Below are 72,089 nucleotides of genomic sequence, written 5' to 3'. Positions count from 1 at the left end.
CAAATCAACATTATTACTCGACTACCTGATGGAAAGTCATGGTACACAGATATAAAAAGAGTCTTAAAAAAATAAGAATTCTTGGAAGAAGCATCGAGGAAAGATCGACAAACCTTACTAAGATCAGCATCTCAATTCATCCTATGCGTAGGAAGTTTATACAAAAGGTCTTATGATGGGATTCATTTGTCATGTGTCGATGAAAATCAAGCTGAACAAATAATGGTTGAATTACATTCAGGGGAATTTGGCTCCCACATGAGTGAGAAAATGTTAGCTAAGAAAATTATGAGACAATGGTATTACTGGCCCACGATGGAAACAGATTGTCATCACATGGTCAAAACCTACCACAAATGCCAAATACACACAAATCTCATACATGTGCCACCATCTCAATTAGATGGTCTGACTTCACCGTCGCCACTCTCAGTTTGGGGAATTGACATTATTGGTAAAATATCGCCTAAAGCATCGAACGGGCATGAATACATATTAGTTGCTATCGATTATTTTACCAAGTGGGTCGAAGCTGCCTCTTATGTTGTCTTCACTGCATCTCGAGTTGCAAAATGTATCCAAACGAACATCATCAGTCAATACGGGGTACCTTCAGAACAGATTTCTGATAACGGATCCCACTTCAAAGTTGAGGTTATTAAATTGTGTTCAAAGTTCAAAATCTGGCACCACAAATCATCTCCTTACCACCCTCAAACCAATGGAGCAGTCGAAGTAGCTAATAAGAATCTATAGACTATCATCAGGAAAATGTGTCAATCATATCGAGATTGGTCAGAAAAACTACCATTCGCACTATGGGCATATCGAACTTCAATTCGATCCTCTACTGGAGCTACTCCCTACTCCTTAGTGTATGGCATGGAAGCAGTCTTACCAGTTGAGATGGAAATTTCGTCTCTCAGAGTCTTGTTGGAAAGTCAGTTGTCAGAAGCAGATTGGGTTCGCTAACGGTATAAAGAATTGAATTTGACCAAAGAAAAATGACTGAGAACTTTGTATCACGTACAAGCTTATCAAAGAAGAGTCGCCCGTGCGTTTGACAAAAAGATCAAGGCCCGTCACTTACAAGTCGGGGATTTAGTACTCAAAGATAATCGGGCACCTATCTTTGACCCTAAAGGGAAGTTCAAACCAAATTGGGTAGGTTCGTTCGTCATCAAAGAAATATTACCAGGAAAAGCTGTCAGGCTTCAAGATCATGATGGAATCGAATTACTAGAACCAACCAACCTTGACCAAATCAAACGGTACTTCATTTAGGGAGGCCATCTTTGACCAAATCAATTCTCCTACTACCCAGTTCAATATATCCTTTCTCAACCCCTTTGCAGCCTTTTCAAAAAAAATCATGCCTTTTTATTTCTTAGCCTGATTACCTAACCTAAGGGAGGAAAGATTCGAACTACGTTTTGATCTGATCCCAAATTCTGTGGTACATAGACAACCTGAGAAGTTCCTTCAGGCCGGACCACATCAAAATAAAAAAATAGATTCCTCGACAAAGAAAAAATCTAAAAAGAAAAAATTCAAAAGAAAAAAGAAATATCTTTAGAATGGGGAAGAAAATTCAAGGCAAAATAAAAGAAATACCACACAAGAGGCATTCAGGTTTTTGAGCCTCCAAATCCCTTTCTTTTTATACCCAGTCCTAAGCTTACCTATAAAAGTCCTCCTATGTACCGTGTGAAAAGTCTAGGAAGATAGCAAAGCATGATCAGACAGCCATTCCATAAAAATAAAAAATAGAAAAGGCTTGCTAGGTTGAAAATCTCAAAAGGACGACTTAGGCAAAAATTAAGGCAAGCTCGCAAGGTTGAAAATTCGAAAGGACAACTTTGACAACAATCAGAGCAAAGAAAAAAGAAAGCTCGCTAGATTGAAAAGCTGAAAAGCCGATCTAGGCAAAAGTTAGAATAACAAAGTAAAAAAGAAGAAAATCTAATAGCAATCCGAGCTAAACATCAGAAGTCCGAATAATCAAGTTCAATACTTAGCTTAAACCAGGCGGAGACTCAGAAGCCACAAGTATATTGTTTACGATTGATCTGAAAATTTGTACTTCCTCAAGTGAACCAAATGAGAGAAAGATGAATTCTATGATGAGTCTCAAAAGGAAATATTTTATTTTCTTGAGCCTGACTCAAAACCTTCAATAAAATTAATCAAAATTAAAAGTTGGATCTTTATTGCGCATATGGTAATCAAATATTTCAAACCTTCAAACAAGGGGCGCCTTCTTTCTTCTTTGATATGTAGTTTCCCCCATATACTAGGGGCATTTTTTTAAAAAATTTTGCATGATAAGTTCAATGCCATGTTTCTTGTCAAACTAGGGGCATTTTATTTTTAAGTTTGAGTAATGTTAATCCTAAAAGATAATGGGAACCCCAAACTTAAGGTTACCCTCTTGATAACAGTTTTTTGAAAAACCCTTAAGGTTCAAAAGAAATAAAAACTCAGGTTTTAAATTCATAAAACTTTTGGATAAAACCTTGAGGTTCAAACAAAAGCACTTCGGATCTCACATTTGGTTGTGCCTAGAGATTAACTCTTAACCCTTTTACCTAGAATAGGAGATAGGGCATTTATTCTTTCGTTCCCAGATTCAATCACTCTTTTTCAGATACATTTTCAATCGTTCTTTCCCAGATTTATTCCTTCATTCTCAATTTTACTCAGCCAGTTACCGCCAAGGGTTTTCTCGAAATTATGCTCAGATGCCACCGAGGGCTTTCTTAGAATTATGCTCAGTTACCGCCGAGGGTATTCTCAAAATTATGCTCAGATGCCGTCGAGGGCTGTCTCAGAATTATGCTCAGTAACTGTCGAGGATTTTCTCAGAATTATGCTCAGTTACCGCCAAAGGTTTTCTCGGAATTATGCTCAGTTACCGCCGAGGGTTTTCTCGGAATTATGGTCAGATGCCGCCAAGGGTTTTCTCGGAACTATGATCAGTTACCGCCGAGGGTTTTCTCGGAATTATGCTCAAATGCCGCCGAGGGTTTTCTCAGAACTATGTTCAGTTACCGTCGAGGGTTTTTTCGAAATTATGCTCAGATGCCGCCGAGGACTGTCTCGGAATTATGCTCAATAACCGCCGAGGGTTTTCTTAGAATAATGCTCAGATGCCGCCGAGGGCTGTCTCGGAATTATGCTCAGTAACCGCCGAGGGTTTTCTCGGAATTATGCTCAGTTACCGCCAAGGGTTTTCTCGAAATTATGCTCAGATGCCACCAAGGGTTTTATCAAAATTATGCTTAGTTATCGCCGAGGGTTTTCTCAAAATTATGCTCAAATGCCGCCAAGGGTTTTCTCGGAACTATGCTCAGTTACCGCCGAGGGTTTTCTCGGAATTATGCTCAGATGCCGCCGAGGGCTGTCTCGGAATTATGCTCAGTAACCGCCAAGGGTTTTCTCAGAATTATGCTCAGATGCCGTCGAGGGCTGTCTCAGAATTATGCTCAGTAACCGCCGAGGGTTTTCTCGAAATTATGCTTAGTTACCACCGAGGGTTTTGTCGAAATTATGCTCAGTTACCGTTGAGGGTTTCTCGGAATTATACTCAGTTTATGTTCAAATTATGCTCAGTTTATACTCACTTTATGCTCGGATTTTACTCAGTTCTCACTTAAACTCTTCGAAATTTATCTTAGATTTTAAGTGCACATAGTTGCACAGTTATTACATTAGTCAAGGAGAATTTTCTAAAATTCAATGACCTGACAAGCTTTTAGTTCGGGGAGAGTTTTACACTCAAGGATCTGAACATCCTGACGAATTGCTAAATCAGGCTGCAAAATGAACTATCACTAGCTTTGACATTCGGATATCACATTGTCTACCAAAATAGATTTGCTATCTAGTTTGCTTCAACCCTCTGCCAAAGAGGGGCATCTGTAGACACCCCATTTTTGCATCTACCTGATTAATCAACTCGTCAACCCGATCGCAATGGTTCTCAATGATGGATGATTATTCCAATACTTTATTTTGTTACTAGATATGTTTTAGAAATCTGGAGGAGGTATCTCGAACTAACAAAACTGTAGAAACTACGCTACGCTAGGAAAATATGACCCCAGAAACATAAAAATCATCATCTTGCAGACAAAAAGAAGCTTTACGATAAAAATCACTAAAATTCTCACGACCCCATTCTTTCACGAGTCAACTCAAAAGTGCAGTCGACAATGGACCAACCAACTCATTAAAATTCTCAGGAATGAGTACACCTTGGTCATAACCGAATTGACGAAAAACCCGAAGCGGTACATAATGGGTTGTCCTATGAAGACCAATCAAAACAAGAAAATGGGCACCATCAAATGCTACCACGGGAGACCCTTGAGGTTAGAAGGCCCCAACCCATCTCACTTCTCCATCATCAAGGTTGCCAATAAAAGAGTACCACTCTTCTTTACCACCCGAGACGAATGGAGCAACTCGTCTCGACATCATAAGTACAAGATCGGCATTAACGCAGAAGGGAAGATTGACGACTTCGGTTGAAGCTATGTGATCCATAAACCAAAGCTGCAATAACAGGAGCATTCTAAACTTTGGAAACTAGTAAATTCAAGTTAAAGTTCAAATCTAAGTCAAGTGTGGCATTTACCTGCAGGAGTGGGGCACATCCTCGAAAAATTAGATCACGATCAGAAGAACAAGCCGTGAGGGATTGAAACATCTCGCTCAAAAGCATCGGTGCCAACCGGCATCCCTCCCGTACTTATTGAATCACGTGAATTAGAGAAAGATCTATGATGTCTCCATTACCCGGAAATAAGAGTTGACTCACCACCATCAAAGTGAGAGCGTTAAAACGAATCAAGGGCTTCGAGGGATCCATGAGGCGTTCAACCAAGAAATACTTGGACATTGTCTTCAAAACCGATCCGCCATCCGGAATCTTCAAAAACTTGCGGCTTATCCCCAAGAAGTCGGAAGCCTCACTTCGGTATCCATCACGCAATGGCGGAATCACAATGGGTCCCGATATCTCAAACCCCAACAACACCTCGAACTCCTCAATGGTGGGAGTCATTTCGTGCACCCCAAACCGAAAGAGATTAAGCTCGGGAACCCAATACCTCGACATTGCCTCAATCAAACCCCATTGCAATGGGACCTTCGGCAAAGAAAGAATGAACCCCAACTTATTCAAACACCATTGGGTTCTAGCGTCATTATCCATGCAAGCTATCCAACTACTCAAAAAAGGATCGACGATGGCATACCTTTTCAAGTTGGGAAGAGTAGACGACATCTCCATGGAGCTTGAGAGGGAGCTTTGAGAAAGAAGAAGAGTAAAAATCAGCCAAAAGTGAAAAGGGAAAGTAAAAACGTGAAAGTGAGATATTAGGGCAAAATGAAGGCTTAAGTAAATCATTCTGGTCCGTGCCCAAAACACGGATGCAATCAAAAATAACTTATCCGTGCCAACAACACGGATGAAGCAAAATATGATTCATCCGTTCCTACGGAATGGATAAAAACCCTATCCGTGCTTCTGGCACGGATAAAAGTTGGAAAAAAGTAATCCGTATTGAGAGCACGGACCAGAACATTTAGGCCTGAGATCCTGAGTCATTTGAGATTTTGATAATTCTGGATTACGTAATGATTATCTCCATGCACAATCACATGAAAACGATAGAAATTCCTACATGCTCGATAAATGTGTTCAAAACTCTCAAGATATATATCGAGCACGTAGGAGCTCATCAAGATCATATCAGGCCATATCAGACCTCGAAGGACCACCTCATTCACCATCCCAAGCAACTCACACCACTCAAAGAGCACACTCGAAGGGTCCTTGGGACCCTAATCACACCCTTTGACCACCCGTAAGCTCACCAACACTCAAAAGGGCTCAAAAGCCCCGATGATCGATAGCACACCCAAGAAGTTCGAATCCATTGCACATATAATCATGATGGGACAACAAATGCAAGGAATAATGAACATAAATACACACATATATACAAGAGTTTGAATGTTCACACACTATGTCCAAAAGCTAATATAAAATATTTGTCTCTCTACAAGGTACATCAAAGGATCAAATCGAAGGGGGAGCATCGTTCCTAGCACTCTAGGTCTCTAGGATCACTCCAGATGAAGATCCAGCCACTGCATCCGAGCAAGACACCCCGGAAGAAGGTAGACCATGCATCCGCAGCCGTCCCTCCGAATCCGTGAAGAAAAGCTCAGCGTCCAGGGCAGCATCCTGCTCGGTAGTACCCACGAGATCAGCACCAGGGATAGAAGGGCCAGTGGAGGGGGAAGCCTGAAAATGAAGAAACAAACACGTCAAGATACAGGCAGTGATACAGGCAGCATATATAAGGAAATGAACAACAAAAATGGAAGTGCTTACCTTAGGAGGTGTCGGAGGCCGTGCAGAAGTGCTCGCTCCGTCTCGACGTTGATAGTAGTCTTGAGAAAATCATGAAAAAATCAATCAGAACGGATGAAAATATATGCTACAGTCTACATAAGAAAGAGAAAAATAAACAAATAACGACGTACCATCTCAGCCTGGAAACGAGACTCTCACATGGCTGCCTCCAGCTCTAGCTCCTGGATGCGAGCTACCTGGGCCTCAAGGCGAGCCTCCTGCTCCTCGAGCCGAGCAACCTGCTCCTCCACCTCAGCCCTAGAGGCCCTCCACCTGTTCTCCATCTCCACTGCCCTCGCCGCTTGGGCCTTGATCACATTGTAGCCCTCTCGAAGACGACGAAGATCATCAGCCTGAAAAACAAGAAAATCAACCAAGTAAGAATGATAAAAAGCAGAAAATTCTAAAAGAAAGAAGGCAATGACAGAGTACGTACAGTCACGGCATGCTCCTGTAGCAATACCCCTCCAATATCGATAATCCCGGCTCTCGCAATGACTACAGGCATGATGCATCCAATAGACGCCTCTCGGAACCATACCTGGTAGTCTCCAGCCCCCACCAGTCCAGCAGCATCTACGCCCATCGCCTGGGCGAGATACTCGTCTACCGTCATAGCCCCCGAGATAGGCTCAGGTGGAGCGACAGGGATGCGAAGGCTCCTGTCATGCTGGAAGAACAGGCGCTCCCCCAAGTAAAATGTGTACCGCTGCTTGCCGATGAAGTAAGGGTAGCGTTGTCGTCTGGTGTTACGCCTATAGGCGTTCCTCACCTCCTACCTCCCGCTAACAATACGGGGAAGGTCTCGCAAAGCAACGGAAAAGATCTGTAAAAGAGACAGTCAGAAAATAAGTATAAATAACTTCAAGGCCAAACGAAAGAGAAAAGTTCAAGTACTCACGTCTCGAACACGACATCGGTCAATATGGGCTCGGGCACTCCTAGGGCGGCTTCGAATGGCCCTAGCATCTCTGGTGGCCCAAAATGCCCCCAATGGATAACCCTCGTCCGGATGACGACGAGTGGGTAAATAAACAGGAAAGTACACATTAACAAAAATCTGGAAGAAAAAGCGTAAAGTGTCAGACAGTGAATGAGATGTCAAGAAGGAAACTGAGGGAGAATAAGACTGAGATCTATTTACCTCAACAAAATGCCAGAAGAAGCGAGTAGAGATCCCAGCTCCACGGGGCGCGGTGATGCCCTCAACGACCCGATCAAGTCCAGCCAGAATGGTACCATAAATAAGGCTACCCCAATCAAAATCGTCGATGTGGTCGATATCATGCATAACAGAGAGGAATGTGGTGGAAACTGAAGAATCATCCTCTAGGAAGAAACAGCTGTCGATGAGAAGGAGAAAGCAAATCCGAAAAATGATGTCGAAATCATGGTCACCAAAGCGGGCCGATCTCTCTCTATAAGTGGGCGGAACTCCATCTTCTCCCTCAATCAACAACAGACCCATCAAGACCTCTATACTGATACGCCCCTGCTTCCCTACCATGGAGGCAGGGACTCTGGTGATGCCTAATAGCTCATCCACCTCCTGGATAGATAGCATAGTCAAGGGCAGAGGCTCCCCATCCATAGCAATGCCCGTAATAGCCACGAAATTCGAAGGCCTGATGCATATCTCCACTTCTGGCATATGGAATGAGTGGGTCGCTGGAAACCATCTCTCCACCATGGCTAGAAACAGGGGTCGATCCGCCTTGAAAGACGGTATTTGCATGAAGGCTCCAAAGCCTAGTGTAGTAAACTATGTCCTGATGTCGTCAGAAAATAAGGCAACAGTCGATAAAAAGGTGCTCCACCTCCCGCGAAAACTAGCTGATGGGTAGGGGGTAAGAATGTCTAATCGAACAAGCATAGAGACATGCCTCCCTAATCCTCGGAGAAGAGTGGTATCCAGAACCCTCTCACTCTCCTCCGTAAGGATCTCCACCCTAGGAACCTCCCTACCGACTCTACCGGCACCTACAGCCCTATCTGCTCTGCCTCGGCCACCACGTCGACCTCTGCCACCACTGCCGCTCGGTAGATCCTCAGCGGGACCACTATGAGAAGAACTGGCCTCATCTGCCCTGCTACCGGATGAGGAACTGACCACTGAAGCTGAATCAGGCCTCCGGGAGGGCTGTCTAAGCCAACCGTACTATGTCGCCACCCCAGATCCCAACGCAAAGCGAGCCCGGGCCCTGGGCCTCGTCTCCTTCTCCTCGTCCGAAGAATGCCTCGACACTCGAGTCCGTCTTTCTCTACCCATCTGCAAGGTATTACACGCTGAGCCGGCAAGAGAAAATGTCCTACTTGCCTATCTCAAGGTAACCCCAATTACCCAATCCGCCCAACTCAGTCAAACCCAGTCAATTCTGAGTCGAACCTACCCAACTCAGTTAGTCGATTTTGAGTCGAACCTACCCAACTCAGTCAAATCCAGTCAAATCTAAGTCGAACCTACCCAACCCAGTCAAATCTGAGTCAAACCTATACAATTCGGTCAACCCAATCAAACCTATCCAATCTGAATTGAAACCAGTACATTTAGTCAAACCTATCCAATTTGGGTCAAACCAGAGTCAAATCTGACCCAAATCATTCAACTCAATCGAACCCAAAAATGAGCCAACCCTTAAATCCAGTCAAAACCCATCAAACCCAAAGTCCAGCCAAAACCAGTTTAACCCAGCCAAAACCAAGTCAACCCATTTAGCCCATTTAACCGAAGTCAACCAAGTCAACTCCGTCAACCGTAACCAATCTAGTCAACCTAATCAAGTCATATCTAACCAAAGCCCAAAACCCAATCAAATCGAGTCGAAATCCCGTCGAACCCAGTTCAAGCCCGAATAATACATCACAATCATGTCAAAAGATCATTTAAAGAGAAGCAAAAACACGGGTTCTCAAAGCAAAACAAAATATCCGCATTTTAAGGTAAGAAGCATGGAAGAAAAGCAAGCAGAATCAAACAACAAAAATGAGGAGAAAAATTGATTCATTCGAATAATTCCTAAGCAGTCCAAATCCAGCCCCTAAAAGCTCAAATGCAGTCCTACGACCGAACAATCCATGAGCTATCCCAACCAGCCCCTAACTTATAACCAAGACCAACCAATCCTTTAACAAAACCATACCTTAACCACCTAATGTCTCACCCAAAACCAACCCAAAACCGCCCCAACCTCCCAAACGTGCTCAAAATCCCAATGAACTCACCAACAGTCCCGTTCCCAAACAAGCCTGAACTCACATCGCCATACACGACCTTGACTACAATCCCAATCTCAAAACCTCCAAACTTCCCCACCCACATTTACAAGTCAGTCCCACTACACCGCCCTACCTCTAAGCAACATCCATCACAACCTAGCAAAATGGTACCACATCAATCCGATTCAAATACTCGCCCACTCCCAACCAATCCATCATCCATGCAAAACCATAGGCCACCCAACCTATGCAACCAACCCTCTAATCGATGCCATCCATTCCCTGACAACCCATCCTCACACACTACTCCCCAACATACGAGAAAAGCCTCGATTCAAAGTAAATCCCAATCCCTCAAAAATTTCATAAACCCACCACCCATTAGTAGAGCATGCATGCATATCCAATCAATAATGACAGAGAAGCAAGTAGAGCAAAATGGCCATAACCAATAGCATGGTTTCGAAACATGATAAATTTCATATGCTCAAAGAATTATGCAAAAAAAAAAATCAAGGCAAGGAAAAGACGGATCAAAAGGTCCATCATCATCCAAATAAGCAAATCCAGGCGAGAAAAAGAAAGATGGAAACTTGCCTCAAGCATGAACCGTCCACACCCAAAAAGCTTTCAGCAAACTATCACTCCCATGAGCACCCAAAGATCACACACGCGCTCCAAATAAACCCAACGATCATGCCAAATGCTCAAACCAAAAAAGAGTAAGAAGAAGATGAAAGGAAATGAGAAGAATCGTCAAAAGTCGCGAGAGAGAGAAAGAAACCGAAGAAAATGGAAGGGCGCGAGGCTTAAAACGTTTGAAATTCGTACTGGTCCGTGTTACTAGTACGGATGAGACAAAGAATGCGTCATCCGTGTCACTAGCACGGATGAACAGAGCTTGATTGGATCCGTGCCCCAGGCACGGATGAGATAAGAGTAATGCTATCCGTGTCTTAAACACGGGTTAAATTGTTCTAAATGCTATCCGTGCCTCAAGAACGGATCAGTAAAAATAAAAAAAATCAAAAGTCAAATAAAGATCAAAAAAATCAAAAATCAAATAAAAATAATAAAAAAATAAAATAAAATCAAAAGTCAAATAAAAATCAGAAAAATCAAAAAATCAAAAGACAGAAAATTCAAAAATCCTTTCAAGTTGCATTCAAAGCCGAATTGCTAAAATACGACTGAAAAATATCCCAATTCCAAAACTCATCCAACTTTTGTCAAACCCGAGATCTCACACGAACTCCGCGCCATCGAGATTAAGAAATTAATAAGGTAACTCTGTCAAACCCCGCGCTTGAGTAACCATTCTTCTACAAAAATCATCAATTCAACCGGTAATTCAAAGTCGTGTTTTGCGAAAAAATCGTCTGGCTTGTACAAATAGGGGTTTAATCTATTCTTTGCAGTTTTTTGCAAGCAATTCCTGCAAAAAGGGGCAGCTGTAGACACCCCAATTTAAACGGGCCCACATTTGAAAGGGCCCAAAAATAGTGTTTTCCCAATAAATTTGGCCAACGGGCTTCGACGGCCCGAATCATCGAAATATGGTATTTTTGCCAAAATCAAAGCCTCTAACACCCCTCAATGGGTTAGTAGGTCCACCAAAAGGATTCAGCATGATCCCATCTCCCCACTCTGTTCAAAATACCGATTTGCCAACAAAATAGGCCAACGGGCCTCAAAGGCCCAAAGCATTATAAAGCGGTAATTTCGATTTAGTCAAGGCCCCTAAGACCACCCAATGGTCTAAGGGACCCATCAAAAGGATCGGACCCATCTCATGTTATCCCAACCTTCACCACGTCACGCACATCCAGAAATCGACAAAATCCTTCAACGGGCCTGAAAGGCCCGATTTACCAACACCTGGCATTTTTTGATCAAATCAATAACTTCAAAAAACAAAAAAATTAAAAAAAATCAAAAGGGTGAGACTTGGGAGACCTAGCCTTCATCTATCATCCACCGCTCCGCCTCAAAATTCGCAAATACCCCAAACCCACCTAAGGCCCACAAGGCCTCAACTCTTTCCTAAACCTATTTTCCAACCTTATCCCTAACCCAAAATCAACTCCACACCACCTAAATCTAAAACCAACCTACCCTCAAAAACCCAATCCAAAACAAACCCTATCCAAGTCAAAATAATCCACAACCCTCCTAAACCCAAGCCCAACACTTAAAAGCCCATAAACCTATCCAATTCATTATCCAACCCACTACCTTAACCCATTATCCATTATTCACATCAACCAATCATAATCTTCACATCAAAAGATGACACATGTCATCACCATCCTTCACCTCCCTTATCTCATCACCCATCCCCATCACCATTCTCTAAACAACTCATCTAACACATCACTTCCCTCCAAAATCACCTCAATCCATACCTTATCCTAACCTAACCTATCCCCATCCTCTAACATCATCAACCACCCACACCTCAACCCAAACCCTTATCCATCATCATTATCTAACATCATCAACCACCCACATCACCACCCATATCTCTACTCATCATCTTCCTTAAAACACTCCAATAAAATCACCTTAACCCATACTTCTCTCATCATCAACTAACTAACCCACACTTCTCTCTCTAATCAAATAACCCCCATCAACCAATCAACCAATCTACCCACCTCATCCTCTCATCACACATGCCACATGACATCATCTCTTTTCTCCTCCCAAAAATCAATTTAACAACCTCTTACACAACCCATTCTCCAAAATCTAAACACCTCACCTCTTCAACCAACCTTACACTCATTCTCCAAACAACCTTCTTACACCCCCACTCCACCCATCAATCATCACTCATCTCATCCCACCAAACACTCTACCCAAATGGATTTGGGTAGGATCCAACCCATTTGGATCTAAACCTCACCCATTTTCACTCATTACACATTTACCCTCCATTTCACTTTAAATTTCAAACCTTCCACCTCTTAAAAATAGTCATCCCTTTTAAAAATTTAACCCCATCATACCCCCAAACCTCCTCCCAACTCCTATAAATACCCCTCCCCTCCTTCCAAAAAGGATGACCAATTATTACCAAGTTTCATCAAGTCTCACAAGAAAAATAATTTTCTCTACTACTCTCTCCTACCACCCTCTAAAAAAAAGTAATTTTTCTCATACTCCACCAAGGACAAAAGAATTCAAAGAAGAAGAAGAAAAGAGGATCAAGGATACAAGGTGGGTACAATAAACACCCCCTCCCCTCTCTCTCTTTACCCTCTCCTCTTCCCTTTTCTATCATCCCCTTTTCTTTTCATCTTACTTTAAATAGGTTGAGCATGAAGGGACCCCATGGCTAAAGGGTTATTTCCATTAATGAAATAACCCTATGACCAAGCCAAAAGTGAACCCCTATTGAGGGTACAAACACTCCCACGTGGCATATTTATTTTCCAATGTTCCTTAAAGTCAAAATGATCGAATTATGTAGAGGTTACCGCCACTTGGTGGGGAGGAAAGGATGCCTAACCCCTTCCCTTTTCTCCAACTGAGCCGCTTACCCAAACCTCTAGGTTTGATCAACCCTTATCCGTTGCGAGTCACTAACGCCAAAAAATGTCATTTTTTGCAAAAATGTACATCGGGTGACCATTCACACCCACTTCCAACTTGAATAGTGGTGACTCCAAATCATCGTAGATGTGGCCGTCCTAATGACGAAAATCATGTATCTACAATTTATTTATTTATTTTACTCTTTCTAATATTCTACTTTATTTTAATGTGACCAGGATCAGTGCGCATTTGCTGTTACCACGTGTATTAGAATTGCTAGTGAGTGGTTGTGGTGTGCTACCACCTACATTAAAAATGTGTGAGTTGTACGTGTTGAAAAAAATGTGAGCTGTTTTCCTAGTTAATTTAGTACGATTTCAAATCTTACTAAAGGTTTTCTACCTCCCCACGTGTCAGTAATACATTTATAAAAAAAAATAATACAAGAAAAATTAGAGATTTACTCAAGTTGCATTTGGATATTAAAAAAGGGTTAGCCTTATTAACTTAGTAAGATTTCTTATTAAGAGCATTGATCTCACAACGTGGCACTCAAAAAGATGATCCAATGCCACATGTTTATGGCGGATGAAATTCTAAGAACTTTTTAAAAAAATATATTTTAAGAAAATTCTTTTTATTATAAATGTTGATTTTAAATTTGATTTATAACCGCCCATTTTCAAAACATTGGATTAAAGAAAAAAATGTGAATTTCGCTTTTGCAGCCAAACTTTTTCATTAAATCTAAAAAGGCTATGTGAAAGCGCCCTCGATCCACGGGGTGCGCGGATCCGCTTTTGACTCTTGAGGTTTGGGAGTCGCCACCTAGTTATTGTGGTCTAGGAACCAAACTGACTCTAACATGGATAAAAAGAACTAATCTACCACAAAAAATCTGAATTCGGGGATCATGTTACGGGGTTGGAAGGTGTTAGGCACCAACCCCGCCTGGCCAAAGCCAGTCTCTACTAACTTCTCAAATATATCACATTGCTAAAAACCTAGATAAAAATAAAAAAATTACATACCTTTCCGATAGCAAGGATTTTGTTCCCTCAGATCTGACAAAAAGAGCTCCTTGTATTGTACTCCCTTGCTTCGTTCTGTCTCCGAATTTGACTTCGGATCTCCTAGATCAAGGTATCTCCTTATTTTTAGATCTGAACTCTTCAAGTTTGTTGCGGATTTGGGGGTATTTTTGGAGGGATTTTAGGTGTTTTCTAGACTAAAATTGAAGGAGGGATGTTAGGTAAGGAGTTGGGGCTCCAAAACTAGGGTTTATGAGGGGCTAGGGGAGTTTCTAGACCTACTTCTCTTAGGGTTTATGATTTGATCCGAAAATAGGGTGTGAGCACCTCTATTTATAGAATTTTTTTAAGGTTGATTTGGATAGAGTTAGTGTTTAATTAGAGATCTTTTAATTAGAGTTGTGTTTTAGTTAAAATTGTTTTAGGTAGAATTGTGTTTTAATTAGAATTGTTTTAGGTAGAATTGTTTTTAAGTTAGAACTCTATTAGATAGAGTTATTATTTAATTAGAATTCTATTATGACTTTTGGTCTTATTTGATTGACTTTTAATGTTTTGACTTTAGTCTTAATTGATTGACTTTTAATATTTTGACTTCAGTCTTGCTTAATTGACTTTAATTTTGACTTTAGTCTCACTTGATTGACTTTAATACTTTGACTACAGTCTTGCTTGATTGACTTTAAATTTTGGAGAACCCCCTTCCATTATTTCTTTAATTCTTTGGACCCCCAAATGGAGGGGTCCTTAAAGAAATATCCCACGAACCCTCAACAATTTACTCGAAAGTCCGATTGATCGATTTTTTAGGTTCAAAATTTTAAATTAATTTCATCAATGTTTCACTTTAATTATTTAATATTTTATTTATTAATTTTGAATTTTTTAATTATGAAAATTGTGAAATTACCGTTTTGCCCCCGGAGAGGACTTTTCACGTTTCAAGTCGATTTTTAATGTTCTAGGATGTTTTAGAATCGGTTTTTCGTAAGGAATTCAATGAGAATGTTGGTTTGTGTCATTTATGAAAATTTTTATGTGAAATGTGTGGACACGGGATTTTAAATATTCTTCAAAAACATCCCTCCACTTTGGGGTGTTTTGGAGTCGCCACCATTCATTTTCGGAAATGGGTGTGAATGGTCACCCGGATTTGTATTTTTGAAAAATCATGTCATTTATCCATTTTTTGTTGACTATCGTAAGATAAGGTGTATGGTCCAACCTTTGATTCGAAGGTAAGGGGGTCCATTTATGGAGTAGGGAAGGTGTTAGGCACCCTACTCCATCCACGTAATGTGGTAACCTCGGATTCGATCATTTTTAAAATAAAAGAAAATAAATGAAAAATAATTTGATGTGTGCCCTCAAGTGTGAGGGGCTTTGATATTGATTTAGTCCATTGAGGGCACCCTTATTGAAAAAGGGGCCCTTGAAGGACTCAAATCATTGTGGTGTGTGCAAGGTGTAGAGAGAGGGGAGAGTAGAAGTGGGGGTTAGAGGGGATGGTCCTTTTTCAAACCCACCTTGTCCTTGAGTTGATCTTCAAAGTTTTTCTTGATGTTCTTCTTTTGAGTTGACTTGGACTTGCTTGAGGTTGTAGAAGATTGAGTTGAGAGTGAGGTGTTGAGAGTAGAGTAGGGTAGAGAGTTGTAGTTTTTGGAGGATTTTTTATCAAAATTTCATTAGTTGTGGTGAGGGGAGAATGGAGGGGTTTTTATAGAGGTTGGAGAAGTATTTTAAGGGTATAATGGGGTGAATGAAGAGAATAATGGATAATGGCATGGGTTTGAGAGGAGAGGGGTATGAAATTTGAGGGAGAATAAGGGTAGTTTTGTAATGAGGGAAATGGGTTGTGTTTTAACCCAAATGGTTTGGATCTTACCCAAATTCATTTGGGTAGAGTGTTTGGTGGGGTGAGATGAGTGATGGTTGATGGGAGGAATGATGGTGTAAGGGAGTTGTTTGGAGAATGAGTGTTGAGATGGTTGAAGAGGTATGGTGTTTGATTTGGAGATATGAGTAGTGATTGGTTTGATTTTGAGAGGATTGAAGGGATGATGACATGTGAGAAATGTTGGGATGAAGAGATTAGTTGATTGGTGATGGTGGTTGAATGATTAGAGAGAAAAGTATGGGAGGTATGGGTTGAGGTGATTTTATGGGAGTGTTTTAAGGGAAAGTGATGGTTGAGGTGTAGGAGATATGGGTTGTGATGTGGGTGGTTGATAGTGTTAGAGTATGTAGGGTATGGGTTGTGATGTTGGTGGTTGATGATGAGAGGATGGGTAATAGGTTAGGGTGTGTAGGGTATGGATTGTGGTATTGGTGGTTGATGATGAGAGGATGGGGAATAGGTTAGGTTAGGGTAGGGTTATGGGTTGAGTTGATTAGATGAGGGAGGTGGAAGGAGATGATGACATGTGTCATCTCTTGGTGATTGATTTGATGTGATGATGATGGGTTGGATTGGATTTGGGTAGTGGATTGGGCTTTGGGCTTTAGTAGTAGATTGGGTAGGGTTTTGGGCTTAGATAGGGGATTGAATAGTGATGATGATGGACTTGGGTTTTAAGAAGAGTGATTGGGCTTGGTAGAATAGTATAGGGTTGGATTTAGGAATGTAGGAGGGTGGTGAGGTGTGCGAGTCCATGGGCCACGTAAATGGCCTCGAACATTTATTAATGTAGATTTAGGCTTTGGGGCCCATCCCAATTTTTTTTTTGGTTTTTTTGGGGTATTTTGCGTCGAGGGCCCGCTCAAATTCGGGTGTCTACAAAATGATTGTGAACTTTATGAGGGGCATTTTCGTAATTTTGTCAAATTCTGTTAAAATTGGTGAAATGATTTATTTGGTTCCGATTTATTATTTTATGTGTTCGAGAGAGTTTTCCTAAGCGTAACGTAGGCTCTAGGGTTGTTTTGAGGTTATGGGTATTTTGGTAATTTGATAATTTTTTAGTGATTTTTATCGTGAAGTTTCTTTTTGGTCTGCAAGATGATGATTTCTATGTTTCTAGGGTCGTATTTTCCTAGCGTAGCGTGGTTTCTAAGATTTTGTCAATTCGAGATACCTCATCCGGATTTCTGAAACACATCTGGTAACAAAATAAAGCAACGGAATACACATCCATCATTGGGAATCATTGCAATCGGATTGACGAGTTGATTAATCAGGCGAGTGCAAAAATGGGGTGTCTACACTATGGTATTGGATTACCAATGAGAGGGCTCCATGACTTAATGACTCTTAGTAAAATTTTAAAACCTTATTGTGTTAGTCAAGCTAGTTTGATCCTCTTCCAAAGTGATTTTTGTTTGGTTCATAAGAAAAAAAATTGTTTTGTTCATTTTTTTTTGAAAAAAATAATATAAAAAAAAATGTTCATCACTCCAACTATCCATCCATCTTCAATTCAATGTTCGGTGAAAATTCCATTTGTTTTGGGTTGCTTAAAGCAATATTTGATTGGATCATAAAAGAAAAAAATAAAAAAATAAAAATTTATTGTGCCTATCTCAATGTTTATGTGCCACCTTTGATTGAACACTTTCGTTCTATTTTTCCACGATCTTGATAGATATATTTTGATGTGCATGCTTTGATCTTAATCTTGATGTGATGAATTGTGTGGGTAATATTCATAAGATATTCATATTGTGATGGTTTGATTTGGCCCACGGGCCCATTTATTTGAAAAAATGCCCCGGGCACACCCCACCCTGTTTTGCACACACTACTGGTGCGTTTATTACTTTGTACTCTTACATGTCCCATATAGTCAATGTGGTACTAGTGCGTGGTCCGGTCTCTTCGGAGATGCTACGTCATTCATGAAAACCACAACTCCAGTCACGTACCTTAGGGTATATCAAACTGGAGCATCAGTACCGTCTGATCAGGTGACTCTAAAAGGTATATCGATGCACCCAAGCCGGAGCGACCTGAGCCTTTGACTTATTGTAAGCCGCATAGTCACATGTCCCGTTTGCCAATGTAATACTAGTACGTGGTCAGTCCCCTCGTGGGATGCCAAACCATTTATGAAAGTTACAACTCTTGACTCGTACCCATAGGTATATCAAAGATAATTCAAGTACATCAATTGCACTTCTTGGTCAAAACCAGTGCCTAAGCAAGATCCTGCTTCAATGTACTACGGCACTATGAGGATAGACTACGTCTATTCTATAAAAGAGGTGATTTAAGAGTGCCTTTGCTCAAGTATCACACGCCACCTCTAATCTGGAGATAAAACTGTTTGTTTTTGGCTTTAGAGAAGTGAGTTGAAGTTTTAGATTATCACTTATACGGTATATCAAACCAAGTCACCACGTACCATTTGATTGAGTTCGCTCGAGAGGTATATAGGTGTACTTGGGCAAGGGTGGCCAGATAAAAATGCATTGCACATAGTAAGCTTAGAGTCTAGAAACCTTCCCTGTAGGTCACGACTCGAAATTATCATGGGTGTTTCCGGGTTGCTCTATTTAATCCAACCAAAAGGTAAGTGGGTGGACCGGTCCAAATCGCTCCAATCAAACCCGCAATATCGGTCCAACCCAATAAACTTAATGGATGAGACATACTGGTCAATATCAAGTTAAATCAATTAAGCCAATTGGTAAATGGATCTTATGGATCAATATATAGATTAGTTGAACTAATTGGCTTAAAAATATTGGATGAAATGATGCAAGTGGAATATTCAGATCTATTGGGTTGAACCGGCCCAAACTCAAATGGGTACATAGTCCCAATCACCTTGCATCGGCCAGTTTAATTCAATGGAATAAATATTTCATACTTACAAGATCAGTAAATCATTTTCATGTAATATTTCTTGATCGAAATATTTCATTGGTTAGAGATTTTGAATCTAGGGGTTAACTTAACCCATGCTATCAAGAGAAACATCTATTTGTTAGAAGTCTACTCTAGGGTCCGTAAGTAGTAATCCACATTTGATGGGATTTTCAGGGTTATCATTGCACCCAAACTCAAGCGTCCACCTCCTAGTTGGAGTCGTAAGTCCAGTCGGTTAGAACGAACGTCGGCACTAAGTCAACAGGCAGAAATGGCTTCAGAATCTGAGCTTACAGAAATCCATAAGATTTTGACAATTTTTGCCAATGATATCAACAGTATAAAAGGCAAGGTGAAAGCCTTAGAACAGATTTCAGAATCAATGAGCAATCCTCTTGAAAACCCAAAAGGAAAGAAGGTAGAAGAAAGTGCAACAAGACGTTCACATGAGGTCTTTGAACTTGATGGACATGAAGAACTCATCGATGAAAATCTGTTAGCCAACATGATGTCTCAATTAGAGTCAACTCTGAAGAGTATAAAGGGTATTGATGAGATTGCAACATGCATTGAAGCTTTGAATCGTATCCTTAGGATTTAATTATCAGAGAAATTTTTGATGCCTGAAATGGAGAAGTTCAATAGAGTGGGTTGTGCAAGAACCCATTTCAAACTATATGTCACAAACATGCGCACTATGGGGCTTAGCGACGAATATATGACATTACTATTTTAGCGAACTCTGTCAAGATCAGTTCTACGATAGCTAATGTCTCAAGATCCAGCTACAATAGGTACATGGGAGAATATGTCAAAGGCTTTCTGACATCAGTACAATATAGTACCGAAATTGAAACTTCAAAAAGGGACTTGAAGTCAACTAAACAGAAGAATGGGGAAACATTTACTGACTTCATCGGTCGTTAGAGGGCCAAGGCTACACAAATGTGGGATAGACCTTCAGAGAAAGAACAAGTGGCTATTATCTTAAAAAACCTCTAATAAGGGTGTGCCCGACATCTAGTCTCCAATACCTTCCTATATTCGAGTCTCTATTGCAAGTCGGTAGCCAATTGGAATATGCTTTCGCTTCCGAAATTCTTTTCAATCCTTCTGACAATAAGTTCAAAAAGCCTTTCATCAATTCCAAGTCTAGCACTGATCACGCCTATGTAGTCAATACGTTATACCTGTCCAATCTACTATCCTACCTAGTAACCAAGTTAACCCTAGTCAATCTCGACCACGTAGGAAATTCACCAATCTTGGGATGTCTTTGAGCATTGTCTTTCAGAAACTATTAAATAAAGGGCTCGTTGCACCTCTCCAACCTCAACCTTTACCAAATCCACTCCCCACTTCTCACAATCCCAACCTATTTTGTGAGTTTCACCAAAATCTCGGTCATCTTACTGATCATTGCGTCGCTCTTCGTCATACAGATCAAGACCTCATTGACTTCAAAAAAGTTACTGTCCCTACCCCTGAGCAGCCAAATGTTACCACCAACCCTCTACCCACTTACCAACCTCTTCAGACTTTGAACATGGTATCCAATACTTAACTCTCGTTTGACCCAGTCCTTCTCATCTGCTCATTCAATCATAAACTTCCTAGCCCCCCTCTTACCCGAGTGACGGTCCCTAATGAGGTTTTCGTTACCAAATGTAGTCTTGACCATGAGAAAAGAAGTAAGTCTGAAGAATGCAAAGAGTCTGAAGAAGAAGACTAAGTCCAACCGCTTGAAAACAGTTTCTCGAGTTCTTAGTCTGTAATCAAGCCCATTGTGGGTAATTGTCTCTAGTTGTTTATGAGTCTTGAGTCTAGTTCTTTTATCAATTCAGTAATCAAATTTGTCTTTTTATTTCTTATTTTATTCTAGTCAAGTTAGTTTGTCGAATCTATAATGGTGTCAGTCGCCCCATCTGAATTTAATTGAATAAAGGAAATTTCTGAATACCTCGAGCGCATTAACGATTTAACTAATAAATTGACTTCAAGGAGAAATTCCTCTAATAAGGAACTCCCTCCTGAATGAGAAGATAAATGTCTTGCTTGACCTCTAATCAAGAAAGTAAAGAGTATTGACTTTAGAACAAAAAATAATTTCAAAGAAATTCATATTAAAATTAACTTATCCCTAGAGGAACACAAAGAGATGATGAATTTATTCAGAAAATTCAAAAGACTTGCTTACATGGTCCTATGAGGATATGACGGTTAAATTTGGAGTGTTGTTCAACATGAAATATATACCCATCTTGTGAGAACACCACATGTACAAACTAAATAGACTCACATAGTCAGAGGAAAGATTAAAAAATGTATCGGTGCTGGACTTTTAGAAAGTTTACTATTTTCAAATAGATGGAATAGTTAAAGCAACCAGTAAAAATCTCAAGACAATCATCGTGAAAATATGTCAATCACACATCACACTGAGATTGGCCAGAGAAGTTACCATTCGTGCTATGGACATATTACACTTCAATACAGTCTTCCACTAGAGTCACTCTAGTGTATGATATGGAAGCAATCTTACCAGTTAAAATGAAAAACTTTGTATCTCAAGGTCTTGATGGAAGTCAATTGTTAGAAACAGATTGGGTCTGTCAACGGAGAGGAGTTACTCGCATGTTTGACAAGAAAGTTAAAGTTCATTACTTACAAGTCAATGACCTAACCATCAGACTACCAAAAAAAAATTGAGCACTCTTCCTTGACCATAGGAGGAAGCCTGAATTCAATTGGAGAGATTCATACTGCCTAAAAACCGTCAGATTTTAATATCATGATAGAATTGAACTGCCAGAGTCAACCAACATTGACCAGATCAAGCGGTCCTACATTTAAGGAGGCCATCTTTGGTCGAATCAATTTTCCTACTACCCAATTCAATATCTCCTTTCTCAGCCCTTTGCAGCCTTTTTAAAAAAAAAATTATGCCTTTTTATTTCTCAGCCCGATTACCTAACCTAGGGGAGGAAAGATTTCGAACTACGTCTTGGTCTGATCTCAAAATTCTGGGGTACGTAGGCAACCTGAGAAGTTACTTCAGGCTCGACCACATCAAAATAAAAAAATAGATTCTCCGACAAAGAAAAAAATCTAAAAAGAAAAAATTCAAAAGAAAAAAAATATCACCCAAAATGGGGAAGAAAATTCAAGGAAAAAAAACAATTTAAAAGGAAATACCACACAAGGGGCATTTGAGTTTTTGAGCCTTAGAATTCCTTTCTTTTTATACCCAGTCCTAAGCTAACTCATAAAAGTCCTCCTAAGTACTGTGCGAAAAAGTTAAGAAAGATAGCAAAGCTTGATTAGACAGTAACTCCAGAAGTTCAAAATGGAAGAAAAACAAAATGAAGCCTACTAGGTTGAAAACCCAAAATGACAACTTAGGCAAAAATTAGGGCAAGCTCGCAAGGTTGAAAATCTGAAAGGATGACCTTGGCAACAATCAGAGCAAAGAAAAAAGAAAAAATTGTAAGCTCGCTAGATCGAAAATCTAAAAAGGTGATCTAGGCAAAAGTAGAGCATATTTGCTAGATTGAAAACCTGAAAAGACGATCTAGGTAAAAGTTAGAGCAACAAAGAAAAATAAAAGAAAATCTCCGTTGAGTTGAGAAGCTGAAAAAGCGATCCGAGCCGAAACATCAGAAGTCTGAATGATCAAGTTTCAATACCCAGTTTGAACCAAATATAGACTCAATAGATACAAATATCTCGTCTATGATTGATCTGAAGAGTTTTATGTCCCTAAGCGAATCGACGGGGAGAAAGAACAAATTCTATGATGAATTTCATAAAGAAATATTCTGTTCCAATTTCTTTGAGCCTAACTCAAAATCTTCAATATAAAAAGTCAAAATTAAAAGATAAACCTTTATTGCGTTTGCGATAATCAAGGATTTCAAACTTTCATAATAAGGGCACTTCCTTTTTTTAAAGAGTACAGTTTCCCCCCTTACACTAGGGGCATTCGTTTTCAAACTGTGTTCAATTATTCCTAGTGCAATGTTTTCTGTCAAACTAGGGGCATTTTGTTCTGAAACTTAATCAACTCCAAAGGATAAGGTTAATACTGAATTAAAAGGTTACCCTCTTGATAACAATTTGTTGAAAACCCTTGAGGTTCAAAAGCAAGTTAAAATGTTGACTGGACCTTCATAAAATTCAACTCTTTATTTTTTTTAAAAAGAAAAAATCAAATGCGGCGTTAATCCCCTGTTTGTTTCCCTCAAAAAATTAGTTCATTACTCTTTCACCGAGTAGGTAGAGTAGGACTCCTAGAAAATTAGTTCATTATTCTTTCACCCTGAGAAGGATTCTTAGAAAATTAGTTCAATACTTTTCACCCTGAGTAGGTAGAGTAGGACTCTCAGAAAATTAGTTCATTACTCTTTTACCTCAAGTAGGTAGAGTAGGACTCTTCAAAAAATTAGTTCATTACTCTTTCAACACGAGTAGTTAGAGTAAGATTCTCCAAAAAATTAGTTCATTACTCTTTCACCCTGAGTAGGTAAAGTAGGACTCCCCAAAAATTAGTTCATTACTCTTTCACCCTGAGTAGGTAGAGTAGGACTCCCAGAATATTAGTTCATTACTCTTTTACTCTGAGTAAGTAGAGTAGAACTTCCCAAAAAAATTAGTTCATTACTCTTTCACCCTGGGCAGGTAGAGTAGGACTTCCAAAAATTAGTTCATTACTCTTTCACTCCGAGTAGGTATAGTAAAACTTCTCAAAAAAATTAGTTCATTACTCTTTCACACTGGGCAATAGAGTAGGACTCCCAAAAAATTAGTTTATTACTCTTTCACCCTAGGCAGGTAGAGTAAGACTCCTAAAAAATTAGTTTATTACTCTTTCACTCCGAGTAGGTAGAGTAGAACTTCCTAAAAAAATTAGTTCATTACTCTTTCACCCCGAACAGGTAGAGTAGGACTCCTAGAAAAAGAAGTTCATTACTCTTTCACCCCAAACAAGTAGAGTAGGACTCCTAGAAAAATAAGTTCATTACTCTTTCACCCAGGGTAGGTAGAGTATAACATTCAACTTTTTCTCAACTTTTGCTTAGATTTTTCTCAAACCTCAAGTTTTTTTCAAGTTTTATTTCAAGTCAAATTTTTTCTCAGGTTTTCCTAGATTTTATGTTTTGCTCTGATTGTACTCAGTTTTACTCGGATTTTGCTCAGACCCTTTGAGATTTATCTCGGATTTCAAGTGCATACACTTGCACATTTTAGTCAGGGAGAATTTTCTAAAATTCAAGGATATGACACCGTCAGTGAGAGCTCTCACTCGAGGACCTGACAATCTTTTGTTCGGGGAGAATTTTACCCTCAAGGATCCGAACGCCTCGACGAATTGTTAAATCAAACTGCAAAATGAACTGTCACTAGCTTTAGCATTCGGATATCGCACTATCTACCAAAATAGATTTAGTATCTAGTTTGCTTCAACCCTCTGCCAAATAGGGGCATTTGTAGACAACCCATTTTTGCATTCGTCTGATTAATCAACTCGTCAACCCAATCGCAACGGTTCCCAATGATAGATGATTATTCCATTACTGTATTTTGTTGCTAATATGTTTTAGAAATTCGGATGATGTATCTCAAACTAACAAAACTGTAGAAACCATGCTACGCTAGGAAAATATAACCTCAAAAATATAGAAATCATCATTTTTCAAATAAAAGAAGCTTCACGATAAAAATCACTAAAAAATGATCAAATTACCAAAATACCTCTAACCTCAAAACATCCCTAGAGCCTACATTACACTTAGGAAAACCCTTTCAAATACATAAAATAATAAATCGAAATCAAATAAATCATTTCGCTAATTTTTACAAAATTTGATAAAATTACGAAAAATACCCCTCATAAAGTTCACGACTATTTCGTACAAAAATTTCATAAATGACAAAAACCAATATTTCCATTGAATTCCTTATGAAAAATTGATTCCAAAACATCCTGGAACATTAAAAAATGATTTAAAATGTAAAAAGTCATTTCCGAGGATAAAAATTAATTTTACAATTTTAATAATTAAAATTTTTGAAATTAATAATAAAAATATTAATTAATATAAAGTGAAATCCTAATTAAAATTCAAGTTAATCAAGTAAGACTTAAGTCAAAATCCTAAAGTCAAGTTAATCAAGTAAGACTTAAGTCAAAACCCTAATAAATCTAATAAGACCAAAGTCAAAACCCTAATAGAATTCTAATTAAACTCTAAAACTATCTAAAAGAAACCTAATTAAACTCTAAAACTATCTAATAAAATTCTAATTAAACTATAAAACTATCTAATGTAATTCTAATTAAACACTAACTCTATTTAAAAATAATTTAATTAAACACTAACTCTATATAAAATAATTACAATTAAATACTAACTCTATCTAAAAATCACTTAAAAAAATCTATAAATAAGGGTCCCTACAACCTATTTTCGTATCAAAAAATAAACCCTAAGATAAGTAGGTCAAAAAGCTTCCTACCCTCCCATAAACCCTAATTTTGAAGTTCTAACTCCTTACTTAACATCCATACCCCAACTTTAGCTCAAAAAATACCTAGAAACTCTTAAAAAACACTCAGAAATCCATAAAAAAAATCAAAAAATTCAGATCTAAGAAGAAAGTACCTCGTTTTGGAGATCTAAAGCGAATCCGGGGACATGACAAAGCAAGGAATATTAATCAAGGGATCTTTCGCCAAATCTAAGGGAACAAAAACCGTTGCGTTTGTAAGGGTAAATATATATTTTTTATTTTTTATTATTTAGGTCTTTTTAGCAATGTAGTTTTATTTGGAAAAAGTAGAGACCGACGTTTGTCGGGCGGGGTTGGTGCCTAACACCTTCCAACCCCTTAACGTGATCCCCGGATCCGTATTTTCTTTCATAAATTAGTGTTATTTGTCTTTTAGAGTCAAAGTTCGGTTCCTAGACCGTAATAACTAGGTGGCGACTCCCAAACCTTAAAAATCAAAAGCGGATCTGCGCACCTCGCGGATTGAGGATGCATTCACTAAGATATTCTGGGAAGGATGCACAAAGAAGTAGAAGACTACGTGGATTACATAGTTATTCATTCAGAGACCTGAGATGTATACAATTCTACTTTACAACGAGTTTTGGATCGATGTTGGTTGCACACTAACCTTAAAAATCAATTTTTTTTGTTGTATTTTTACAACTTTTATTTTAAGGATTGCTCGCATTCCAATACCTAAACTTTTAGGATTTAAGCTTTATTTTAACTTGTAGTTTTGTTGCTCGTGCTTTACTTGGATCGTATTTTGTGATTGATTTTCTTTGTGTTCTCTTTGGCTCCAACTTAATTAAGACATTAATTTTCTAATTTTTGTTTAGAATTTAATTTGAACCTTTGTATTTAAGAGAATGTAACTTTGTAAACATGATTCCGAAATGAAAAAAATATTTATTGCAAAAATTAATGAACAAATTATAATTTCTTTAGGCATAATTGAGGAAGAACAAAAAAAATTAAAAAAAAAGAGTGCAATATTTTTTTAAAATTACTTTTGGAGTATAATCATTAAATGGAGGGTAGGGAAATTTTTAAGTGATGAAGTGCAATTAGTAATGGGTGGTATGCAACTAGTCCATCCTGATTTTTTTCATATTCAAAATATATTATCCATCTTAATGGATACCCGTAGACATGTATCAGGTATTTGGTTGTAAGGTTATGATATCCAAAATCGAGACCGAAAAGAAGAGGAATCGATCCGTTAATAACCCTAACTTCAAACGGTCATGCATTAATTAACCATGTCTAAAATTCCCATAGGCTCGTCGAATTAATTATACACGTGGCATTCTTATATCTAACCTCATTCAAAATTCAGAAGCTCCAGTTTGCATTAGATTATTTTTCTAAAAATATAAGCACATAAACACGAAACCATTGACATCTGACAGCTCCTCAAAGGTCGCATAAAGCGGAAAGATTTCGAAACCCTTCCCATTTCACGCACAGAGCGAGAGAAGTACAAATAAACGCGTCTTCGAATTCTCACAGAAGAGGAGAAACAAAGAAGAAGAAGAAACATTTCTCCTCAAGCATCACATCTCAAAGGAGGACCTCAGATTTTGGAAAGAAAAATTGTAAAAAACCCGTACTTTTCTATAATCTAACCTACTCGATTGAGATCTATTTCAAATCCCAGGTTTTTTCTTTCTTTCTTATTATTATTTTTTAATATTATTATTTTGAAACAATAATAGCGATGTGGGTACGTTTGGTGAATTTTGATCCTATATTGGTTTATTTTTGATGGTCTGTGGTTGTTATTTCGAATAATTTGTTGAAGATTTGGGGGATTCTTGTTTTTCAAAGATTTGAATTTTGAGGTGATGGAGGGAATTGAGAGGAGGTATATGTGAAGTGAAAGAGAGAAGATAGGGAGACAGGATGAGTTCAAAGATGGAAGGTCCTTCAGCGCCCGCTGCTAATCGTCGAGATCCTTATGAGGTGTTGAACATATCGAGGGAGGCTTCTGATCAGGAGATTAAGACTGCTTACAGAAAACTTGCTCTTAAGTAAGCTATACCTATACTCACCCCCATACTTTGGATTGTTTTAGTATTTGCTGCTTTTGTTGCATTTTTAGGGAAAAATATTTTTTTCTTGTTGGGTATGCATGGAATGGATTTTTATTTTGTTGTAACTAGAATGATGATAAATGGTAGACGAGCTATTGGTGGAATGGAGTTTCACACACTTTAGTAAGGGAAGACATTAGGTTGATATTACTCATAAAATCATTTTATGTTGAGATTTACTTAGTAAGAAGAATACTCATATAATCAGGAGAGGGGAACATAGGAGTTTAAGAAAATGAGTTGGCTGGAGTAGAAGCTTGCATCATGTCTTAGAACTGGGATCAAAACTTTGCATAGCTTAGTCATAGATAATTGATGCAATCATAGAGAGAAGAGTGTGTGCCAAAGAAATCATATTTTTTATTGTTTGAAACCTTTAGCAACTAGTCTTGTTTTTATATTTGTCTAGTGATCCATCAGTTCTTAGTTTTCTTTTAAAAAACGACTAGTTTTTAGTTTTTTATTTCTAGAAACGATTTACATCCTATAGGGTTATTCCTTGTGGGTAGATCAACTAAATTTCAAGTTTGGTTATTTATTTAGGAATCCATCTTATCATTGCTGTCTCCTTCCCTGAAATCCACATATGAAGAGAAGGATCTCCTTCTGACGAGGTGAATGCATATTAATTGGGGCCAAAATCTTTGGCCTTTCTAGCTCTCTTACTTCTTTTAGATTCATTTTTTTAGTCCATCTAGTTTTCAATCCTAGGTTCTATCACTTAGATTGAGAGGTCTTTTGTATCTTGAGAGGTTGGGAACTTCACTATTTTTTCAGATTTGAATAGAAATTTATCTTCAAAGAAATCTATTTCTGGATATTCTATGATTATATTATTAACTAAGATAGAAAACTATAGACTTTGCTATCGGATGCATAATCCAATACCAAACACTCATAACACTTGTTTCCAATTTTGGGCCTTTTAGGATATGTCAGCCTTACGTGATTTAGACATCCTCAGACTCTAAAATATTTTATATTTGGTTTTCTACATTTCCAAAGCTCAAAAGGGGTGTTTTTATTTTAGAGTTAGGAACTCCATTTAATACATAGGACGGTTAACAAAGCCTCACCGCCATGAATTGGTGGGAGCTCCAGAGCTTATTAACAAGGCATTTATTAGTTCATTGAAGCCTTATTTTTTACATTCAATAACTCTATTTATTTTTAGAGTACTGACATTTCATCAATTATTCTTAAAGATTCTAGGGCCCTGCTTGTTTGCAACACAAAAGCTTGTAAAAATGCAGAAACACTTTACTGGTGTTTTATGTTTTTGGGCCGCTTGGTTGTTCAATTAAGTTGTCAGCCTGTCTGTAAAATCACGTAAAAACCCAGGTGAAAAGCAAGTAATTTGGAAGAAAATTTTGTGGAGGAAAAACCTCCACAAAACTTTCCTGTCCTTACCGATTCTCAACAACTCAAGCTCAATCCTACTCTAACATATGACGACGATTACAATTGTTCGAAACTCATCTTCGACAATTGTTCTACACTCCTGCCCAACTCATCTTCTTGAGATAAATTCATCTGAAACCTCTTCTTATACATAAAGCTTCCTTTCATACTCCCTAAAATAGATCCTTAAAATACATAAGATCTGACTACTATTCTTCATTTCCACCAACTTCAATTAGAAACCTGTGTTCAACTTGGTTAGGGTTTACATTAAAAACTTAGTGACAAAATCATCTCCAATGGATTTACTCTCAGGTTGAGAAGTTGAATCCACATTCGATTTCCTAAAGACTGCTTGATTGAGACATGAACGTCGTTCTTCTTACATTTCTACTAAATTTTATTGTTTTGAGCAACGTCGAAGTGAAATCGAGCCCATCTGTGACCTCTAATGCTTGAAGTTGTGTTGGGGTGAAGAACCCTAGCAAGATGTTGACAATGTTCATTGTTGGAAAAAATGTTGATGGGTTCTTTAATTAAACTAGGGTTTTTGTGAGCTAGAATGAAATTTGGCATTTTTTTGTTTTCGTTGTAGAAATCGAAATAGAGAAGAACATCAAAACAAAAAATGGAGGTTTTGCGAGCCTTTACGTAATGATTTTGAAGATTCGTTTCTTTAAAAAAAAATATTTTTTTGAGGACCTAGCTCCCAAAAAATTTTGTGGGTTTTTTCCACCAAGCGCTTCCCCGCAAATTACCATAAAAATTGTAAATGCAAAGTTTTGTGTTTACAGGCCTTTGCTGTGCAAACAAGTTTGGCCTGTAAATTTATTGAATCCTATAGGGTCCTATTCCATATCTCTATCAGTTCTAAGTCTTTTTTGTTTTTTGTGATGTTGATTTTGTACTTTAAAATAAAATACTTAAACATAATGTTGCCTCATATTTGTGTTTCATTAATTAAATGTAGGTATATTTTGAGAAATCATTAATAAAGACTATGAAACATTGTTTTCCTCCTCAAGTTAGAATCCTTTCATATATTTGAATGAATTAATTATGAAATTGCAATGTTCCTTTAAACACTTTTATAAAATGTTATGGTTATCTTTGCTGCATTACATGATTTACATTTATCAAAATTATTATTATGATTTAAGTATGTATATGTAACTAAGCCCGAGGAATTCGTATTTCTAACATATTTAATAGGACAAATCCTTGTATGCCAACCATTCACAGAAGAAAATAAGTAGAAGATGAAGATGCTTTATTTGAATTTTTTATATTTAATTTGAACATGCCATCATAGCTATATCGCTTATTTACAAATATCTTATTCTTAGTAATTATATATTGGTCAGCCACTCAGCTTCGATAGTTTATTGAAAGCTAATATTGTCCAATAGATAACTTGATACTAGATTTTTATGATCTTTGGAGTGTGTAGAACATCTTTTTGTTTTAGGATCATGGTCCTTCCAAAGGTTAACTTCTATGTCGGCAATACCGTGAACTTTAGTTGTGTGGGAATTGACAAGGAGTACCATTCTTGTAATCTGGACTAGTATTTGTGACAAGCACCCAGTTTTCTTTTATAACATACGAGCATAAGCTTTGAATTGCAGATGATAAATGACAATAGATAACAGTAATCATCAATGTACTTCACCTCGTAGCAGCTCTCTTGCTTTTAGGATCTAAAGAAAAATAAAATTTAACAATCATGCAATTTAAGATGATTCAAAGTCTACATTAATGCGAAGGTGCCAGCTCGGTGTGTTGGTAAAGTTTCTGTGGTTAAACCATAGATCTGGGTTCAAAAGCCTGCTTTAACAATTAAACCTATCAAAAAAAAAGAAAAAAAAAAAAGAAAAGAAATTCTACATATTGCCTATATTCCATGAGTATTATTTTATGGCTTCTAAATTCTCAGAAGCCTTTTGTGTTTTAAGGGTCCAAAGAGTAAAGACCGTCTGGGTCTTGCATATAAACTTTGTTGCACTGGCACAGAACATTGCATCATGTTGAGAGCATGAGCCTATAATGATTCAAAGCCCCTGACTTATCTCAGAAGTATGCTTGCTGGCTGCAATTTGATTGCATAACCAGTAAGATAGTGCCGGAAATTATAAGGGGAGAATATGGGAAAATAGAAAGAAAAGGTAAAGAAAAAATTATCAAAAGCTTGAAACTCGATATATTGTGTGGGGACATGTATTTCAAGGTAAGACCTACACAATCTCAATTGAAGGACATGATATCTTCAGATTGATTGTTTGTGCATCCAGTAACATTCTAAAATTTGTTGAGTTTAAAGTGAACTTTATGGATTGTTATTCTTCATTAATCATATTGTTAGCTAACAAAGAGGCAATCAATCTTGTTTGATTTTTCTGAAAATATTGAACTTAATACTTGCAAGTCTGTCTGTCTACTGTTTTTTGTTTGGGTATTTCTTTTTTTTTTTGATGTATCAGTCTTTCGAATAATATACGTGTTCTATAACTGTATGATTTAAATTTGTAAGCAATTATATGGCTGAAAGATCAATTTTTTGAAGTACATCCAAGCCTTCCATTGCATAGTTTAGTTGCTGCTTTTCTTATTTCTCTCCTTGTATTCCTATTTTATTTTGGGTATTTTAGAAAGACCCCCCTGTTAAATTTGTGATATTAGGTTTACCCCCCTTGCGAAATGCAAAATTAGGTTTACCCTCCTTGACTGTAAGTCAATGTTGTTTTTTCTTGATGATTTAATAGTGAAAGTTTGATTTAGTATTTGAAGAGCATTTAAAAAAAAAAAAAATCAAAATTTCACTGTTAAACTATTGAAAAAAATGCAATGTCGACTTATGGCCAAGGGGGGTAAATCTAATCTTGCATTTGCAAGGGGGTAAACCTAATATCACGAATTTAACATGGGGGGTGCTTCTAAAATACCCTTTTATTTTCTCATGCCCGTCATTTTTTTTCCATTGGCATAGTGATACCACTGAACAGATCTCACATGAATCTTTTATCACTCCTAAATTATGAACAGGTATCACCCTGACAAAAATGCCAGCAATCCTGAAGCGTCAGAGCTTTTCAAAGAGGTTGCATTTTCTTACAACATATTATCTGATCCTGAGAAAAGGAGGCAGTATGACACTGCTGGTTTTGAGGTGAATGTCCTTATATTTTCATATTTTGCATTTATTTAAGAGGTGCAAACTATATTTAGTCTTCTTGTAGTGTAATGCTTTTATAAACTTTACAAGTTTTCTGAATCCATTACAAGTTTAGTCTTCTTGCATTTACAAGTTTTTTGGAAAAATCCATGAAAAAAGTTTGTTTGTGAACGATTTTCTCAGCATATTGTTTGCCTAGGCTTGATTGTAGATGGAAAATCAGATTCCAACTGGAAATTGGTCAGAAATGGGCATCTGTCAACATGAGGGAGTTGGCCTCAACTTTTCTTGCCCTTTGGGCTAACTTTTTTTTTCGCTTGGGGCGGGGGGGGGGGGGGGTGTTAAGAACGATTTTGGACTTGCAATAAATCAACTTCTTGTAAAGGGGGAGAGAAATTTCTAGGGAAAGAATAATTTCTATTGTGGGTGACCACATTCTCCTGGAAAATTAGTATTTTCCTAAATGGCGAAGCTAACATGGCCCCAATACATGGAAAGTCCTATCGGGTTTCTTGGTGATTGGTCCATCCAAGGGCAAGCTTCCAGCTTAGTTCTGGCAGGAAATTCCTGTGGTTCTGAGGTATAGGAGGGAAAATGGTCCCAAGTGCACATCTATGGAGTAAGGTAATCCACCACAGGATTACCATTTAGCACTTCATATCATCCTCAAAGATAACTAGCTGTTGATAAAGCCCATTGAGAAAAGTGTCCCCAAAGGATATCCTTGTATAAAATTGATCACTAGAGGAAATACAAAAGTTTTCATCGAATACGTATTAGAAATTATTATATGCACGACTTGTATCCTTGTATAAAATTGATCACTAGAGGAAATACAAAAGTTTTCATTGAATGCATATTAGAAATTATGATGGTGTACGACTTGTGCTGCCCCAAGTAGAATTGGCATAGGCGGTATGCAGATAGGTAGATAGCTATATCTGCATATGGCTTATCAATAAACCCCCTCTTACACTCTTCAATTATATTCCATAAATTCTATTAATAAATGGGTAACCTTTTTCTTGTGATCCATATAAATGGTTTGATACTTGTTGCTTTCTTAAAAAACTTTCCCTTAGATGCCTCTCCAGTAATTCTTAATACAACAAGTGAAGTTGGAGCTTTAGGATGTAGATTGCTTAGTTCTCTTTTCTACTTCAATATGTGGATTTTTCTAGAAGCTTTTTGGGTGTTCTTTGATGCCTTACCAATCACCTTGGCCCGACCCATTGTTGTAGAGGCTTCACCAAGCTTTTTGGACTTGCAATAAATCAATTTCTTGCCAAGGGGGTAAGAATTATGCGTAGCGAATGCGCCTTAATTGAGGCAGAACAGTGTAATTGAGGCATTCCAAGACGCACATATTGACTGCTCCTTGTCAAGGCTTGCCAGGCACAGTCCTCACAAAAAATTGAATAAAATAGATTTAGTTTTGTTTAGTAAGAACCAATATTAGATTTGATTGTGTAATCTTGACATGAATTTTTATTTTTTTATTTTTTAAATTATAATATTTTACGGTAAAAAATATTGGATTTTACATTCACATTTCTATTGGTCCGAGTCTGGTAGGCCTGAGTTAGGGCTTAGTCGACTTAAGCTCGATAAGGGTATAAAGTTTGGTCTAAGGTAGAGCCTGCCTCTTTACGAGCGAGATTAGGGCTCAACAAAGTTCGTCTTGAACCCGTCCTGACAACACTAGTTATGATTCAAAATATCGGAATGTATTGGTTCATATGTATCGTTATCGGCTAAGAATGATACAAAACATTGACCTTGAAATATTGAATGTTTCGAGAATGTATCAGTAGATACAATATCTGTTTTTGCCTTGACTGTTTCATTCCTTGGATACGACATTTTAAACCTTGACCTTAGTAGTTGTTGTGCCCTAGTAGAAACAACATATGTTGCTACTGATTCCCTTCTACTTCTTTTTCTTCCCTTCGTGTTCTTTTTCCTGTCTAATTTTTTTGTTACAACTGAACTTTCTTCTTCTTCTTCTTCTTGAATTGTTGAATGGTTTAACTTGGTTATGAAACTCATATTTATACATATCATAATTGTCAATATTTAGAATTTATCTTTCACTATTATTTTTAAATTTTTTATTGTGCCTTGCTTCACTCAGGTGCGAGCCTTGTCTTGCGCCATAGATAGCAAGAGGCCTTTATGCTTTAAGTACACCTTTTCCCTTAATACACCGCTTGGTGTATATGCACAAATCCTATCCTTATAGATGGTCATCATATTCAACCTTATTGTGATGCAAGGTTCTTCAAAACATGCACCACTCCATGACTCCAATAGGCAGAGGATTCACATGAGATAACATGTCTCCTTAATCGTCCTAGGTCCATTGGGGTCACATCATTCTATCCTTAGAGCACTTTGACCAACATTGGTCAATGTCTAGTAGGGTTGCATCATGCCATCCTCATGGTACTTCTCAACCACCACTTAGGTATAGTGGGGTTGGCTCATTCTTTCCCCATGTTACTTCTTGATAACTAGTGGACTTGGTTTGATGGGTTCATCGAGGGATGAAACCGGGCCGGGTTTGGGTTTGTTTAGGTCGAACTTGGTCAAGCTTCTACTACAATGGGCTGGGCCAAGTGTCAAAACCCAAGCCTATGCCCAACTTTTGCTCACCCAATTAGTGTGCTTTAGGCTGGGCTAAAGTGAATATTTGAGTTACCTCTATTTTTAGACTGGTGACAAGCCCCTTTGATCCTGGTTCTTTTTATTAGCTAATGAAAAAAATGACCTAAAAGCCCTCATGTTCCAACACAATCTGTTGGCTTTAAATCTAAAATAAAAAATATGTTACTTCTCCACCCTTACCAAGTCTTGCTAGGCCCACATGGATTGCCATGTTGGCCAAATAACACCACAACCCTCCTTGATTTCATGTCCTAGATCAGATAAAAAAAATAATTCAAAAAGTATATTTTTTTTGGCTTGATTAAAGGCTTTGAAAATGGACGGTCATTGAATTTTCAAATTTAAAATTAATATTGTTTGCAACCATTTACCCCAAAAGATCGATCTGATGGGGAAGGTGCAAATATGAATATAAGAGGGTCACATGTTGAACTAGGGCACGATTAGTGACACTTGGGAGCGGATGTGGATGACACAACACTCAACACTCCCTCTCACCCATAAGGGTGAAAATTCCTTCGAGGAGACTCGAACCCGCTACCTATACGAACCTAGTGTTCTGATATCATGTTGACAACCATTTACCCCAAAAGACCGATCTGATGGGGAAGGAGGAGCAACTATGAATATAAGAGGGTCATGAGTTGAATAAGGGCACGATACGTGACACCCTGGGAGTGGAGGCGGATAACACAACACTCAACATATATCAAACAATGAAAAATTTCAATGTAGTTCAAGGCGAAAGGCACAAATGCCTTCTGGTGCTTGGGGCAGAAGCTGTAAGGCAAGGCTGAGTGAAGCAAGACACTATAAAATTATAAAATAATTATCTACTTTAAATAATTATCAAATTATAAAACAATTATAGAATTAGAAAATAAAAAATTAAATATTAAAAGATGGGTTCTAGATATTTACAATTATAACTTGTATAAATATGAGTTTTATATACACAAGTTAAAGAATTCAACACTTAAATCTCTATAAATAGGCAATTTGGCACCAAACCACGATGACCAGCACACAATTAACAAACTAACAAAATATCATTAAAGTAAGGCGCTAGGAACCCTTAGAAGCTTAAAACACAAAATCATAAAATCCCATACAATGTCCGTACACTAAGAGTACTAACATTAAAAGATGAATTTCAAAATATCAACTTTGCCCAACTCGCAAAGTATCACTTATCATTCTCATCGGGTATCACATAACTCTCATTGATGTTGCCATCGTTTAATGGCTTATCATCTTCCCTATCTGTCTCTAAATCAATCTTTTTCTTTTGAACTCTCTCATCGAAGTCCTTGTTCTTGTTGTTAGCCTTGAAAGGAGGTTAAAAAAGATTAAAAAAAGAGGAAAAAAAAAGAAGGGAAGAGAAGTAGAAACCTGTGTTGTTGCTATGCCACAGCAACAATAGTTGGAGTTGGATGAGCCTATGAATATTAAGCACCACCAAGAGGTGTCTTCCACAACCAAAAATCAGTTAGGGTTTTGTAAATGTAAATATGCCAAACAATGTAAACGGGAAAAAAAGTTTTATATATTATCGTGATGATACTATGTGACATGGTACATATTACTAAGTTGTAACCACCAATAACAAATAAAATTATTTATTTTATCTAGTTTTAGGGAGGTGTGCTCTTTGACTGAGCCGCAGTTAAGGCTTGTTTCTTGGTATGCCTTGACTTACAATGCCTGACCTCACATGTATTAATGTGCTCGCCTTGACTACACTAAAATTACCTTTTTTAATTTTTTTGAAAGTTCTTAATTCTGTGCTCTCATCCATGTGGCATCTGATTATGTTTTTGGATGCCAAATGAAGTTGTGGTCATAGGGCAAGATTCTATCTACTTCAACCTTCAAACCTCAAGAACAAGATAGGATTTTTTTGAAGTGAAAGATGATGGGATTTTGGATAGAAAAATCAAGGGCTTTCTACAAGGATTAAGGCGAGTTGAAAATGATGGATTGAAGCTAAGATTAGTACACATTCTGATCAGAAAAAAAGAAGAAGCTAAGGTTAATAGATTAAAAATAATTACTGTTAGATGTAGAATGGCTTGAAGATGAAAAATTTATTGTTTTGGGCTCGATTCGGATCGGGCTTCCGAATTCCAAGTCCAGTCCTGTCCACATCTATAAACAGCCTTGGGTCGGGCCTAATTTCAGGCTGGGTGGGTCGTTTGTGGACCAGATATGCATCCCTTGCTTCACCACATGCCATTCTCATGGTGCTTTTTGATCTCTAATGGCTCGTCTATTGAGGTCCCATGATGCCATGATCTTGGCATATTTTGACCATCAGTGGGCCTAGTCTAGTTGGATTGCCTCATGCCTTGGTGATGGCCTTTTTCGATCACCATTGCTTGGGGACGTGGGGTCACCTCATGCCATTCTCAAGGTGATTGTTGACCTCCACTGCCCATGTTCAGTGGGGCTGCTCAAACTTTTCTTCAATGAATGCTTAAATTGTTGACTATGATTTTTCGCTGCCATATATGCACACCAAGGAAACCATATTTCCCCTGCTAAATATTGATGATGCTAGCATGACAAGGCCATTTCATAGGCAAACCCACCTAAGCACCAAGTCCTATACATGTGTATGTCTAACTACACGCACTATAGTGAGTAGGTGGATTGCCAACTAAGGTCCACATCTTGTACAATGGGTAGTTGATCAGTCATAATCTTCTTGTTGGACATGCTTTGTGTATTGTCTTGTGTTTGGTGGGGTTAGTTTTGGAGGTTGGGGCAAACGCTTATGCACGGGTGCATACAGGTCACCAAAAGAGGAGGGGGATGAGTGATTTAGCATAATGTGGGAATAGTATGGTAGGCTGCTATGCCAACTCATGTGTGTGGACCCAGTCTGATGCCAACAAAGTTATTTTTAATGACCAAGGGCTTTGTGGATCTTTCTCATCCTAAAAGTTGTACGGCATGTTCTGGATGCTTACTACAAGAGAACTCTCCCTACTCCCGTTTGGGAGCACTCTCTCTCTCTCTCTCTGGCCCTCGATTCCCACATGTTCCTTCTCTCTTTTTCTCTCTCTCTCTCTCTGCCCCTTGATTCCCACATCTCCCTTCTCATCCCCGGGTGCTGGAATAGGAACCATATGGCCCTCAAGTTGGATTACGCATTGACTGGTTTCACCTTGCTTTCTTTACATTCATATTTGTAGTGTCTAATACTCTATGTTACATATGGCAGCCTCAATAACCATACATTTGATGCAGTTTCTATTCACTAATGCTTCAAACACTTTTTAGTATTGCCACCTGGATTCTTTCCCTGGGAGTCTGGACTCTCAAGTCCCGAATCTGATTCTTAGACCATCTTTCTTGATGACACTCTGGTACACATATATGAATGAATGCTTTATAGTTTGAAATTCACACATGTACAAGTAAATGTTATTAGGATGTTCATGTAATTTTTTGCTTTTTATGTTCTTATACATTACACAAATTATACTGTAGAGGCAGAATCACTGCTTTTCTTATCCATAATGTATATATATATATTTTTAATAGGTATGCATTTCTCTGGATTAAATATTTAAAATTGCTTTGAATGGTTGATATTTGATAATTTTAACAACTTAGGCTCTAGAAAATGACATAATGGATATGGAGATTGACTTGTCCAACCTGGGAACTGTTAATACGATGTTCGCTGCATTATTCAGGTAACAACTCTTTTGAAACTTATGAAGCTTTTTTAGTTTTACTGAGCTCCTGTACATTCATTCTAATTCTTTTTTCTAGCAAGCTTGGTGTACCTATCAAGACCACAATTTCTGCTAATGTTCTTGAAGAAGCTATGAATGGAACTGTCACAGTTAGACCTCTACCTATTGGAACATCAGTTAGTGGAAAGGTGCTTGTTTGATTTATTTAGGGATAGCGTTCCACCAACTTTGAGTGTTTGCTTATTTGTTTCCATTTCAATGCAGGTAGACAAGCAGTGTGCCCACTTCTTTGGTGTGACAATCAATGAGGAGCAAGCCCAAGCAGGGATTGTTGTTAGAGTTACTTCAGTTGCCCAAAGCAAATTTAAAGTATGGTTATTAGTAAAATTTCTATTTACATATAGCAATTTGGGGTCTTTAATCCATTGTTCATTTTTATTATCTTGATGTAATTGTATTTACAAGCTGTTATATAGAAGCTTATGTTTACATTATGTAATTTTTGCAGCTACTTTATTTTGAACAAGATGCCAATGGAGGTTATGGGTTGGCTTTACAGGTATTATTCTTGCTCGAGTCATTTTATTGTTGATGCCTCTGCATTTCTAGCATTTATCCATTATTCGTTCCTACATGTGAATCATTGATGGAGATCCTTATCATATACTTGGAAAATTTGTCAAATGAATATATTCTTGGCTTGTGGGGGATAAATTTTTTGGAAATAATGTACTTTCCCTATTTTTCTATTATTTTTATATGAAGGGCATTTATGTCCATTCACACATTAGTTAATATAATAAATATCTGCCAAGTTCTCATTATGAGATTTGACAATTACTCTTTTACAATTCTTCTTGGTATCAGAGTCCTAGAGGACCCATCGTCCCCCCTTGGGTTCCCCTCTTCGGTTTTTTGGATCTTGAAGTCTCGTCTCTTCTCCTCTCCTCTCCTTTCTCCTTTATCAATCTTCTAGATCTTGAGACCTAATAACCTAGCACCAATTTCGTTAAAAGGTCTTCCCTTCAGGAATTTTTTTCTTGTTCCCTCACTCACATGTTGTGATAGGGATTTTATGAGTCATCACATGCTGGGATAGGTTTTTTGTGCTGTGTTTCTGTCCTACGATAGGGTTTCTGTCTTGTGTAGGCTGTTTGATTTGATTTCTACCCTACGTTAGGGTTTATGCCTTTGATAAGGCTGTTGGTGTATTGTTGGGTACCTACGATAGCTTTCTGCCCTTGCTGTTTCCCTACGGAAGTGCTGCAAGGTAGTGCGACATTGCTGCTGGATTGTGTACTGTCTTGTGGCAGCAATAGAGTTGCTGCAACACTGAACTGTTGTTTTCTACCTTGCGACAGCAACAGGGGCACTGCTGGGTATTACGGCAAGGTTGTTGGACTGTGTGCTACCTCTTGCGACAGCAACAGAGTTGCTACTAGAGCTTGCGGCAAGGCTGAACTGCTGTTTTCTGCCATGCGACGGCAACAAGGGCACTTCTGGGTATTGCGGCAAGGTTGTTGGGCTGTTTTCTGCCCTGCGACAGCAACAAGGGTGCTGTTGGGAGTTGCGGCAAGGCTGTTGGGTACTGCGAACTGCTGTTGGGGCTGTGTGTTGCCTTGCGGTTGTTGGGCTGTGTACTGCCTTGTGAAAGTAATTGAGGTGCTGCTGGGTGTTGCGAGAAATTTGAGGTGCTGATTTTTTGGTCTAGAAGGCTACTCTTTACTTCGTGATTTATTCCATATTGGGTTGAGATTATGAGAGATCTCCCTTCAAGCCAAAGTTAGTCATTTCTTATTCGTTGTGAGCGATGATATCGAATCAAGAGATCAAGGATTCCAACACTATTCTTGAGACAAATTCCTTAGCCCAACGTATTACCAATGTCTTATTAAATGGTAGGAATTTTCAGTTATGGTTTCGGTCTATGAGACTTTATTTGGGTAATATAGATAAATCTTGATGGTTTGGGCACCGTTAATAATCCATCCTTCACTGATCTCGAAATTGAACAATGGGAGAATGATAATTGTACTATTCTTGGATGACTATTTAATTCTATGGAGCAGTGCATCTATACCATGTTTATGTACCATGTGACTGTCTCATCTTTGTGGTCCGCTCTTACTCAGACATATGCGCATGTTAGGAATGTCTCAAGGATTTGTGAGCTTTATCGAGACATTGCCCAGGTTACCCAAGGGACTCAAAGTGTAGTTGATTATTTTGTATTTCTTTAGTCCCATTGAGAGGAGTTATCTCATTATGAGTTTATGACTCAGTTGTCTACAAAAGTAGCCGGGTATGTGGTTATGAGGACTACTCGACATCAGACATATTAGTTTCTCATGAGTTTACATCTTGAGTTTTTTTTTTTTTGATAAGTTGTTTACATCTTGAGTTTGATGCACTTCGGACCTAGATTCTTAGCACCACTCAATTATTTTCTTTGTTTGAGGTATTTGTGACCATTGATAGTGATGAGCGTCGTTATCGTATAGTTCCTTCTCAGATTCAGGCCCCTGGTAGTTTTTTTGCTTCAACTTACAGATCAGATGGCTCTAGCAGTCAATTCAGGCTTTTTTGACTCTCTTGCCTAGGGATCTGGGAGTCGTGGCAGTGGAGGTCGTGGTCTTGCAGTTATTATGGAAAGATTGGCCATGAAATGACCTGATGTTTTTAACTCTATCCCCATCTATTGTGATCTCTTGCCACTCCTTCTTTGGGCCTTCTGCTCCCTGTGTTGTCACTGTGGAGTCATCACAAATTCCTCCCACTGATCCTCCTGCTTCTCTTGGCACTATTTATTTGCAACAGCTTCAGACCCAGATTGGCACTATTGTATGGGATCAGATCCATGCTCATACTCGTTCATCTTCGATTGTGACCTCAGTTACCATGTCTCCATGTACATCATCTGCATTTTAGGTCACTCAGTCTGGTTCTGTTCCCTTGACATGGGTAATTGATTCTGGTGCCTCTAATTACATGACTGGTGAGTCTAGTAATTTTACTTTTACTTTTCCTACTACATATAGGGTGATTTGCCTTGCTGATGAGTCTCTTACACTTATCCACAGTAAGGGTACCGTCCCTTTATCCTAAGTTTTTTTTCATGATTTTGTGCTTCATGTTCCTCACCTATCTCATAACTTTTTATTTGTGACTAGTATCACCAAATTTCTAAATGGCCCAGTCACCTTTTTTTCTATTCTGTCTTTTTCAGGACCCAACTTCGAGGAGGATTTTTTGTAAGGGATATGAGAGGGATGGGTTGTACTTGTTTGCATTTCAACCTATTGCTGTTCTGGTTTTTGTGCTTCATTTTCTGGGAGCCATACTTTTTCTTCATAGTCTTTAGATTTGTGGCATGCTTACTTAGGACATGTTAATTTTCTGCACTTATGTTCTTTATTTCTTGCTTAATTTTTTTGTTTTGTTTTTGTAATGAACATAAATTTTAATGCTATTTCTAAACACACGTACTTCATATATTCCTCGCATGCATCGATTTAATGCAATGTTTGATTTATTTTACTCTGATGTGTGGGGCCTTCCTGTTACTGTTTTTACTAGTCATTTAGATTACGTTATTTTTATAGATGACTATTCTCGTTGTACTTAGGTTTATCAGATGTGTTCTTGGTCTGAGGTGCTTTTTATTTTGTTAATTTTCTTAAAATAATTCAGACTTAGTACAATATCACTGTTAAATTTCTTAGGTCTGATAATGGCTAGGAATATATTTTTAAAGGGATTCGTTTTCATCTTCATGAGCATGGTATGTTTCACTAGTTGACTTGTCCATACACGCTTGAGCAGAACGGGGTGACGGAACGCAAGAATCACCACCTGATGAATATTGTTTGCTGCCTTCTTCTAGGAATGCATGTTCCCAGGTTATATTGGAATATGGGAGTCCTCACTGCTACTTTATTTCTTAATCGTGTTCCGAGTTGAACTATAAAGGGTCAGGTTCTTCATGTTCTTCGTCCTGATAGCACCTTCTTCCCCATTACAGTCAGAGTCTTTGTGTGCATTTGCTTTGTTAAAGATAGGACCCCTCATCGTACGAAATTAGATGATAAGGTCATTCGATGTGTTTTCTTGGGTTACTCTATGTCAAAGGGGTATTGGTGTTGTGATCCCGTTTCTCAACGTGTCATACATTCTCTGGATGTCAATTTTTTTTTTAAAATGTTTCGTATTTTCGTGTCAAATATATTTTGTGAGATTTTTTCCTTTTATAGGATCCTTTTCTTATATTGCTGCCTTCTCTGATCTTCTTTCGATCCTCTCCGACGTTTAAGGTTTACTCTCGCCCCTCTTCCTCTTTGCTAATCTCCTCCTTGGACTCGAATATATCTTTTCTTACACCTACTCTTATCCCTTCTGTATCTGACTCTCACTTGCTTATTGCACTTCGCAAAGGTAAGTGAGAGGTATTACTAATCATCCTATTGTCCAGTTTGTTTCATATCAGAAGCTCTCTATTTCTTATTAGGTCTACCTTGCTACCACTGATTCCATTTGAGTTTTTAGGTCTGTATTAGAGGCTTTGTGAGATGTTCAGTGGACTAAAACTATGACTGTTGAGATGGATGCTTTGCAGAAAAATCACACTTGGAAGCTTGTTCCCCTTCCCTCTGGGGAGTGGATAGTTGGTTGCAAAAGGGTTTTCACTGTTAAATATCTTGCGGATGGCACAATTGATCAATACAAGGCATGCCTAGTTGTTAAGGGATTTACATAGACTCTTGGAAATGATTTTGGTGCTATATTTTCCCCTATCGCTAAACTTTTTCACTGTTTGTCTCCTTATCTCTCTAGTTGCATGTCACTTGTGGCCTCTTCACCAATTCGATGTAAATAATGTCTTTCTCAATGTTGATCTGATTGAGGTTATCTACATGGATCCTCTTCTGAGTTTTGTCTTCAGGGGGAGTATTCTGGGAAGGTATGTCGCCTTCTCAAATCTCTGTATGGCCTAAAACAGTCTCCACGAGCCTGGTTTTAACATTTTTCTGAGGTCATTTTATCTATGGAGTTTTCTAGATACTACTCAGATCATACTTGTTTTATTTGTTGATGATTGGAAGGCCGTTGCACCATTGTTCTGGTTTATGTGAATGATATTATCTTGACTGGAGATGATGCTCAGTGGATTGACAGGGCAAAGATGATATCGGGTCTTGCTTTTGAGGTTAAGGACTTGTGTCCTCTCAAGTACTTCTTGGGGATAGAAGTGACTCGCTTTCACCGTGGTATTTCACTATTTTAGCACAGATACATATTAGATCCTTTTCAAGACATTGGTATGTTTGATTGTCGTCCTGTTTCCTTTTTTATGGATCAGAATTATCGTCTTTATGTCGAATCTAGTGATCTATTATCTGATCCTTCTTCTTATCAGAGACTCATAGATGTCTGATTTATTTGACTAACACTAGACCAAATTTGACTTTTGCAGTTTGTGTGGTCAATCAGTTTATGCATGTTTCACGCATTTCTCATCTTGATACTGTTTATCGTATTCTTCGCTATTTGAAGTCGCGTCATGGTCTTGGGTTGTTCTACTCATTCACTGTTCAACCTCGTTTGTCTTATTTTACTGATGTTGATTATGCTGGTTTTATTACAGACAAGGGATCTATCTATGGTTTCTATTACTTTTCATGGTGGTAACCCGATATCATGGAAAAGTAAGAAACAAAGTATGGTTTCTTATTCTTCTGCTGAAGTTGAGTATTGTGCTATGACCCCTAGTACATGTGAGATTATTTGGCTTCGATCTTTGTTGACGAAGTTGAGATTTCCTGTCTTTGGTTCCTCCACATTGTTTTGTGACAATAAGTCTGCTATCATGCTTGTTTTTGACTTAGTTCTTCACGAAAGAAATGTTTACTTTCTCAGGGAGAAGTTCGATCTGGTGATATTCAGACAACATTTCTATCTTCTTCGATCAGTTTGTCAACATGCTTACTAAGTCTGTTGGTCATTCTGTCACTAACTCTCATTTTGTCAAGCTGGGTTTAGTTGATATATTTGCCCCTACTTGAGGGGGGAGTATTGGAAATAATGTAGTTTTCCTATTTTTCTATTATTTCTATGTAAGGGCATTTATGTCCATTTACACATTAATTAATATAAATATCTGCTAAGTTCTCATTATGAGACTTGATAATTACCCTTTCACAATTCTTCTATATTATTGTTGTGCTCAGATGTAAAGAAGAGAAAATAATTTTTTTAATTAATCAATAATGGACGATATATTTGTACGTCTCACTTAACATATAACTAATTTCACTTTGCTTGGTTTATCCTGAGTTTTTAGCATTAATTGCTTTTTTAACTATAAAAAAAAGTATTGATTGCTTTTGTACGGCATACAATGTACGTAATAAACATACAAGATGAGTATTCTCCCTGATGTACTATTTTAGTGACTAGTAGAGCTTGAACCTTTGTAACTTTGGTGAATATATTTGCAGCTTTGTCCGTGAGTCCCTTATGTTTTTTTTAACCCTTTCCACTGACCTAGTCCCTTCTGTGCATAACTTGATAATCTTATAATCTATTATCACATGCAATAGGTGTTAATGGTAGGGGAATGCAAATCAGATAACCATAACTTATGTACAAGATGATACCATGATTTGGCTATGTTATTAATTATTACATTCAAGAACATTTCTCTGGAGGTAATGACATGGTTTGAGAAAAATTGACTGTCTTGACCAAGACATTTTGGGACAATCCAAGCATTAACAATAACAATTTCACTCGCTTGGTTATCTGAGTTACATTATTTTTTAACTTAAAAGTATTGATTGCTCGGCAAAATGTACAAAAACATACAAGATGTTCTGGTGATGTATTTTAGTGACATAGTGAACCGTACTGATTTGCAGCTTTGTCCGTGAGTCCCTTATGTTTTTTTAACCCTTTCCACTGACCTAGTCCTTCTGTGCATAACTTGATAATCTTATAATCTATTATCACATGCAATAGGTGTTAATGGTAGGGGAATGCAAATCAGATAACCATAACTTATGTATAAGATGATACCATGATTTGGCTATGTTATTAATTATTACATTCAAGAACATTTCTCTGGAGGTAATGACATGGTTTGAGAAAAATTGACTGTCTTGACCAAGACATTTTGGGACAATCCAAAGCATTCCTGAAACAATCAATATTTCAAGTTACTATTTGTTTCGATCTTGGTTGATGCTCGGATGTCTCAGCTGAAACATTCCAAGATGTTATGGTGTGAAGTTTTAAATAGTGAGTACATTGCACTTCGCCAAAAACATGTGATCTTGAGGTATGTATGGTCGACACAACACCGCCTGATTGATGGAGCAGTGCTTCAGTGACCTAGGTGTGCTCCCTAGGTTTGTGAGTTCGAGTCTCCCCACCCATGACGTAACCTGATACTCCTATTTGTGGTGGTTGGGCATATCCACAGGGATTAAACCCACTTCTAAAGAGAGTGGGAACACCCTAAGTCATGGGAAGACTTAAAAGTGTCAGTTGTGGCAAAATTTTAATGGTTGGGAATCAAGATAATACTCGAGAAGTTGGGAAAATTGAGAAGACTTGAGAAGTTGGGAATCTTATTTTCAGAAAGTCAAGAATAATGAAAAGTTGGGGTGTCAAGATGAATGAGAGGTGGAAATCGGGGGATTGCACATTCTCAGCATTGTTCTCCACTTAACACACCAAGTGAGGGATAAAATTAAGGTTAGAATTTAATTTTATCAACTGAGATTTGGTTGGAGATATTTTTATCAAAGTTGGGGCATCGAGATGAGAAGTGGAGACTGGGGAATTGCACATTCTAATTATTGTTCTCCACTTTACACACCAAGTGAGGGATAAAATGAAGGTTAGAATTTATTTATCAACTAGGGTTTGGCTGGAGATATTTTTCAAAAGGAGTCCATTCCTTGATTTTATTTGTATTTCCTTCTATTTTTTGCTGTAATATTTTTTATTTAAGAATCTCTTTCCCATTGGAATAAGGGGGCCCAACTTGTACTTGTAGGCTAGTGAATTGGCTACAAAGAGTATGGGTGATGCAATCTTTGATTTTGGTGATGAATCTCGTAAACAATCTTTTTTTCTCCTTCCCCTTCTTCAAATTTGCTTTTGTGTTGTGTTGAAAGGAAAATTTCACCGAAGATATGATTATGATGTAGATCTCAAGGTTTGGCGATTGGCCAATATTTAACGCTCATCCATTTGTTCAAGATTGCTTGGTGTCAACGTCGTTTGGTTCGTTCTTTATTGTTTTGCTGGAAGTTTCAACCTTTCTAGACAGAGAAAAAAATTCTTTGAAAGATTTTTCCCTTTGTTTGTTGGGGCTTATGGAAAGAAAGGAATAGGTGCGCCTTTGAAGGGAATTTTAGTTCCTCGCATGATTTAATAAGAAACACTTTATTTTTATAGGTAAAAAAATATATTTACTAAAATGGAGGTCGAGATGACCAACCATAGTTACAAAGGGAACCGAAAGACAAAAAAGAACTATAGGGAACACAAGGAGTCTCACTTAAATGCAAACTCCTCAAAGAAAATCCCTTTAAAAGTTACATCTAGCTTACACCAAAAATACAGAAAGCCTAAAATCATCAATAATAACTCGTGCATAGAACTCTCCAGCCCCAAGAAGATTCTCTTATGCATCTCCTTCCAAATGCTCCAGCAAATAACAAAAGGAAGCAAAGCCCATAGAACTTTTTTCCTACCAGTGAAGACATTAAGACCAGCTCCCAAATAGGGATTTCAAGTATGCGAGGAGCATACTTTAAAATTTTGTTTCGTGCCGATTTTTCGATTTTTACAAAATCCAAAACCCAAAACATTACAAAATATTCTCGAAACATAGCATTTGAGACACTAATAACATTAAAAAAGATGAGTTTTTCACAGTAATCCGTTGTCAAGGTGTATTTCATCAGTTTGAAAACAGAGGGGTATGCAAATTGTTAGAAGATTAGGGCTAAGGAGAGAAGGAGGAACATAGAGAGGAGAATGAGTAGTTCACTTTCAGCTATTAAAAACATGTTGGTTGTGTGGGCTTAAGTATTGGGATCACGCGACCTTACATTAATGAGAAATAAGACATGGGTCGTGTGGGCTTAAGTAGTGGACCCACACGACATTAAATAAAAACTCGTAACACTCCTTCTCAAGCTGGAGCATATGAATCTGACATGCTCAGCTTCGTACAAAAAGTAATAAAGGAACTCCTAGATAATGGTTTTGTGAGAACATCTCCCAACTGATTTTCTGACTTAATACAGGGAGTAGATATCTTCTTAGCCATCACCATATCATGAATAAAGTGGCAATCGACCTCAATGTGCTTGGTTCTCTCGTGGAATACTGGATTTCTAGCTATATAACTAGCAGCCTGATTATTACAATATAGGCATGTGAGTAGGAACTTCAATCCCCATCTCCTTTGGAAGACTCTGAACCCAAAGCATTTCACATGCAATATGTGTCATTGCCTTGTATTCGGCTTTAGCACTAGAATAGGCTACAACTTGCTATTTTTTACTACGCCAAGTCACCAAATTACCTCCCACGAAGGCGAGAACAACTAAGCTAAATTTATCAAATCAAGCTCTAGGCGATTGTTTCAACCCATAGATTGCCTTCTGTAGGCAACACACTAGTCCCATCTTACCAGAGGCAATATATCCAGGTTGCTATTTCATACATAACTCCTGAAAGTCTCCATGTAGAAAAGCATTTTTAACATCCAATTGATATGGAGGCCCAATATAACATGGAAACATAAATAAGAACACTAGCAGAGTTCAAGCGAGCCACTAGAGAGAAAGTCTCATTATAATCAACCCATAAGTTTGTGTAAGCCTTGGATACTAGACGAGCCTTCAACCTCTAAACAGATCCATCAGGAAGTACTTGACTGTATACACTCATCTGCACCCCACAACCTACTTCCTTGGTGGAAACGGAGATAGATCCCAAGTATGATTATGATGAAGTGCTGCAATCTCCTCATCCATGGTTAGTTTCCACCTAGAAGAGGATAATGCTTACTTATAGGAAGTAGGAATAGAAATAATAGACAAGGAAAGTGCAAATTGGCGAAATGAATGTGACATCCAATGAAAAGACATAAAATCAGCAATTGCGTGCTTAGTGTAAGATCTAATACCTTTCTATAAAACAATAGGAATATCACTATAGGTAGAAGTAGATGCTGGTGGATGTAGAGGAACCTCAAGTGAAGCTATTTGGGGTTGGTAGAGAACATGAAGGTGCTCGGAAACAAGTGTTTTGATATACTTTAACAGGCATAGTTGAAGGATCACCTGCAGGAAGAATTGGAAGCACCAGAGAGGAGGAAATTGTAGGAGACAACTTTTCCCTGACGAGAAGACACAAGATCCAAATCAAATGAGGTACCGATAGAAAAAAATAAGGTGTTGCCTCAGAGAATGTCACATCAACACATGCATAGTGACGTTGAGTGACAAGACAATAACACCTATACCCTTTTTGTGTCTGAGAGTAACCCAAAAGTCACACTTGATAGATCTTGTGGAAAATTTATCTAACCCAGGCTCAAATGAGTGAACAAAGCAAATACAACCAAAGGCTCTAGGAGTAACAACAAAAGAATGAACTTAAGGATAAACAAGAGAGAAAGGTGATTGACCATTTAAAATTGATGATGATATGCGATTAATAAGATGACAAGCTATAAGGATAACATCACCCCAATAAGACTTAGGTACATGCATCTGAAACATAATGGTGCCAGCAAGTCAAGTAAATGAAGATGTTTTCGCTCAACAACACCATTCTGTTGAGAAGTATTAACACAACTAGTCTGATGAATAATGTCATTATCTGAACAAAAAGATTGAATAGAAGATTGCATGTGTTCTAAAGCATTATCAGAATGGATAATTTTCACAAGTTTGCCGAATTGGACTGAAATTTCTTTATAAAAAGTAAGCGAAACACGAGATAATTCAGTACGATTTTTCAATTAGTAGAGCCATGTCATGCGGGTATAATCATCCACAAACACCTCAAATATCTGTATGAATTACATCATAAAGACTTGATTGACGATTCTCAGTACGATTAGGAAAAGAACTACTGTGATGCTTTCTTAATTGGCAAGTCTCACATTTTAAAACCGACATTGAACTCAACCTAGGAATAATATGACGTAAATTAGACAAGGACACATTACCCAACCGATTGTGCTACTGAAGAGGTGAAACGAAAGCACTTAAGGCAGAAGCAGGCACATCGCACATTAAATAATATAATCTATCTTTCTCATGCCCCAAACCAATCATCTTCCTTGTCTTGAGATCCTGAAAGACACAATAAGAAGGGAAAAAGGTTACGAAGCATTGTAATGATTTTGTAAGCTAACTAACAAAAAGTAGATTAAAAGGAAAGTCAATGATCAAAAAAGTAGAAGATAAGGGAAGAGATCAGTTTGGAAAAACATCACCTTTCCTAATTACATTACGAGTGGACCCATCAGCTAGTACAATGTGAGAATTAAGAGAATGAAAATTAAAAAAAAAACGAGATATACCAAACATGTGGGCACTAGCTTCTGAATCGATGATCCAAGATAAAGGAGACTTGGCAATCATAAATGTGGGATTACTTGAAGTAGCCATAGTAGTTGTGAGTGGAGTAGGTTTTGCAGTCAAGGTAGTCAATTTCTGAAGAATTTCTCCCAACTGTGTGGCAAGGTCAGGAAACGCAGCGCTAGATGTAGTATGATAAGTGGAATCAGTGGAATTTTGATAAGATTCCTTTTGAGCTTGATTAGCCCAAACAAGTTTACCCTATTTATCCCAACAAAATTGCTTAGTGTGGCCAGTGTAGCCACAATAGGTACACTTCAAATCACCATCACGGCTTCCTCTACCACGGCTACTATGACCTTATCTACCACTACCACAAGGAGAGTCGGATGAACCACTAGAAACCAATGCTGATAACTCTTTGGGAGTTGTAAACGAGACACTTCCAAGAGAAGCACGTTGAAGACGAGAGAAGGCATTGGCAACGGTAAAGACTCTCTAGTAAGAATTTAACCCTTCAAAAAAACATACTCTAAATTCAGGTTAGAGAGAAACAATGCAACCTAAAATTCTTCTCGTTGTCTTTTCTGGTTCTCAAAGTCTAGTCAAAGCTTGATATTACTGAAGTTCTTCCCACGTACCCCAAAGAGAGCTATAATAGTCACTTAAGGATCTGTCTCTTTGTTTAGTAGTGAACATTGCCTCAAATAGATTATATACCCTAGAAACGTTCTTTTCGTGAGAATACATTTTTTGTATGGCTAGCTAGATCTGTTTTGTTGTATCCAAATACATCACATTGGAGGAAATAGAGGGTCTCCATATTGTTCCACAACCATGTCATAACCAGGGAATTATCACTTTGCCAAATTTCATACTAGTTGTCATCCTGGGGAGGTGGATCCTCAATCAAAAACCTTGATTTCTTCTTAGCACAAAGGAATACTTGCATAGAGTGTGACCATAGGAGATAATTAGTGTCGTTGAACTTGACAGAGGTGATTTAAGTATCAACGCCATAAGAAATCCCCAAATTTGCCATCCGGGAGGAGTAAACTAAAGATCCGCACAGAGAAAAAAAAATCTCAAAACCCAAATTGAGAGGTCCGGGCAAAATTTCAAACTATTGATCGATAAAAGCCATTTTTGTGTGTGTAGAAAACACTGTTCACGCGACTATTCACAATTTTTTTTTTTTGAAATTGAATTTTAACTTCAAAATTGCCCACCAATTCCCCAATTATTCATAAACACCTTAAACAACACAAACAAAGCTCTAGATAAACATCTAGGTGCAAACAAACAAACTTCAAACACCTAATCCTTTTTTAGAACCAAGGTCTTAGGGTTTGGAAGTACCGGATTGAAGAGGGAAAAGAAAGGGATCAAGAAAAAGGAAGAAAAGAAGAAAAATCAAGCAAATCTAAAGATAGAAGTGCTCTGATACCATGTTCGAAGATTAGGGTTAAGGAGATGAGGAATATAGAAAGGAGAATGAGTAAGTCACTCTCAATAGGGTTCAACCTCTCTTTTATATTAAAACATGTGGTTGGTTGTGTGGGCTTAAGTATTGGGCCCACGCAACCTTACATTAATGAGAAATAAGACATGGGTCGTGTGGGCTTAAGTATTGGGCCCACACGACATTAAATAAGAAACACAAATATTTACCAAAACATGCAAACGCAGAAGACAATAAGACAAAAGAAGAGGACAAAATCAAAGAATCGGTGTGAATCCTACGCAATTCCTCCGGTGATCAACCACCCAGGTACCTCTCTCTCTCTTTGTTTTTCTTCTACAGATCTCTCATAGATCAAGAAAAATTGTGGGGAAAGATCGAAACTTTGACCTTTTTAATTTGGAGGTTTTTTCGTCTCGGAAAGTTAAAAATCCAATATATTTTGTACGAAACATTACGAATCGAAATGAAATTTTAAATCATGGCGAGGAGAACCCAACCCAAATTGAACAAACTCAAGAAGTAAGACTAAATTTTGGAAGCAAATGAACACTGCAATAACAAATGGTCATTAGTTTCCCTGCTTGCCCAACACGAGCAACAAAAATTAGGAGTAATAAAACTCCTAGAAATGAGATGATCTAAGGTCAAAATCTTGTTGTAGACCACTAACCAAGCGAAGGAAGATTTTAGAAGTAACCTTTTATTATAAGCATTTTTGGTTTGGTGTTCTTTTGGTGTGAACAGTTTAGGAAATTTAGAGGGTTGTTTTTTGAGGATTATTTTTTTATTGAGATAGGATATATTTTCTGTAGCGAGAGATCAATTGGTATATATTCTTTTGATGACTTCGTTTGCTCTTTATCAATAAAATTTTCATTTGTAGAAAAAAAAAATCCAAAGGAAGAGGATTACATCATTTTCATTAATTGGGACTCGCCACCAATCCTCAATCAATACCTAGAAAAACGATGATTTCATTTTTGAATTCTTGACTCTTGACTTGCATTGTGAATATGATGCACGAGTTCTGTACCAGTTGAAAAAAGAATTTCAAGAAACAAAACTAAAAGAACTGGTATTAATTTTTTCATTGACTTACATTTGATCCATTCTTGTTGTCTTCTTTAGGTCATCTATGTCCGTGTGATATATGGTGTTTGCTACTCTTTTATGAAATAACTTGTACTGGTGGTCAAAATATGTCAAATTTCAGTAGAAAAGTATGTAGAAGCATCATGGGCCCATCTAAAGAATGTATGAAATTTAACTTGAGGACAAGTTATTCCAAGGGGAAGAATGATGATGGGAAAAAGCAGTCCAAGTTCTTGTATCTCGTTAGCTTAAGAAAAAATTACTTTGTTACGAGCATGAGTTTTTCAGATATCTAATCAGGAAGTCGTTAGACATATTCATAATCTCATTGCTATATTCACTATTTTATCCATGGTTAGCATTGTCAAATGCGGTCGCATATGCTGCAGTCGCATACCCCAAATTATGCTATCTGTCAATATGCGATGGCATATTTTTGTGTACGATGTCATATGCGAAGTGTGTGATAGCATATGTGATTTGCATATGCAATGGCATATTTTTCTGTATTTTTTTTTTCTTGCAGCATATGCGATGTGCCAGTTCACATATGTTATTTAACAACATTGTCCATGGTTTAAATTTCATCTCGTTTTGTACAAAACATTTCAGAATTTCAGTTTTCTGAAATGAAACAACCTCCAAAACAAAAAAACAAAGTTTCGATCGTTGTTTTTTCCCCTGATTTTTCTTGATCTACAAGAGAGATTTGGCTGTGAAAAACAGAGAAATGAGGGGGGAGGGGGGATAGGTACTTTACCATCCATGCCAACGTCGGAGGTTTCTTCCTTCTTCTTTCAGTTTTCTGGGTTTTTTTCATCTAAAAACTTCAAAGCTCTCTCTTGTTTTCATCGAATGACATGCCCTTGGCTTTGGTCTTCTCTAGAAGACTTGGTTATTTAGGTGATATCCTCTTATTTTCGTAAATATTTGAGATACCCGTGTTTCAAACTAACGATATGCCCCTTAACCATAGTCTCATTTGAAAGATTTAAAAAAAATAAATATTAATTCAATGTATGGAATGTTTTGGGATTGTTTCGGTTTTTCAAAAAAATTGAAACATTGGAACGAAACAAGATTTTAAGCCATGATTTTATCCATGGCTTTCCGCATCGTTTAATGTCTTGGGGGCCTCAAAATAGTATTGAAAATGTGGTTGTAGGGTTCATGACATGATTTAGGTTAAGTTGTCATTATAAAATTTGATTTTAGATTAGAAATTTAGTTTGATTGAAATTTTCCATTAGGCTTTTTGGTTCCCTTGTGAGCTCTTTGGATTACTTGGAGTAGCAACCTACATGAGATTTTTGTTTGATTTCTTGTAAGAATTCTTTCCTTAAGAGTGTTGATCGATGAATTATGTTTTATTTTTCCGTATGATTCTTGTAGATGGATAAAAGGGATTGAACTTCCCCAACATCAAGTGCCAACTTAACTTTATCTGACTTGGTGGGACTTACGTATGGACCCTAGCTTTCAACAAGATTTATGGAAGATTGTAAATATTCTTCCATTGTGAGCCATCCTATAACACTAATACCGAGCGTTAAAACAATTTCCTTTCAGTCAACTCAGGAGCAGGCAGACACTACGACCCCTAGTGGCATGCTTTTTGAGTTAGATTGATTGTTCTACTTCCAAGTGTTGCTATTGTTTGAGGGATTAAAACTTGGAAATTAAGAAGTTTGAAATTATAGATTTGATACAATTTTAATTTGATCGTGGTGGGTGTATAAGTTTGATTTGTATATTAAACTTTGAAATCTGAAATTGTGACCCCTCCCCCTCCCTCTCCTGATTTCTGTTTATTAGAATTTTTACTATTTATTAAGAGAGCTTCTATTGCCACTCCAAATTTTGCTAATGCCACCCCAAGATGTATACTTAATACTTTGGTGATTTACATATGAATTGGGGTGGTGTTAGAACTTTGGTGTGGCAATACAATTTCCCTTTATTAATGTACAGGATTTACACCTGATCATGTCTGTTTGGACAGGAAGATAGTGACAAGACTGGCAAGGTAACATCGGCGGGGATGTATTTCTTACATTTTCAAGTATACCGTTTGGATTCAACTTTTAATGCGGTATGAAATAATCTCTTTTCCTTCTTTGCTGGAGAATTTTGGCATAGTGACAGGTTATAGATCAAGGGTTTATCTTTGTGGTGCAGTTAGCAATGGCCAAGGACCCCGAAGCCGCTTTCTTCAAGAGGTTGGAAGGTCTACAACCATGTGAAGTGTCAGAACTAAAACCTGGCACTCACATCTTTGCTGTTTATGGTCTGTTTCCTTTATCATCCTATGCTTCAGTTTCTAGAGCTCATGAGAGGTTTGGAAAATCTTCTGACCTCCGATAAAATTTTCATTAGGGGACAATTTTTTTAAGACTGCTAGCTATACCATCGAGGCTCTTTGTGCAAAGTCATTTGAGGATACCTCAGAGAAACTGAAAGAGATTGAGGCCCAAATTTTAATGAAGAGAAATGAGTTACGCCAATTTGAAGTTGAATACAGAAAGGTAGGACTTCAACTTTTGTAGCTAACACTAGAAGAAATTTGGTTGTTATGGAAGCTTCTTACCGTTGTTGATTGGGATGTAGGCATTGGCACGCTTTCAAGAAGTCACCAACAGATACAACCAAGAAAAACAAGCTGTATGTCAATTTTTGTACACTAATCTATCTTTATTTACTTTGAATAGCATTCTATTAGCACCCTTTCAAAAAAAATGCACCTATAACTCTTTGGAGTGTTATGCACACCCTACAACAACTGATTTCTCTAAGTTGCCATAAATGTTAATTAGGTGCTGATTGAAACTTATGACGATGGCTCTGCCAAGTTCTTGACGTCTTTTTTTTTTTTTTTCGAAGTCATTTTTATTGTGTGAACTTCCATCGCAGTTTTCCCAGATTAGACTTTTGATTGCTTAATCGCATATTTCACACTTTAAACTTCTATATTTCTAGACTTTATTGCAACTATTATGTAAAAACTTTATTTTTGGGGTCTTCCATAAAGTTCTAAATTCACACATATTTACCACATGGTTTCTCATTATTTCCTCGTTCTCCAGGAAAAACAATTATTAATAAAAGCTGTCATCCTTGGTCTTGATTCCTTTTTATTGTGCTACATTTCAATTTCAAAGTCTTAAAAGTGCATTTGGAACTCATTATTTTTGTTTGTGCTTGATCAAACACAGGTGGATGAGTTGCTGAAACAGAGAGACACCGTTCATTCTTCATTCAGTGTAACTGGGGCTATCAGTAATTCTAGTGCAAGTAGTAGTAGCAAAGTTCCTGGTGACGAGTTTAAGGCTCAGAGCCCAGGAGAGGAAGCAAATTCTGATGTGAAGGATAAATCAACAAGAAGAAATGGTTTAATCTCAATCTGAAAGGATCTGATAAAAAGCTTGGTTGAAGCATTGACTTTCGAATGGCATTGGAGATCCAACATCAATTTATATCATGCAAGAGGCATTACCCTCTCCATGATCACATTCTTAGAGAACGATGCACATTGGCAATGAACAAGGGTTAGCCACATATTCCTTTTACATCAATTTTTTTCTTTTCCTTCTACATTTAGTGATCCAGTTAAAGCTCTTTTGGGTGGATGTTGCAAACCGCACTCTTGCGTTGTAGGTATGTGTAGCTTTCTCTTTCTCATTAAACTTGGTTCTCGGCTTACCAAATTTTACTGCATCGATTTGAATATACATAGTTGTGAAATTGTAATAAGACTTTTTTTTTTTTTTCCTTCAGTTCCCTTTGTAATAAAAGATGCTCACTATTTCGGTATCTTTGGTTGGTTGTTTTCCTAGTTCATTGCTCTCGTTATTTAGGCTTCATAGATGCTCGTGAAATTTCCATTTGTTAGAGAATTTGGAAGTAAATGAATAGTTGTATTTTCAAAGACCGGGAGCATTTGCTTCAGGAGAGCATTTTTTCTATTTTTGGGTAGATGGGATTGGATTTTTACAGTTATGCTGAGTATGTAACTTCATTGTGCTTGCTTGAATTTCTTGGGCTTTTCCTCTTCAAAGCCTCAATAGTAAATAGAAAAAAAAAAAAAAGGTGCTTTGTGGTGGTTTCTTTGAATTCGAATCATGATATTGGTCCAATGAACACCAGAAGTAGAAAAATACTCCATAGTTGTAGATATGTATTACTAAATTTCACCAAGTTGAAATCATATTTTATTTATTTTTGTTTATTTATTGGTAAGATGGGACTTAATCCACGACCCTCAAAGGTCTATTGTTTGGGCAGTATCTTAATAGTTTAGTTTGTAATATCTTTCCTTCTAAATAATATCTGAATGTCATGTTTTGTTTTGTATTTTTGGCTTGGTAAGCCTGTTTTTAGCAAGTGCAGTAACTTGGTGTTGGAGGTATTTGAACCCAGGTCTCTGGGATCATCACCCAAAGTTAGCAGGCACCTACAATCTGAACCTCATTTCCTTTTATAAGAATTTTTAAAGTACCTAAAACAACCTATTTCCACCTCTTTGAACTTACCTAAAATTTTCAAAGGCACTTGATTTATTTCGATGATGAATGGATATTAATGTTCTTATAATTTTGAACTTTTAGTTGTAAAGTTTGTCTTGAGAGTTCGTTTCACCACAATAAACGTATGTAATTTGGGTATTTCGGAAATATCTATTTAGTGTCAAGCTAAAAAAAAAAAAATGAATCAAAATTTTGAGGCTTGACATTTTATTGTCGTGTATCAACATTTTCAATGGATATTCAAAATATAAGTTTATCATTGAATTTGACAAAAAGGCTACTTTTCATTAGCTCGAGGATCGATGCTGCTAAAAAATCGATTCTTGAAAATTTTGATATTTTTTGTTTTTTTCAAGCTCAACAATAGATGGATCTTTCTGAAAAATAAAATAAAATGCACACACATTATAAAGGTGAATTACAACTAAATCTTGAAAATTATGAGAATGCTGTTATCTGTTTGTCACAAAACAAATTGTTGACAAAGAATGACGAAAATATATTTGTCAAGAGATATCTCGCCTAAATAGGTAGTTAGGTCTCCATCATATGTTGTCTAAACTACAGAATCAACTTTTGGTAGATTTGTTTAGGGAGTCATAATTGAAGTTGGTGAATCTCGAGATAACACGTGTACACAAGGAGATTTTGTAAAATTTTTATTTACTCTCACAGTTGATTATCGATGATCAAATTCTTACTTGGAGTATCTTGGGTCATTTGGTTAAGTCATCTAATCGTCTATTCAATTTTATATTAAATCATACATTACATTGGTTAAGTGTTCTTTATGGTATTTAGAATCTATAACCTACATTTTATATCCATAATCTCTATCTTAGACCATTTACTATTTAATAACTTAAGGTGTCATTGAAGAACTTCTTTAATGGAGCGCACCACCTCATACATGGACCATGTAATTGGGGTTGACGCACCATTTAAATACCGAGTTCCATGCAAAACAACTGTCTTTAGGACATGTTTTATTAGTATATTAGATTACTTCAGTACTAATATCTAATAAAAAAATTGAAAGAATAATATTCAAATCCATTGGAAATAAAAAATAAAAATAATTTTTTTTTTCTCTCTAAATACATCATCTTAGGTTATCTGTTTGGAAGACTATATTTAAATTAGAACACCACACTCATTTCCAATTGTTTTTATTTTCTCTTGGGTCAGATTCAATATATTGTATTACAAGCCATTAAACTCCAAAAGCTAGAGATGACCCAATGAATGTGAGACCCATTGCATCTTTGTAGATTCTTTAGGGACATATACTTCCAAAAATTCAAAGATTGTTTATCCAAGGCTGTTTTTGCTAAAATAAGCACGTCATGTGTTGAGGAAAAATTATTTAACCCTTTTCTTTAAACATGTATATTAAATTCAAATCTTTTCATGTGGATTGGTCTATCAAGCCGTCTAAGTGTCTCATTTTGCAGGCAACCACATACATTTAATTTCTCTCTTTGATTGACTGAATCTTATTCTAACCAGGTCGGGTATTTGTTTGAAATAAACCCAATTACTAATCAGATCACCCGACCCAATATAATTATGTGTACAAGGTATTCCCCAAGTCTAATTGTGTGGTAAAATTTTCTTAATGAACCATGACAGAGGGATTTCTTTCTAAATTCCTCCTAACTCGTATATAATTTGATAGTCCATTTAGTAATTATTTTTTTTCTTAATGCCCCTCACCCCCTTATCCTCATTGGTGAGATTGATGATTCAAATTGTGTCAAGATCAACAATTTAAATCATTGAGCTCAACCCCAAGGATTGGCCTTGTGGCAACCTGAGTCTTGATAAGCTTCTCAGGAAGGGTAGGTCAAGTGTTAGAAACCCTCACGAAGCAATGAATTCCTTGGGATTATCCTCTATAAAGTTCAATTGACCCTCGACTCAACCAATTGCACGTAGGACTTTCAGAGGGGGTGGTGCCTGTGACTGTGGGATTATCTCACCCACAAAAGCAAAAAAGAGTAATAACAAATAAAATCGTTGAGATCAACGATTACAAATCGTCGATCTTGATTTTTGAACATGAATAATTGAAATTAATAATTCAAATGGTCAAAATTGACTATTTGAATTCAACGTTTTTACTCAGGTGAGAGGGCATTAAGAAAGATAATTTTTACTCAGTGGGTTGTTAAGAATTATGAATTGAGGGAGCATTAAGTAATTTTCTCAAGATTGATAATATTTGGTCAAGAGTACACACACCTAACTCGTATTTTCCGGGAGAGGATGCTACTAGAAAGAAACCTCCAAAATATAAGCGGGTGTTGGGCAATTAGGTCCAATTTCAAACCCACATGGGGGGAATTAATTTAATGTTTATAAAATCTAGACATTCTAGACTGTAATCTAGGCTTAGTTCCAATACCATTTTTTTAAAATTAAAAATAAAATATGTTAATAGAACAACGTCACATGACTTAAAGTTAACTCCACCCAACCTCCCACCAATTATTTAAAGAAGTAGGTGGTGTCACTTGGAATACTTGGGGGGTTTATTAAGTAAATACCCACATTGCTTGGATTGCTTAACATGTTCTGAAATCATGTCACCTTTGTGTTTTTTCTTTTTCTTTTTAACCTTTTCAGATCCTTCCAAAGCAATGGTTGCAAAAAAGAAACAAATTTGGTTATTAAGGTAATGAATTTGTATTATTTTATGTTCTTATCTGTAATAATTTTGTGTTAATTGTATAAAATATAATACTAATTGGATTGATTTTCCTTGATAAGCACAACTTCGTGGGCCATAATGGGGATTTGGGTGATCTTAAATGTTAACATCGGCATCACTTCAATCAACAACAAATAAAGCATGATTAATGTCCCTAATACCTATTTTATATTAGGTGGTGGAGACCATTACAACAAGAAAAGCTCTTGGTTAAGAATACAGTTGTTGTTAATAAATTAATATTAATGTAGAAAGAGAGAGATAACTTTAAGAATATATTTAATTACCAAAAGAAAGAGAGAGAGAGAGAGAGGACCCATATTTGGTTCATGTGGCCCCACATCAACATAAGTCCTTGCTAATGTTTGTTAGAATGAAGAGAGACCAAGTAAGTGCAGCTTCACATGTGTTCCCCTTCATCAAAGGAGAGAACCCATATGCCTCCTTAGACCTATCAATCCATAGCCTCAAAGCAATTTCCCTAACTCCTTCTATCTTCTCCTTAACATGTTTCATCATATTTGTCTAAGAAGTGGTTGGGTGTGGGTCCTACTTCATTATCTAAACCCTCACTAGAGAAAGAAAAGAAACCCTATGTCATCTCTAACCTTAATATCACCACACAGTACATAAGCAGATGAGATGTCATCTCAATACTTTTTTGAGGGAGACCAACTCCTTAACCCTCATGGTGGGGGAATAGTTGCCCAACCTAGTTTCAAACACAAGATTGAGAAAAGACACACCCCAACCCACCAAAAAGAAAAAAAGAAGAAAAGCGTTTATATTGTTTATTTTATTTTTTAAATAAAAAAATTAAAAAAAATATATATATTACATTAAATATGATATTTGACCATAAATTATAATTATATAATTTTAATGATTGAACCCTTTCCCCAAAGAAGTTCTTAGATTTGGGTTCTACTCAGATAAGAAAATTTCTTCCAATTCAAAAAAGGACAGATTATGAGAGTGATTGATGAAGAAATCGAAGGTTGGTTACCGTTGGATTGCTAGTCTTTCTTTTTCTTAAAAACTTTTATTTTGGTGCGTCTATATCACTTTTGGTGTATTCTATAGGAGTTCAATAACTTCATTATATCCTTTTGCTTTCTTATTTTTTTTTTTTAAAATGACTTCTTTAATTGGGGTGTTACACTATAAACTATCATCAGGACACAAAGAGGAAAAGTACAGCCCTTAATACACTTCTTAGGTGATAGAGACAATGTATCTCTAACTACTAAATCTCACCATATTTGATGTCATTGTGAGAGATAATTTTGCAAGTTGAGAATAATTCTACATTATGAACCTCATGACTATTATTAGCATCAATCATTTTATGAAGACACATGGACCCACTTGCAATAGCTCAAGGCCCACCATATGATGATACCCACTTGAAGATCTTTAAGGTCAAAAGTCAATCTGATTACATAATCACCCATAAATTTCTATGTATCAGATGGTTACAATCATCAAATCGGGTTGACTTTTACTAAACTAGAGCAATGATCACCAAGATCTCCAATACCCAAAGTATAGATTCACCCATTAAGTAAAGTATCATAGGAGGCTCTTAGTTAATTATGAATATAATTGTTTGAGATATTTATTAAATGGATAATCTAGATTTTAAATAAAAATCAGATTTTGAGATACGATTGGTACTTGCTTTGATCCATTTTGAGATGGAGGATATGATTGATCATTGCTAAGTCAAAATTTTCACTAAAATTGATTTAAACCCATTCAACATTAAGTAGTAAAAATATATTTATACTTTAAATCTAGTCGATTTTTTCTATTATAAGCTGGATCACTAAACTTTACTACCACAAACTCTCCATTTTTATCAATCATTATATATATATATATATATATATGGGTCTCGTTCAGCACCCTAAGTTTTACCCTACACTTTAACAAACGTTTTTTTGTCCTACATGGGTTAGAAGTTTTGGAATGGGCTGATTTTTGGTGAGGATGATCTCTATGGTGAGGAGATCATCCTCACCAAAATCAGCTCATTCCAAAACTTCTAACCCCATCAAAAATGGTTTACAAAAAATGGACGGTCCACGATTTTTCAACTTGTAAACATGGGGCTAAACATTTCGGAATGGGCTGATTTTTGGTGAGGATGATCTTCTAATCATAGAGATCATCCTCACCAAAAATCAGCCCATTCCAAAACTTCTAACCCATGTAGGACAAAAAACGTTTGTTAAAGTGTAGGGTAAAACTTAGGGTGCTGAACATTTCCCTATATATATATATCTACAGGGGTTAGAAGTTGGTGAGGAGATCATCCTCACCAAAAATCAGCCCATTCCAAAACTTCTAACCCCATTAAAAATGGTTTACAAAAAATGGACGGTCCACGATTTTTCAACTTGTAAACATGGGGTTAGAAATTTTGGAATGAGCTGAATTTTGGTGAGGAAGATCTTCTAACCGTAGAGATCATCCTCACAAAAAATCAGCCCATTCCAAAACTTCTAACCCATGTAGGACAAAACATGTTGGGCAAATTGTTGGGTAAATGGTAGGGTGTGTTGAACATTTCCATATATATATATATATATATATATATATATAGAGAGAGAGAGAGAGAGAGAGAGAGAGAGAGGGTAGCGTTCAATGGCCAATGTTATAGAGCCAATGATACGATCAAAATGTGTTTTATATAGTTTAAAATTTTTGGATTGGACTGATTTTTTATGGAGATGATCTTTATGGTAAGGAAATCATCCGCACAAAAAATCAGCCCAATTTGAAACTTTTAACCCTATTAAAAGTGGTTTACAATAACAAATCGACAGTCAACAATTCTAAACTACTATTGATGGTGTTAGAAGTTTTAGATTGGGCAGATTTTTTGTGAAAATGATCTCCTCACCATAAAGATCATCCTCAAAAAATAAAAATAAAAAGAGAACAGCTCATACCAAAAATTCTAACCCATATAGAAAAAAGACATTTGTTGCCAATCGAGACCTATATATAATGTGTGTATGAGAGAGAGAAAGTTATATGAACATAAAACTATGTAAAAGCTTGAGTCGAGGTCCTAGTTTGGGCCATATGGACTGTCGTTGATCCAAATGACACCTCAGCCCTTTAGAGTTCATGATATAGGTTAGGTTTAAAATATATATATTTACAACATCTAACACTTTGAAAATAGATGACCACTGGACTCTAAAATTTAAAATTCAAATTCAATTGTGAAAATTTTTTCTTCTTCTATTTTTTTTATTTATAAATTTTATGCAGTAGATCCATGTGGCACCCGATCATGTTTTGGGTGCCATATGGGCATTCATTTTGAAAGATCTGACGTCATGATGATGTTGTAAAATAATATTGTAAAAATAGATAGCATCCAAACGGTGTTGCAAAAAACATTATATCAAATACTTGTCCTTATGATCTTGACCTAAACCAACTCTAACAAATTAATTTTACTGAATTTTAAAAAAATCGATCAATTTGAATAGATTTTTCCCGGGTCAAATTAGATCTGGATTCATATTTGAAAAGTTTCTTGATGCCATTTGAATTCCTCTTGACTCCAAATCAAATCAAACCAAATATTCGAATTTGATTGAATTTTAAATCTATGATCAATATGTTCCCAATGGTGATCCTCTAGAGTTGGAATAATCAAATGGTCGGTATGACAAAAATTGATCTATTGAGATAATCAAATATGATCAAGTGATGGTGAACAAAATGGGTGTTTAATTTGAATAGAAAACACATGAGAGAAAGCAAGGAGACAAGGTGGGTCAGGATTGGAGTTGTATGAAGACTTTGTGGAGGATTTTGGAATGATATTTGCTTTTCAAGTGGGATTACAAAGGGATATGTTCTCTCTTTCTATCCTAATTATCTTTCTCTCTATCTCTCTCTTGATGAAAAGACTTGGAGACTCCTTTTCGTCGTAGTTAGTAAGATTCGGAGAGATCTCTTGAAAAAGAAATCCTTATAAAACACTTAAGTAAAATAAACAAACTCACACACCAACGTCAATCACGCAAACATACTTAAAACACTTTGCTCATCATTCACACGTCACAGTGGACCCGCGTAATACCTGAACATTCAAAATATTTGAAACTAACTTTCCATTTCAGGTTTATTTACAATAATGCCATTGTGTGTGAAATGGGCAAATCTAAAGTTAGATTTGTAAAGTTAAGAGATGTTGACACGTGGATCATAAAAATAATAATGAAGTACTGTTGTTCTGTAGCTAATCATTGAAGGTTTTTTCTTTCTTATGGTTTGAGATATTTACAATTTTTGGGTTCTTGCATGCATGGATGTTGACTTTTTTAAGGAGGGGAGGTTGGAGTGAGACATATAGAGGGTAAAAGTGGAAGAGAAAATATTAGACTCGCCTCAGTAGAATTTTGAGGTGAATCGGCAGCTAAAGACGAAAATGGTTCGGTTAGCGAGTCAACTTGAATTAAGTCGGATCCGAAACTCACCGAGCAATTTGACTCGATAGACTTTTGGGCATTTTGTAGCTGCTGTTGCTGGAGTAGACAGCAAAGGAGACATGAGTTTCGTCGGGGCGCGTTAGATTAATTGGGATTAAGATATGTGAAATTATCATAATACCCATATATCATCCGGAGTAGATTAAATTTGTGGCATCTTTCATGTGATAGATGTGGACATCGTACCACCAACCTAATGGGGCCCACACCTATATTATGACATGGCCCACCAACTCATCGTTTATGATTTTTCATTACTGTGATTCCTCTAATATGATTTAGATTAACTTTTCATAAAAAAAAAATAATAATAAATAAGTTTATTTATTTATTGAAGAATATTAAAAATAAAAACTTTATAGAATTTTTTACATAAAATCATTTATACTATTTGTAAGTACATATTACACGAGAGACGTGGCCAAATGGTAACACGTCTACATGTCCCATCATTGCATGAGTAAACTATGCCTCACCACGTGTCAACTCAGTTTAATAGGAAAAACAACTCAATCGGGAGGAAAAGTGACGTGGAAAATAATCGCGTTATCTCATGCTCTCTGTAAAAATCTTTGATCTGCTCTCCTGCAAATTGTCTCCCATTGTCTGAGACTATAGTGCGTGGCAGATCAAATCTGCGGATTATGTTCTCTCATAGGAATTTCTAGACTTCCTATTGGCGTATTCTGGCTAGGGAGAGTGCTTTCACCCACTTGGTGAAGTAATCTGTCACCACTAGCAGGAAAATTAGGTTATCTGATGTATTGGGCAACGGGCCTACTAGATCAATTCCCCATTGTGTAAACAGCCAAGGGCTGATGATAGACTTGAGCTGCACTGCTGGCTGTCGGATTATCCTCCTATGTCTTTAGCAATTGTTGCAATGCTTGATGTGCAAAACTATGTATTCTTACAAATAAGACCAAAAATACCCTTGAAAGAGTATTCTGTGGGTCAAAGACCTTGCCCCTAAATGATTCCCATAATCTCCTTTGTGGATCTTGCTTAGCATATCAATTTTGCCTATTTTGGCGTTAGGCAACGTAAGAATGGCCTTCCTACTGACTTCTACACAGAATCCCATCCAGGACAGTGTACTTCTCTGTTCTATTTTTGACTCGTCAGCCTCATCTAGGTAGTCAGGCAGCACTCATATCTGTAGGAAGGTGAGAATAAGGCTCATCCACTATTGATATCTTATTGAGGCTACCATACCGACCAATTCTGACTCGTCTATCGTAAGATTTTCTTAGTAGCCCAATAGTAGTTCCCTTCTGTTTTGTCTTGCCAACATTGAGGCTATGAAGGTTAGGGTGTCTGCATGCCTGTTGTCTATCAACAGTATGTGTTCTACTTTTATTTCCCTAGTTCGGAGTATGTCAGGTCTAATTTTCTCCAAATAGAGCTATATCCTGGGATCTCATGCTTCAAACGTCCCGTTGACATGATTAATTACTAGTTGTGAGTCACTGAAGACTGTCCTCTCAGTTACCACCAACCTTACTAATGAATTGAGGCCGAGTAGTATTACCTCATATTCTGTTTCATTGTAGATGCTCTGAATCCTAGTCTGACCGTTTTCTCTATCTTGAAGCTGTCAGGAGTGATCAGCACCACTCTTATTCCCAACCTTTCCAAGTTTGAAGATCCATTCATGTAAACTTTCTACCGGATGGTTGTTTGCTTCTTGTCTTTCTTCAACATGTTCTAGCTCTTCTACCAATAGATCAACTTTTTCCTCTACTGAAAAGTCTATCAAGAAATTTACTACTACTTAGCCTTTTAGCGAAAGTCCAGGCTTATACTCAAGCCCAAATTCTGTTAGTTGTATAGTCTATTTCACCATTCTTCCTGATCCCTCCGTCTTTCCTTAAACAGACTTCAAGGGGTATTCTGTTATGACCTGTACTCGATGTGCCTGGAAGTAAGATTCTAGGCGCAACGTTGTATAAACTAGAGTTAGTTCAATCTTCTCAAGTCTGGAATAGTGTGTCTCAGCATTAATGAAAGTCTTGCTTATGAAGTAACTAGGCTGCTCTGCCACTACTCCAGCCGTGACTAAGACTAAACTGAGTGCGCATTTTGAAATAACTAGGTATAGCCCTAGTTCCTCTCCTACTTCTAACTTGGAGAGTATAGGTGATCTGTCCAGATATTTCTTGAGTTGTACAAAGGCTTGCTCACACTTCTTTGTTCATTCGAACTTGGTATTCTTCCGTAATAGTTAGTGTAGATACGTGATTTCATGATTACGATGGCCACGTCTACTAAGGTTTGGAGTCACCACAATTCATATTGTAAGTGGGTGTGAATGGTCACCTGATGCACATTTTTTGGAAAAATGATATTTTGGCATTTTAGTGACTCACGATGGATAGGAACTAATCAAACCTAGAGATCGGGGTAAGCTGCTCGATTGGAGAAAATGGAAGGTGTTAGGCACCCTATTCTCTCCGCCAAGTAGCGGTAACCTCTAAGAACTCGGTCACTTTGATAATAAAAAAAAACAAAAAATAAAGTGCCATGTGTCGTGCATTTGTACCTTAAGTAGGGAATTACTTGAGCCTCGTTTATAAGATCATCTCATAGATGGAAAAAATCCTTATAAACCTTTGCCTTGGGGACTACACGTGATTTGAAAAGATGTTGGCTAGAATTGAGGGTCTATTCTCATAAGTTAAGAAGGAACCTCATACTAATTGCTTCAAAACTTTTTAAGGATTAAAATCGGTTTTATTTTAAAAATGATTACAACCCCTATACTTTCAACCGGACCGAAGTCCGATCTACCGGAGATAGGGGAGGGGGATCATTGCATCTTAGAGACTTTCTAAAAATACAAATTAAAGAGAGGAGGGGGATAAGAGAAGAGGAAAGTGGAGAGGGTAAATAGAGAGAAAAAAAAGGAGGGGGGTATTTTGTTGAACCCACCTTGAAGCTTCAATCTTTATTTTCTTCTTCTTCTTCAATGTCTTCTAAGGTCCTTCATGATTTATGAGAGTGAAATTCTTTTTAGAGAATGATATGAGATAGTAATGGAGAGAAGAGAGAGTAATAGATTTTTTTTATAGTAAGACTTGGTAAGAATTGATAACCTTTTTGGAAAGGGAGGGATGAGGTATTTATAAATGTTTGAGGATGGTTTGAGAGGTATAATGGGGTGAAGGGTTGAAAAATGGATAATGGCATTGGTTTTAGGGATGGAGGATATGAAATTTGGAGTTAAAGGGAGGGTAATTGTATAATGAATGAAAATGGGTTGTATTTTGACCAAATGATTTGGATCTTACCCAAATCCATTTGGGTAGAGTGTTTGGTGGGGTGAGATGAGTGATGGTTGATGGGGGAATGTGGGTGTAAGGGAGTTGTTTGGAGAATGAGTGTTAGGTTGGTTTAAGAGGTGAAGTATTTAGATTTAGGAGAATGGGTTATGTAAGAGGTTGGTATGTTGATTTTTGGGAGAATTAAGGGGATGAAGACATGTGGCAAATATGATGAGAGAGTGAGGTGATGGGGTGTGTTGATTGGTGATGGTAGTTGTTTGATTAGAGAGAAGGGTATGGGTTAGTTTGGTGATGATGGTGGGAGGTATGGGTTGAGGTGATTTTGTTAGAGTGTTTTAAAGAAAAATGATGGGTTGAGGTATATGAGATATGGGTTGTGATGTGGGTGGTTGATGGTGTTAGAGAATTGTGATAGGTTAGGTTAGGGTAGGGTAGGGTATGGGTTGAGGTGATTTTGGAGAGAAGTGATGTGGGTAGATGAATTATGAGGGAAAGGTGATGGGGGTAGGTGATTAGATGAGCGAGGTGGGAGAGGATGATGACATGTGTCATCTTTTGATGTTAAGAAGGTGATTGGTTGATGTGGTAGTGGTTGATGGGTTATAGGTTGTGAATTAGAGGTGGATTGGATATAGATAGTGGTTTGTGGGCTTTTTGTGTATTGGATTTGGGGTTTTAGGAGGGTTGTAGGTTATTTTGGCTTTGATGGGGTTTGTTTTGGGTTGGATTTTTGAGGGTATGTTCATTTTAGGGTTTAGGTGATATGAGATCAATTTTAGGTTAGGGGTAAGATGAGAAATTAATTTAGAAAAGTGTTGAGGGCTTTTGGATTTTGAATGGGTTTAGGGTGTTTGTGGATTCGGAGGTGGAGCGGTGAAAGTAGAGGAGGGGTAGGCATTCCAAGTCTCACATTTTTTTTAATTTATTAATTTTTTTTGAGATTTTTGCAATCATTGGTTTGATAAAAAATGCCACGTGTTAGCAAATCGGGCCTTTTAGGCCTGTTGGAGAATTTTATCGAGCATTTAGGTATTCTTGGATACAAAGGCGGAGCGGTGAGGTTTGGACAAGTCTAGGATAGGTCAAACCCCTTTGGTGGGTCCCTTAGACCATTGGGAGGTTTTAGGGGCTTCGATTCGATCAAAACGTCACTTTTTAGTGATTTGGGCTTTTGAAGCCCGTTGGCCAATTTTGTCGAAAAATTAATATTTTGAGTGGAACGGGGTAGATGGGAGCATGCCGAGTCCTTTTGGTGGGCCTACTAACCCGTTGGGAAGTTTTAGGGGCTTCGATTTGATCAAAATGTCAAACTTATCGTGAATTGGGCCTTTGAGGCCCGTTGGCACATTTTGTTGAAAAATTATTGTTTTTGGGCCGCTTTTGAGTATGGGCCCATTCAAATTGAGGTGTCTACAGCTAGTACAGTGGCATGCATTTATCTGAAGATCTGAAAATAAATTGGTTTAGGACTGTTACTCTTCTTGCTAATTTTTGGATTTGCTTTTGTGTTTTCTGGGAGGGCATCTCTAATAGTTCTCTGATTTGGTTTGTGTTGGCCTCTATACCTCTCTTCGTGACCATGTAGCCCAAGAACTTCTTCGAAGTTATTGCGAAAGCACACTTATCTGGGTTGAACTTCATCCCAACTCTTCTCACTCGAGAAAATACCTCTTCTAAATCAATAACGTGATCTTCCTTTTTCTTATTCTTCACCAACAGATTATCAATATAGACTTCTGCAGTCTTGTCTAACAGATCCCTGAAGAGTTATGTTACTAGCTTCTGATAAGTTGCCTATGCGTTTTTCAACCTGAAGGGTATAACTTTGTAGCAGTAGAGCTTTTGCTCAGTAATGAAGGTTATCTTATCTTGATTTTTCAAGTTAAGCTGTATTTGATTGTAGTTAGAATAACCATCTATGAAGGACAACCTCTCGTGGCCTAAATTCGTATCCACCAACTGGTCTATTCTCGACAGACGAAAACTATCCTTAGGGTAGGCCTTGTTTAGATTTGTAAAGTCAATGCGGACTCTAGCTTTCCCATTCTTCTTTGGCATTGCTACAATATTCATTATCTAATCAAGAAATTGCACTTTCCTGATGAACCCTACTTTAATTAGCTTGTTAACCTCTTCGTTTATTGCTTTTCTAAATTGTGGTGATAATCTCTCTGATTTCTATTTTACTGGCTTGATAGCTGATTTCACGTTCAAGTGATGGTAGATCACTTCTAGGTTGATCCTCGGCATCTCTTCTATGGACCAGGCAAAAACATCCCGATTCTTTCTTAGGCAGTCTGTTAGCTCTTTCAGTTTTTTTGATGCCAGTTCTGCTTCTATTCCAATCTGCCAGCCTTCCCCTATATCCACCATCTGGATGTTCTCTAGGCATGGGGGTTCTCCATGCTCGGTTTCCATCCACTGTAACTATTATTGCTGGGCATTAACTTCGGAGGGTTCCTTGTCCGGCGCACATACCTGGGATGTTTTTTGATCCCCTTGTACATTCCACATCTCTTGCGGCATTGGGAACCTTAAGACCTGGTAGTATGTAGAGGGAACGACCTTCATCTAATGTGTCTACCATCTACCCAGGATAGCATTGTATGGGGAGCTTGCGATAACCATGAACCTGGTTATCAAAGTTGTTAGTTATATCTGCATGAGTATGATTATCTTCCCCCACGGTTGGTTTATTCCCTGTCAAACCCAATTAGAGGTGCTCCTGTTGGGGTGAGCATATTTCTACTAAGACCCATCTTTAGAAATGCCAAAGCGTAGAGAATGTCGACATAACTGCCATTGTCGATCATCATCCTCTTCAAAGTGAAGATGGCTACTTGAAGGGTTACCACCGGTGCATCGTAATGGGGCCTCACTACATCCTCTAGGTCCTTATCAGTGAAAGTCGCAGTCTGCTCTTCGTAGGGCTCTATCTACTCTGTAGATTCTCTTCTAGCTATGTAGACGTGAGCTAAGTACTATTCTCGCCGTCTCTTGATTCTTTCGTTAGCCCTGTTTTGGCCTGACCTTCTGTTCTCCTGTTTAAGGACAACATGTCTCACTATTGCCCTTCCATCCCGTCCTTTTACATGTGGCAGATTAGGCCTCTAGTTCTTATCTCGGGGTAAATTCTTCTTCTTCCTTTTAGGCAGGTCTTTCAGTCTGCTCTGTTCTGCCAACCTCTGTAGAAACCTTCTCAAGGCCTGACATCTGTTGGTGGTGTATGCTCGCAATTTGTGATACTTGCAGTATCGCTCATCTCGATTTATTTGATCTCGAAGAAGTTGTGCTTGCTATTCGAAATAAGGCTCATTCGCGATGAGCGGTAAAATCTCATTAGGGGGCATAGAAAAATATGTCCCCTTACTCTTCTATTATTTGTCCTGCTCGAATGGTCTCTTTCTGCTCTGTTGTTATGGTTGGTGCTGCTTGTTGGGTTTCACCACAGCATGTATTGCCTTGCTCTTCCCAATCGAATTCCGAGGATCATCTTCCAAGTGAATATACTTTTATATTTTTTCGAACAATCTAACTTAATGCTTTTGGTCTCTTCTTCACAATAGACCTATACAACCCTGAGCCGAACGACAAATAGTTTTTGAATGCCACTACGGTCATTTTTTCATCACAACTTTCCAGGACATTGCTGTTTTCTTGCATCTCCTTATAAACTCTTTGAAGTTCTCCCCAGATTGAATTCTCATGTTGAACAGAACATCTACATCTTTGCCACTCTTTTTTGTTGCCAATGTAATATGTTACAAAGATAATACAAAGCTCCTCGAAAGAAGCTATAGATCCACATGGCAATTTGTGGAACCATGTTAATGCATTCTCCTACAAACTAGAAGAGAACAATCTGTACATCAGTCATTAGTTTCCTTCCACAAGACAAGCATCTGTCGGAAGTGGAAAAGATATTCTACCGTGTCTTTCGTCCCTAAACAAGGGGTAAAACGTAACGGCATAAACTTTTTCGAAATTTCTTCTGCCAAGATCTCCACTGTAAAGGGAGACTTCTGAATCCCCCTGACAGTTTGCGCTGTCGCTATGCCAATATCAACACTCTTCATCATCTCCTTCTCTTTTCTGATCATCTCTCTGATCTTCTCTTAAGTCAGACCCATTGCGGGCTCTGCTTGAGTAGTTGCAGTAGCAACTTCTATCCCTCATTCTCCTATTGGGATCAATGATTGAATACTTCTTTCGGTATTCGAAGTGCAACAGGATGTTGAGGATCTTTCGATAAGAGATCTTGTCTTGTTGA

The 72,089-nt window shown here is 37.5% G+C and overlaps 1 protein-coding gene across 1 annotated transcript; it reads left to right on the top strand.

The window, feature by feature from the left end:
- Positions 1 to 26,977: 26,977 nt before the first annotated feature.
- Positions 26,978 to 56,774, top strand: LOC147406139 (chaperone protein dnaJ 15-like). Its single transcript, XM_086434049.1, is given in 13 exon segments — positions 26,978 to 27,233; positions 27,378 to 27,606; positions 32,113 to 32,236; positions 38,531 to 38,613; positions 38,693 to 38,804; positions 38,881 to 38,985; positions 39,125 to 39,175; positions 54,785 to 54,874; positions 54,961 to 55,069; positions 55,159 to 55,307; positions 55,390 to 55,443; positions 55,995 to 56,154; positions 56,157 to 56,774. Coding segments are annotated over 12 exon segments (1,221 nt in total). The 5' UTR covers positions 26,978 to 27,233; positions 27,378 to 27,478; the 3' UTR covers positions 56,213 to 56,774.
- Positions 56,775 to 72,089: the final 15,315 nt, after the last annotated feature.

The sequence above is a fragment of the Akebia trifoliata genome, chromosome 3, assembly GCF_017979445.1.
Source record: "Akebia trifoliata isolate Shusen 1 chromosome 3, ASM1797944v1, whole genome shotgun sequence".
NCBI lineage: Eukaryota > Viridiplantae > Streptophyta > Magnoliopsida > Ranunculales > Lardizabalaceae > Akebia > Akebia trifoliata.
Note: the sequence above shows the minus strand (reverse complement) of the source record. Positions and strands in the feature narration are given on the sequence as shown.